The sequence below is a fragment of the Pongo abelii genome, chromosome 21, assembly GCF_028885655.2.
Source record: "Pongo abelii isolate AG06213 chromosome 21, NHGRI_mPonAbe1-v2.0_pri, whole genome shotgun sequence".
Taxonomy (NCBI): domain Eukaryota; kingdom Metazoa; phylum Chordata; class Mammalia; order Primates; family Hominidae; genus Pongo; species Pongo abelii.
This window is the reverse complement of record NC_072006.2, coordinates 30,663,152-30,734,942: the sequence shown is the minus strand read 5'-3', so window position 1 is coordinate 30,734,942 and position 71,791 is coordinate 30,663,152. Positions and strand designations below refer to the sequence as shown.

Here is a 71,791-nt window from a genome sequence, read left to right as displayed (position 1 = left end):
TTGCTTCAAATGGCAGCATTTCCTATCCTGGTTTGTCTCATTTGCTTTATTCAATAAAAGAACAAGAACAGGAAAAAGAGAACACTACTGTGTATGAGCTTTGACATCACCTCTGACCATTTCTACTTTCATGTTGTTAATTTTGCCATTTGATTTTGTTTCCATTACATGCTATTAACTTCTGTTCAGATGTCACTCGTTTAAAAATGTGGGGGTATTTTCCATTGTTGTCCCAGTCAGGCAATTATAACTTAACCTAAAGCCAGCCCTACTCTCAGGTCAGCCTTGCCATAAAGTCCCATTCAAAGAAATAACAGTCCATCAGAAAAATGAAAACCATTAAAATCTTTGTGTGTCTCTCAAGAAAATACCACAGGATGAGTAAACAAAGCTGAAAACAAGATAGAGAATAGAGTCTCTCAAGAAAATACCACAGGATGAGTAAACAAAGCTGAAAACAGGATAGAGGATAGAAGCTGATAGAGAGAATTTTAACATGTGACACGCCAATAGTAAGTGTTTTGAACACCAAGGGTTTGGAGGAAAAGAACGGTGTGGTCAGGACAGCAAGCCTGGAAGCTGACCCTGACTGGCAACACTCAAAGTAACAAGACAAAGATCTAGCTGAGGGAGGAGGCTCAGAGGGCCTCAGGATGCTGCCATGAAGAACAATCACACGGAGGGTGAAGGCAGTGTTCTAAGAGGATGCACCGCTCTCCCCCTAGAACACTGCGTGAGGGATCCCAGCTACCCAAGGTCAGGAGTCACATGAAAGCTGTTTGAAGATGTCCCTTGCAAACCTAGCATCTGAGAATATGGACCCACAAAATACATTCATTAAGGAGAGGCCCATTTTATATAATGTACATTTACAAAGTTAATATACTTTTGACATATTTTCACACTTTTATTTCAAAAACATCTTGAATTACCTGCAAACTTTCAGGAACTCATCACCAACAAGGTCCATTCATGATGTAGTGGGAAATAACCACCGTGTAATGATAGCATAAGCAAGTTGAGTTTTAATGAGAGGAAATAGGGGAAGAAAGTTGAAGATAAAACATGCTTCCTTTATAAATGCTTCTTTATTTTATTGTCCCCACTCCCAACCAACCCCCAAGGCCAAGCAAAGAGCTGGGAGTAAAAAGTTAGAGCACTGAAGATAGATTTGGGAGACATCTGGGTTCCTCACCTGCTAATGCAGGACCCAGTTTCCTACAAAACAGCGTCTGCCTGTCCAAGGATTGTGGAAATACAGGTGTATGTTCCTGCATGTGTATCCATGAAGAACAAGTCCCTTTCTCAGGCTCAAGCCCCTGGAGCCAGGCCCTCTTCATAGGCCACCACAGTCACCACCGTGGAGATTCTGGAAGCCTCAGGATGCCCCAGGGACTTCCCACCCCCAAGCCAGGTAGTACCCCAAGCAGAAGTGAAAACACCCTTTTTTCACTCCTTTGTTTCCCTAGAAATCCAGCAGCTTCTAAGGTTCATGTGCTACAACTCTTTCCATTTTTAATATCCACACATGTGCAGGTGTGGTAATGGATCAACTACTGTGAGCAACTGGGGCTTTACCCCCCACAGAACATTCTACGAGATAGAGGGTGGTAGCACACTTCAGGTCATCAAGCCGCAAGAGTGAGGAGTTGGAGCATTTATCCACAGACTCCCATCTCCCATTGGGGAGAACTGCCCTGGGACCCCTGACACCACACACTTCGGGGGTGCTCCTAGGGGGAGTAGGGAAAGTTCAGACGATGCCAGAAAAAGTCCTCAGGCAGAGAAGAGAGAGGCAGGCATCAGGGTGGGAAGGTGTCAGCGTTCTGGAAGCCTTAGTTACAGGTGAACTCAGATGGGCCAAGGGGACACACAGGACAAGGTATCGACAGCATCTGCCACAACTCTCTTGGGAGGTACACAAAACCACCTGAGTAAACATTTGTATTATTTCCTGGATATAGGAGTAATACATTTTACATAAAGATGATGATTCTTCACAAATTTATTCTTAAGTGCAATGCCATTTCAATAAAAAAAACCCAACCATAGGTATCATGGAATTTGACAAGATTACAAAATTAATCTGGAAAGAGAAATAAGCAAGAATATCGGTCTGGGCACAATGGCTCATGCCTGTAATCCCAGCACTTTGGGAGGCTGAGGCGGGCAGATCACTTGAGGTCAGGAGTTCGAGACCAGCCTGGGCAATATGGTGAAACCCAGTCTCTACTAAAAATACAAAAATTAGCTGGGCATAGTGGTGCATGCCTGTAATCCCAGCTACTTAGGAGGCTGAGGCAGGAGAATCACTTGAACCCAGGAGGTGGAGGTTGCAGTGAGATTGTGCCACTGCACTCCAGCCTGGGTGACAGAGCGAGACTCCATCTAAGAAAAAAAAAATCAGAAAATATTCTGAAACAAAGAGAAAGTAATGGGTGATATGAGACCTACCAGGCATTGAAGTGCATTATAAAGCCTTTACCTACCTCATGGGTCTAATAAAGCATGAAAGGAAAAGCCTCTCCTCATGTGGCATCCCCTCCCTTGGTTGTATCAATTCGAATCACACTGATATGCCTCATGCAGAATCTACATAAAAAAAACCTTTTAGGTGCACACCGAGGAAGGGGCTGAATGAGGGTAGCTGCTGATCATTCACTGGTATCGGGGACAAGAAAATTACCATTGCCTCAGGAACTGCCAGGAAAGACACAGGAAGGTTCTGGTTCCCAGAAATATAAAGTCAGAAGCCAAGCCCAGGGTGGGAACAAAGAAGATCAGAAAAAATCAGACCATTTCATAAAAGCTGTGATACAGAAGAAGTCCAGTGGAGGAGGGCTCAAGTGCAGCACAGGTTCCAGCTGATGCTGAAATTGTCTTGGGTAACTGAGACACCTCAGACCCGCCTAGACAGTTAGACATGGCTAGAAAGAGAAAAGGAAAATTTTTTCTAGACACCAAGGAGAAAATAGGAAGAAAAGTAATATGAATGGATGGGAGAGGTTGCCCCACATTCAGGATACCATTTAACTGATTTTCCTGGGCAAAGCACTAGGAGTCATCTCCCAAGGAATTTATAGTCCAGTTAAAGACCAACAGGGCTTTAAATAATAATTTTTTTTTTTGAGATGGAGTCTTGCTCTGTCGCCCAGGCTGGAGTGCAGTGGCAGAATCTTGGCTCACTGCAACCTCTGCCTCCTGGGTTCAAGAGATTCTCCTGCCTCAGCCTCCCTAGTAGCTGGGACTACAGGCATGCACCACCACACCCAGCTAATTTTTGTATTTTTAGTAGAGACAGGGTTTCACCATGTTGGCCAGGCTGGTCTTGAACGCTTGACCTTAGGTGATCCACCCACCTCGGCCTCCCAAAGTGCTGGGACTGTAGGCGTGAGCCACTTCACCAGGCCAATAATAATTTTTTAAATAATAAAGCAGTTTAAAATGGGACTGGATGATACAAGCCAGTTGCTGCTGGAGCTAGAAGGAAGGAGGCTGACTTCTGATGGGAAGATATAGAAGGATTTCAGAGAAAAGGACGCATCAGAGCCAAAACTCCACAGAAGAGAAGCAGGGTCAAGAAATTCAGGGCTGAGAGAACTACTCAAGTGGACCTTCAGCAAGGCAATTAAAGGAGGACAAGTGGTCCTGCAGGGCTTCGCCCAGGGAAATGCAAAGAGAAATAGAGAGAGAGAGAAAGAGGCATCATTGGAAATGTTTCACAGAGACCTTGACTGTAAACTTTAACTGCACACACTGAAATCTAGCCATTAAGGAAGCATTGAATGCTTTTAACGGGTGGAGAGACAGGAATCATTCTGCAGCAACAGTGCAATAGTTTCTCCTTAAATTCGTGATTCACATCTTTAGAGAAAATGTTCCTCACGCCTAAGAGAAGACCATACAAACAGGTTAGCTGTTTTCTTCCTCTGTCTGAAGTGCTATGCCATGTGATGCCTCAAATTGCTACAGCCGTCAACACCAGCTTGGGTAGGGCAGAGTGGAAACAGGGAAGAAACGAGGTCTGTGACAATATAAATATACCATTGAATGTACCCTGACCCGAAGAGGATCCTCCAGTATTGCAGTTCAAAACACCGTTTCCAGCGCCCACCCTCTCCTCCAGCTCCTGCCCACTCCTCTGCTCCCCGCAGGGTAAAACTCAGAAGTGTTGTCACTACTCCCTCACCTTCCATTCTCTCTTCAATTTGCTTCTGCCCCCACCAATCCATTGAAACTGCTCTCCTCAAGTCCCCAAAAACCTCCATGTCACCAAATCCAGTGAGCACTACCCTGTCTTCACATGACTTGGCCTCTCAGTAGCTGGCTCTGCCTTCTTGAAACACCCTCCTCTCAGCTTCCAGAACCCTCCTACTTCACTGGCTGTCCCTTTTCAGTCTCTTCCTCTGGTTCAAAATGTGGTCTCTGGCCCAGCAGCATCAGCATCACCTAGGCACTTGTTAGAAACGCAGGTTCTTGGACCCCATCCCAGACCTGCTGAATCAAATCTCTGGTCCGGGAGGGGCAAGGCAGCAATCTGTGTTTTAGCCAAGTCTTCCAGGTGATGCACACTAGAGACTGAGAAAGACTAATTCGAAACTGTGGGCATTCCTCATGACGAAGTCCTGATTCCTTTCTCTTCTCTGGCTACATTTTCTCCCATGATGATGTCATCTAAGCCCGTGACTGGAAATCACCTATACGCTGACAACTCCTAAATGTGTATCTTCAGCACCCATCTGGGGATTACACAGCCATCTCAAATTCAACATGTCCAAATGGAAGGAAGGAACTCCAGATGTAACCTCTAAAATCCGGTCGCCATCCATTTTTTTCCATTTAAGAAAATAGCTCCACCATTCTCCCAGCTGTTTATTTAAAAAAACTTAAGTCATCCATGAGTCCTCCTTTTCCCCAACTCCTTACCCTATTAGCAATAGTATATCTAGTGGATCTATCTCTAAATTGTCATGAATCTGTCCTCTATTACCACTATAGGCCAAGCCACAATTTTCTCTCCCCAGCCCACTGCAAAAGCCTCCACCCAAGTACTGCTCATGCCCACAAAACAACCAGAGTGGACTTTTAAGAAGGTAAATCAGGCTAAGCATGGTGCGCCTGTGATCCCAGCAATTTGAGAGGCTGAGATAAGCAGATTGCTTGGGCTCAGGAGTTCAAAACCAACCTGGACAACATAGCGAGACCCCCGTCTCTAAAACAAATACAAAAATTAGCCAGGCATGGTGGCTCACGCCTGTGGTCCCAGCTACTCAGGAGACTGAGGTAAGAGGATAGCTTAAGCCCAGGAGGCAGAGGTTGTAGTGAGCCGAGATCACCCCACGGCACTCCAGCCTGGGCAACAGAGTGAGACCCTGTCTAAAAAAAAAGAAGAAGGTAAATCATGTGGCATCATTCCCCTTCTTAAATCTTCAAGGGCTTCCTATCATATTTAATTATTAAAACCCAAACATCTGACATGGGCTGTCAGGCCCTGTGGTCACTGTCTATATGGCTTCCTGTATCCTCTTTGAGGTCTGAGGTCAGAGACTGTAACTATTTAATTCACACTAAGTGCTCAATAAAGTGGAGGAAATAATTCTCCTTTTGTGAGAAGATGAATTTAGAGTCTAACTTCTTTAGTTTCTCCTTACTTGCTGAGAAGGATCTATATGATGTGGACAAATCACTTTCAGCCAGGACCCAGGAGATGGGAAGGGAGACTTCCAAAGAATGACTTGATGATGCTGTGAACCTCAGCACAATAGGGCTCTGCGGGCAAACACAATAGGGTTTGACCTCCAAGGACAAACCCTACACCCCACCCCCCACCCAGTCCGGAAAATGACTTTCACTGTTTACAGTGAGATATGGGTGGTTGTGTTCATGGGAGAGGCAATGGGAGTGAGTTTGGAATGAGGAATTATGCAGGGCCATTTGAATAGCCACTTCCTGTGGGTTGCCCACCCTTGGAGTGATTCATAAGGTCAATAAAAACTCCTAAGAATCCATAGGCCAGACCATCAACCCCATTGTGGCAGCTTTTAAAAATGGCAACAAGGTCTTTGATACTCTTCCCATTGAGGAGTGGGCTCCATGTCCTCTGTCCTTGAATCTGGGGGCTATATGACTTTTTTTTTTTTTTTTTTTTGAGACAGAGTCTCGCTCTGTCGCCCAGGCTGAAGTACAATGGTGCCATCTTGGCTCCCTGCAACCTCTGCCTTCTGGGTTCAAGCGATTCTCCTGCCTCAGCCTCCTGAATAGCTGAGATTACAGGCGCGCATCACCATGCCAGGCTAATTTTTGTATTTTTAATAGAGACGGGGTTTCACCATGTTGCCCAGGCTGGTCTTGAACTCCTGACCTCAAGTAATCCACGGGCCTCGGCCTCCCAAAGTGCTGGGATTACAGGCATGAGCCACCGTGCCCGGCAATGGGGCTATATAACTATTATGTCAACAGCATACAGTGGAAGTGATGCTACCTGACTTCCGAGCCCAGGTAGAAAGTGGCATTGCAGCTTCTTGTTTGCTGAAACTCTCACACTTGGAGTCCTGAGTCAACATGGAAGAAGTCCATCCAAGCCGAGACCACCAGGCCATGAGGAAACCAGGCCACACAGAGAAGCCACAGCTAGGCACCGCAGTCAGCACATCTGATCTTCAAGTCCTCCCAGCCCAGGTGCCACTCAGGCAAGTGCATAGGCTTCAGATGACTGCAACCCCCGACTATCAAGGTACCCCTAGACTTAGAGTCTTCTCAACTGACACCCCAAACATAATGGGGCAGAATCAAGTCCCTGCTGTGCCTGTCCAGCTCCCTGGCTTAAACAATCCATTGGCATAATCAAATGGTAGTTGTTTTAAACATCTAAGTTGTGGGGTATTTGCAGCACATCAGTAATAACCAGAATAGGTCATAAGTCAATCCCCTTTGGTTCCCTAATTCTTTCCCTCCAAGAAATCCCAGGCCATTTGAGCCCTTTCCTGATGGGAGGAAAGCAGTCGACCAGAACATACGATTCTTTTGAGGAAAAGATGGGTTTTAGCGTCTTGGAACCAAGCTTCACAGAGCGCCTTCTGCCAGTGGGCAGCCAGCCCCTTGCCTAGGCTGATCTGGTCACCCACTTCCAGCCCCACCCCGGCTCTGTCCTCCCACCCAGCTCTGTCCTCCCTGCAGGCCCTGAGCCTCTAGGAGACTCAGACACTCTGCTGCCCGCTGAGTTCATCTCCCAGTGAGCCATCTCTGAGGAAAGGAGGTAAGGCTCTGAACATGATGTCAACCTAAGCATTACATAACACTGATGGGTTGTAAAATGGCCTCGCTGCCTAGTGCTCATTCTAACTGGCCACAATCCAGTCGTCCCTGTTGCACTGAGTCAGCTCCCTCCAAAGGCAGCGCTTTCCAGGCCTCCCATTGCCCTTTCCCAGCAGAACTTTCAAGTGTTCACCCACACTCACATAAACATGGCCCAGGCACTGTTTACAGCAGCTCTCCTCTGTGCATTCTCCTGACTTCTCCTGTCTCTCGCCATTTGTCCCCCTCCCCTGCAACTTGAGTGACAGTGATTGGTCCTGAGATGCAAATATTTAATGCACATATGTTTACAAAGCAGCCTCAGCTTTTTTTTTTTTTTTTTTTTGGGAGAGAGAGAAAGAGTGAGACAGGGTCTTGGTCTATAGCCCTGTGGCCCAGGCTGGAGTGCAGTGGCACGATTACAGCTCACTGCAGCCTCTACCTCCTGGGCTCAAGCAATCCTCCCATCTCAGCCTCCCCAGTAGCTGGGACTACAGGCCTGTGCCACCGTTCCCAGCTAATTTTTTTTATTTTTTGTAGAAATGGGGCCTCACTACGTTGCCCACTCTGGTCTCAAACTCCTGAGATCAAGCAATCTTCCTGCCTTGGCCTCTCAAAGTGCTGGGATTACAGGCCTGAGCCACTGAACCTGGCTGTCAACATTCTTAAATCTCTTTCCTTACATGCTTCCTAAACCTCTCACCCAAAACTAGGAGACTAGATGTCCTATTTTCCCCAGGGCATGCCTGGTTTACGCCCATTTCACTCTTAAAAGTGCCCAATTTGGGTAATAATTCATAAGATCCCCCTCCTTCTAAATCTTGTCCATCACTTCATCCCTCGCTCTCCTTTAAAATGAGACAGTTGTCAGCAAGAATCCTGGGCAAGAACACACCACCCTGTTTCATAGAAGATATCTCAGGTAATGTGCAAAGAGGGGTTTTTAAACGGAGCGTATTTTTCTCATTTGTTAATATCACCACCTAAATCATCTCTTGCCTAAAACAAGGAGTAGAAAGTGAATGAACGAAGGAACAGGTGATGGTCAGTGTCCTTTCTACGCCTCAAAATTTAAGAGTTTATGTGAAAATTCATAAATATTAATCTCAATCCAGGGTAAGCAAAATGTTTTGCTTTCCTCTTTAGAAATTTCTGGTTGCCAAAGTTCCAGAAATTGCCTCCTCATTCCCGAGCCTTTCATTTTCTCGATTTCTCCATTATGTAACGGGGAGCTGGAGCTTTGGGCCGAATTTCCAATTAAAGATGATTTTTACAGTCAATGAGCCACGTCAGGGAGCGATGGCACCCGCAGGCGGTATCAACTGATGCAAGTGTTCAAGCGAATCTCAACTCGTTTTTTCCGGTGACTCATTCTCGGCCCTGCTTGGCAGCGCTGCACCCTTTAACTTAAACCTCGGCCGGCCGCCCGCCCGCCGGGGGCACAGAGCGTGCACCCGGCCGCGCGGCAATTGGTCCCCGCGCCGACCTCCGCCCGCGAGCGCCGCCGCTTCCCTTCCCCGCCCCGCGTCCCTCCCCCTCGGCCCCGCGCGTCGCCTGTCCTCCGAGCCAGTCGCTGACAGCCGCGGCGCCGCGAGCTGCTCCTCTCCTCACGACCGAGGCAGGTAAACACCCGCGGTGGGAGGAACGCGGGCGGGGGCAGGGGAGCCGCGGGGGCCGAGTGAGGACCCCGGGCCTCGGGTCCCAGGCGCAAGGGTGCCCGGCCGGGCAGGGTCGAGACCCCAGTGAGTAGGGGCCGGGGGCTGCCCCGCGGGCGCGTGACGCGTCTCGGGCCTGCCCGGGTGCCCTGGTCTTGGCTCGGGTGAGGCGGCTTGGCTTCGCTTTTCAGGTTAGGAAAGCTCCCTTTACTCCGCGTGGGGGGCTGGAGATACTGGCGGAGCCCCGTTAGGGAGGTCGGTGGGCCGGGGTCTCAGCGCCCCCTGCACCCCGCGCAGGTCTGGCCCAGCAGGCGATCGCCGGCGCCCAGGGAACTCCGGGAGGGCCGCCAGCGGGCTCCGCAGGGCGCGGGGCGAGGAGGGGCGCCTGGGGGCCGCGGGGCTCGCGCTCCTCGCCCGTTGGCCGCCCCTCGGAGGCCGAAATCGGGGCCCAGAACGCCCCTTGGCAAGGCCTGGCGCTTCCGCGATGCCCAGAGGGTGCTTGGGGGGGATGGAGAGAGGGGCGCCCGCCGGGGGAGTTCCGGGCGCCTCGGTGCCCCTCCCGCCGCAGCTGCAGCGTTCCTCCCGGGAGGCGGCCCAGCCCTTCATCCTCGCCGCCGGAGCTTCTCCGAGGGAGGCCGCAGCCTTGCGGCAGTCGCCACAGCCTGGAGAAGCGGCCCACGCGGACGGGCGGCCGGGGCCTCGGGCCTCGACGGGGGCGGGGTCCGGGGAGGCCCCACCCTCTGTTCTCCAGGGGCGGGGAGAGAGGAGCTGCAGGTCTGCGGCCTGGCCCCAGGTGCGACGGCGGACCGCAGCTTGGCCAGTCACATTCCTCCCAGTCCCCCTGGAGGGAGAACACTGGCCATGGGGGGCTCCAAGGAACAACTAGCCTCGGATGACGACCCTTGGGTCACCGGTCTCCCCACCTGTGCGGCAGGCGCCTTCACGTTTCATTATTAAACAATGGGGAGAAATCCATGTTTACTGTCCTTTTTAAGGAATTTTTTGCTCTTCTCTTTGAGATGGCTGTAGGAAATAGATTTTTTTTTTAACCTCGCAATTCCACCACGGTCACATCCATCCTCGCCATCGCAAAGCCACAGCTCTCCGTTTTTGTTTCCTAGCCTCCAGATTCTCACACAACACAGTGCAGTTTCACTTCTATAATGATGAGGATCTTCATGGCCGCGTTATTTTCTTGTTCTGAGAGCATCACGGTTTAATTAGCAGTTCCCCATATGATTTGAGGTGTTTCCCGTTTCCTTAGGGAAAACTCCTGGTAGAATAGGATTAAGGATTTTTACAAATATAATTATCAAACACATAGGAACAGGGAATTGGATAAATATGTTAAACTTCTGGAAGAATCAACAACGCTCTTAGATTTGTAGAAGAAAGGGAAAAATCACCAGTGGAAAGGAGCAATTTTACTTACACAAACACGGAGAAGGTCTTACAGTGAAAAAAAGCTAACCAGTAAGGGGAAAAGCAGGCAGAGGGGTAGGATGTGATTTGTACGTTATTTGTATCTAACACAAGTCTTCCACACTGAAAGGAAAATATTAAGATTATAATAGATAAATGCAAAATGATGAGTCATTTACACAATAAAATGCAAATTAGAGCATGTTTGGGTTATCATTTTACATCTATTAAAATAACCAAAATAATTAATAGTAACAGCAACCCTTGCTGGAAGGTTGCCCAAAACTTGGCATTTTCAAGTGTCTGGGGAGGTGGCAGGGCTTTGGGGTCACAAAGATGGTTCTGCAGTCAATTTTGTGACTTTGGACAGGCTACCTAACTTCCTGATCCTCCTTTTGTCCATTCATAGAATGGAGGAAATGATAGCTACTTTCTGCGTCTGTATGTATGAGTTATCGGGGGCATGTCAAACCAGCACAAACCTTTTGTTAAGCAATCTGGTGATGCATTAAGAAGTTGGAAGCTGTGACCCAGAAACCCCACTCCTGAGAATTTACCTGCAATGGAAGAAACAAACAAAAAAAAACAGGCATGTTTTCCTAGCAGAATGATCTAAAATTAGAATACCTGGAAAAGAGCCTAAATGTATATCACCAGGGCAGTAGTTAAGAAAATTATGACACATTAACTGAAATGAACATTATATAACCATCAAAAATCATGATTTTGGAGCCTGTGATATGTGGGGAAAAACTGATAAGTAAAAAAGTGGGTTATTAACTGCACGTGCTTACTCTAACATGAACGCATATGTGAAAAATCTGAAAGGAAAAGCACAGAAAATGGACGTTTTCATTGAAATTATCGGTGATCTTAATTTTCTTTTGGTGAATATATTGCTCTCACTAAATAAGGACATTTAAAAAATAGTTCACAGTTTTTAATTTTTTAAATGAAATGGACCCACAGTTTTCTGTAAGAGAAAGGAGAGACTGTTATATTTGCTACTTAGAATAAAAGATTTTTAGCCAATCTTGTTTCCTTTTTCAAATATTTTTCCATTTTTTTAGTTGATTAATGATTTAGTAATTTGTACATTGGGTTTTTTTAAGAATCAGTTCTTAGATTCATTTATCAATTCTAGTTTTTTGTTGTTGTTTTTAAGGACTCCTGAATATTTTTCAAAACTGAACAATTTCAGCCATGTCTAAGCTTTCTGTCTTCCTGGAGGCACAAATCTAGTTAAGCTGAACCACAACAGATTGTACATATCCTGCAGAACCTCTGTGGTCTTAGGAAGGTTGAAAGTCACCAACTGTCACAAAAAATGAGGGTCAGGAAAGGCTGTGATCACAAGCTCTTGATCCAGAGGCCACTTGGGTCCATCTGTGTAACTCACACCTTGTTGCATCATCATTTCTTGTAAAATCAGCTTAATTTTGCAGAGAAATGGCCACAGATTTTTAGAATTATGCTGAATTATGTAAGGGAGCAGCCATTTTAAAAATAATGTAATAAAATAACAATAATAACATAACAGAAGTTTCTGCACCACACTGACACTGAACATGGCTCTCAACCAACTAGCCAAACCAAGCTGAAAGATTCTCTAAACTTCCGTTTTAACTTACTTCGTCCATTCTCCCTTTTCAGATCTTATTTCTTCTTCCAAGGCAACTATATCCACTGTGAACTGCTGCATATTAAACATTCAAAACATATCTGTATCTAACCCAGTGATGGCTACAGCATTATAAAATAACTCCTAAGTGAATAGTGTGTGCAGCAATTCTCACAGCTAGGAGAATTTTTTTTTCTCAATGTGTTAACCATTCCTTTTTCTCCAACTGCATTCTACTTAAACTGTTACAGTATTGTGTGATCACTTTAAGGGAGGTAATCCTTCAGTGAAAAGCATTATAAATGTTGAAGATTAGACCCCTGAGGACCTAGCACTGAAGCCTGATCACGGGTGCCAATTCCCTGAGAAGCTTTTACAGATTCCCAAATCCCATCGCTAGGCACTCTCTGACTGGCTTGTGATGGGTTCCAGCAATGTTGTTTTTTGAAAGCTCCTTAGGTAATTTTGATGATGGACCGGTTGGGGACCCTTTGCTCTGTTCAGTTTGTGGTTTCTAGGTGCCAGTGAGAAACCCCTACCCCCAATTTTTGCGCGAAATTTTTTTCAGCTTACATCAAGTTCTTTATGGACCTCAAAAAATTAAAATATAACAAGGGAATTTACTTAGCTCAGAAGAGACAAGGGACACTATGGGGTGAAGGTCGGAGGCTGTTTGACATTTGCCCCTTCCCAATGTAACTAATTAAGCTTCAAGTTGTAATGTGTTTTATGGGCTTTAGTGGCTATATTTGGATCTCAGCTCCAACACCTTGGACTGTTACAAATTTGGGATAAGTTCTTACTAGCTCTGACTCTCACTCCCCATCTATAAATGGGAATAAGATGAACAGGGTAATTTGTAGATTTTTTGGTACCCTCTCTCTAGTTCCACTGTTTTGCCATTCTGCTCATCCACCAATGCCATGTGATCTTATTGTAGCTTTGCACTCTGACACCTGGCAGGTCAAGTGCACCCTGGATTATCTTTTCATTAAAAATTTTCTTCAGTCTTTCAAGTTTTGAGTATAATTTCACAATGTCTTTTAAAATTTCTTTTGAATTCTTTTTCAAATTTATTTATTTTTTTCTTTGACAGATAAGATTATATGTATTGTGTACAAAATTAGAAAGAGAGCTTTTCCTCTAAGATCTGAAACAAGACAAGAATGCTCACACGCACCAGTTCTATTCAACATATGGTACTGCAAGTCCTAGCCAGGACAGTTAGACAAGAGAAAGAAATAAAGAGCATCCAAATTTGAAAGGAAAAAGTTAAATTTTTCCTATTTGGAGACGACATGATTTTACACTTATAAAACCCTAAAGACTCCACCAGAAAACCATTAGAACTAATAAATTCAGTAAAGTTGCAGGATACAAAATTAACATACAACAATCAGTAGTGTTTCTATATGCCAACAGTGAACTATCTGGAAAGAAATAAAAAGAAAGTGCCATTTACAATAGCTACAAAATAAAATATTTCAGAATAAATTTAGCCAAGAAGGTGGAAGATCTCTACACTGAAAACTATAAAACACTGATGAAAGAAATTCAAGGAGACACAAATAGAAAGATAGCCCATGCTCATGGGGGAATAATTAATGTTGTTAAAATGTCCATACTACCCAAAGTGATCTACAGATTCAATAGAATCCCTATCAAAATACCAATGACATTCTTCACAGAAATAGAAAAAACAATCCTAAAATTCGGTGAAGGTGGCATCTTTGTCTCGTTTCAGATCTAAGAGGAAAAGCTCTCAATTTTTCACCATTAAGTATGATGTTAGCTGTGACCTTGTCATATGTGGCCATTATTGTGTTGAGGTACAATCCTTCTATACCTAATTCATTGAGAGTTTTTATCATGAAAGAATGTTGAATTTTGTCAAACGCTTTTTCTGCATCTATTGAAATGATTGTATGGTTATTGTCTCATTCTGTTACTGTGATGTATCACGCTTATTGATTGGTGTATGTTGAACCATGCTTGCATCCCTGGGATGAATCCCACTGTATCATAGTCAATGATCATTTTAATGAGCTGTTGAATTTGCTTTGCTAGAATTTTGTTAAGAATTTTTGCACCTATGTTCATCAGGGATATTGGCCTATACTGCCATTTTCTTGTATTTTTTTGTGGGACTTTGATATCAGGATAATGCTGGTTTCTCCTGTTATTAATTTCTAGTTTTATACCATCATGCTTAGAAAAAAAACTTGATACAATTTCAGTCTAATTAAGTTTGTTAAGACTTGTTTTATGGCCTAACATATGATCTATCCTGGAGAATGCTCCATGTGCTGTTGAGAAGAATGTGTATTCTGCAGCTGTTGGATGGAATGTCCTGTATTTGTCCGTTTGGATCCATTTGGTCTAAGTGAAGTGTAAGTCTGATGCTTCCTTATTTATTTTCTTTCTAAATCATCTGTCCAAAAATCTAAGAGATCCAAAGCAAACAGGGGGTTATAAAATTATCTTTGAATTCTGACTGAAATTGTGTTTACTTTATAGATTATTTGCTGGTGACTTGGTATCTTTCAATATTGGTTTCCTGAACAAAAAACGTTATATGTCTTTCTCTTTTTCCAGTCTTCTTTTATGTCTCAGCAAAATTTTGTAGCTTGCCTACTACTTATTTTCAGATTAAATCCTAGATATTTTCAATTTTTACTGCCATTATGAATGAATGTTTTTCCCCATGAAATGTTTAACTACAGCTGATTTAGGGACTCACTGAGTTTTGATTTGTTGATTTGAAAAACTACCACCCTGTTGAGCTCACATATTTATTCTAAGACATTTTTTGAGATTTTCCTGAATTTTCCAGGTAAAAAAATTATACCTAGATGAATTTATAGAACAACCTAATAGCATAAAAGCAATAGATTATTGTTCACCACATTAATGGGAATGCCTTTTCTCTTAAAATTATGATATCTTGGGCTTTGTGTTTGTGACAGAATTTCTTTATGATGGAAAGAGACTATCCTTCCAGTTCTATAGAAACGTTTTAAAAATAGCTTAAATTTTTAAAAATTTAGGAATGATGTTGATTTTCTTTGAAAACTTTTCAATATCTGAAGAAAATCTTTTTTTCTTCCTAACCTATTAATAGAGCTCCTGATTTTCAACCATTCTTGTATTCCTAAAATAATCCATATTGGTCATAATGTATTCTTCTTTTACTAAACTGTTAAAATAAGTTGGGTGCTGTTTTTTTAGATTTTGGCACCTGTGTGAGAGGAGGGTGCCATGGCAGGGTGGCTAAGTGTGCCCACCTGCGTACTAGCATTTGAATTTTGGCCCTTTATCCCATTGGCTCTAAACACTACATCTCAGGTGAAGACGCCCAAATGTTTATCTCTACTAAGTTACAGATTCCTGTAACAATTGCCTAAATTGATACTCCCACTTGAATGTCTCATAGGTATGGCAAAGTTTACATGTCCATACTGAAACTCTTGGTTTTCTCTCCCAGGCATGACCCTCCACCAGTTTGTCCTATTTCAGTAGATGGCATCACCGCCATCTCCCTGGTTATGGAAGCCCCAGACCCGGGCAACTCTCACTTCTCCATCCACTCAACCAGCAAGTCTTATTGGCTCTTTCTGTAAAATATGTCTCATTTATTCACAGCCTGCTAGCTGCATGGACTCCATCCCAGGCCATGCCACCATCTTCCCGCAGTAGTTTCTTAACTGGCCTCTCCATTCCCTTTCTTGTCCCACTAAATTTTCTTCTATTTAAGAAAAAATGTTTTGTAGACATGGGGTTTCACCATGTTGCCCAGGCTGGTCTCAAACTCCTGGGTTCAAGCAATCCTCCTGCCTGAGCTTCCCAAAGTGCTGGGATTATAGGCTTGAGCTGAGCTTTTTAAAAAACATTCTATGATGTTACTGTCCTACTAAGACCCTTTAATGGCTCCCCACTGCTTTCAGAGGAAAATAGAAATTTCTCTCTGTGGACCATGAGGCCCTCATGATCTGACCCTCACCACCTCCCTAGTCTCAGCAGTCCACCTGCCACTGTCTCATGGGGCTCCACAGATTTGATCTTCTTTTTGGTCCTTAAGCCCACCAAGCTAAGTATCTTATTCAAAACTGTATCCTCAGCCCCTAGCACAATTCTTGACCCTTAGAATTCTGACACTTAAAATGTGTGTTAAGCTAATCAATAAATTATTGTGCCAGGCATGGTGGCACAATAATGTGTTGTGGGTCACCTATATATAGCTGTGGCTCACACCTATAATCCCAGCACTTTGGGAGGCTGAGGCCTGCAGATTGGTTGAGCCCAGGAATTTGAGACCAGCCTGGGCAACATGGCGAGACCCCATCACTACTAAAAATACAAAAAAAAAAAAGGCATGGTGGTGCATACCTGTGGTCCCAGCTACTCAGTAGGATCACTTGAGCCTACTGGGTGGAGGTTGCAGAGAGCTGAGATCATGCCACTACACTTTGGCCTGGGTAAGACCCTGTCTCAAAAAAAAAAAAAAGGTTATGGTACAGTAAATATTATATTACAGTGTATAATTTTTGACAGCTTTTTTTCTCCATTTCTTCTATGGTTATTGGTCAGTTCTAGTCTTCTATTTTTTTTTTAAGCTGACACATACTGGCTGGGCATGGTGACTCACACCTGTAATCTCAGCACTTTGGGAGGCCAAGACAGGAAGATCTCTTGAGCCCAGAAGTTTGAGGCGAGCCTGGGCAACATAGCAAGACCCCATCTCTACCAGAAAAGAAACAACAACAACAATAAAAAGAAACTGGCACATACTAGTTATTCCATAAATATTTGTTAAATGAATTAATTCTAAAGTTGATTTTTATAATTTATATCTTAATAGAAAGACAATCCATCTCAGAGATATTTTTATTCATTAAGGAAAGTTGTATATAGTAATTTATTATCTTTTTAAAGCATTCTCTAAGGCAATTTCCCCTTATAGAGATATGTTTTCTAGTGATGTGTGTGTGTTACATTTTCAAATAACTCTTAATTTTATTTAGAAATTCCACATTTTTGTAAGTTGTATTTATTAAATTCGATTTTCATCTCTATTATTAATTTATTAATTTATTATTAATAATTCAAATTTATTTTGAAGTTTTCTGTTTTCTTCTTTTTGAGTTGAATAATCATTTACTTTATTTCACTTCTTCTATTCAGTTGTATTATCCATGTTCCTCTGATAGCCATGTAGGTTCCAAATCCTCACATTTTTCGAGTTCCTTAAAAAATTTTTTTGTGCTATCCTGATAAGCATTAAGTGTTATATCATTTTTTTCATTTTTATTATATTCTTAATGATTTTGATTATCTTTTTCTATCCTTTTGGGTTTCTCTCTTAGGTAAATGATCAGTTATATCTTTTGGCCATTTTTTTCTGTTGGAATTACTGTCTTTTACTGCTCTTTAAGAATTCCTTGCAAGTTCTAGAAATGAATCCTCTGTTAATTTTAAGTACTAAAGTCCCTTTTACCATTGTATACTCTTTCTATTAACTTTGTCCAGAGTCAGCTTTATCGTGCTGAATAAGAATCTTTAAATTTTAATTTTTTTTTAATTTTTAAGTTCAAGGGTACAAGTGCAGGTTTGTTCCATAGGTAAACTTGTGTCATGGGGGTTTGTCATACAGATTATTTCATCACTCAGGTACTAAACCTAGTACCCATTAGTTATTTTTCCTGATCCTCTCCCTCCCCCAGCCCTCCGATAGGCCCTAGTATGTGTTGTTCCTCTGCATGCATCCATGTGTTCTCATCATTTAGGTCCCACTTATAAATGAGAACATGTAGAATTAGGTTTTCTGTTCCTGTGTCAGTTTGCATATCCCTGCAAAGAACATGATCTCGTTCTTTTCTGGGGCTGCATAGTATTTGATGGCATATATGTACCACATTTTCATTATCCCATCTATCACTGATGGACTTTTAGGTTGATTCCATGTCTTTGCTATTGTGGATACTTTTGCAATGAACATACACGTGCATGTGTCTTTGTATTAGGATGATTTATATTCCTTTGGGTATATACCTAGTAATGGGATTGCTGGGTCGAATGATATTTCCGTCTTTAGGTTTTTGAGGATGTAATCAAATTCATCAATTATTTACCTTATGGTTTGTGCTTTTTGTTTAAAAAGTTCTTCCCCCATTCCTCCTCCAGGTCACAAAGACATTTGCCAATATTTTCCTCTTCTAGCGCCAAACTTGTACCTGTCACATGTAAGTCTTGGATCCGTCTAGAGTTCACTTTTGTATGTAGTTAGGGATCTAGTTTTCTTTTTCTTGTTTCCCAGAAGCATGAAACCTTCCTCCTTTATTGATTTGTGGTGCCCATGTCAGCATACATCAAGTCCCTGTTAAAGTGTATCTATGTGGGTTTCTCTCTCAACTTGCTTTTCTGTTTCCTTTGGTCTCTCCGTCTATTCCTGAGCTTTACCGTCCAGTCTTCGTCACTGTGGTTTTGTAGTGATTTCGTGTCTGCTTTGGCAGATTCCCTCCTCTTTACACTTTTTTTTTAAGGTTGACCTTATTATTCATGGACATTTTCTTCCCCATAGAAGTTTACTGAACTTCTCAAAAAATCCACCTGGAATTTTAACTGGCATTTTATTGAAACTACCAGTTCATTTTAAGATAATGGACATCTTTATAATACTGAGTTATCGCCATCAAGACCATGGAATGCCTCTCCATTTTTTTCAGATCATCTTCTATGTTCTCTGTATTAGAGTTATAATGTGTCACCCATTAGAAGTCTTTTCTTAGTTAAGTCAATTCCTAGACACTTTACAGTTTGGTTGTTACTTTGAATATCTATATTTTCTTCTGGTCAGTTATTGCTAGTGTAGAGGAATGCCGTTGGTTTTTGTAGGCTGACCTTCAGTCCCACAACCTTGCACTCTAGCATTGGTTCTCATGTTACCTCTGTTATTCTGTTGGATTTTCTATGTGCATGATCACACTAATTGCAAATAGTGTCAGCTAGAGCACTTTCCTTGCCATTCTTACACCTGTTACTTCTTTGCATATGGCCTTGGACAGCACCTTGAGTCCCATGACAATGGATGTCCCTGTTGTGTTTCTGAGTGTATTCTTAGCATTCTTCTTAGTAATAAACAGGTATTGACCATTACCATATACTTAATAGGATATCTTGAAATATGCCAGAGGACTAGGCCACTACCTGACTGGTGACAGAGAGTATCTTAGATGTATAGGCCCCCAGACATGCCAGTGTCCTCTGTCACCACCCATCTCCACTCCAAAGTTGTCTGGCCCCACCCACCTTCTGTGCCTGGTTCTTCTCCTCTGTGCTTCTCTCACTATGCCATGTCCTCGCCTGTTCAGGTGTCTCTAAGAGCTCATAGATCCTTAACTCTTACAGCTTTAAATGAGGCACATTCAAAGCCCAACTCAGTGTCATTCCCTGCAGCCTCCTCTTCCTCCCATCTTACCCATTTCAGGTAATATCTCCAGCCAGCCAGAGTCTACTGCAGTAGCTGGCACATGAAATAAATGTTTGTTTAACTGAATTGAAAATGTTAGCTGGCCATTGTCAAAAAATACTATTTTGTAAATTTATAAATACGGTTCTCTTTGTATATCCATTATAAATATTTAATATTTAGTTTGATTATTCCTTATGCTTTATAACATGTGTTTTCCCATTCATTCATTTGTCTAGCATTTATTTTGCATGTCTATGGGTCAAGCGCTCTGTCTAGGAACACTGCTGTGAACAAAACCAAACCCCCACCCTAAAGGAGCCTGCACTCCCGTGGAGAACATGAACAATAAGCGCGGAGGAAATAACATATATCTCAAGTAGCTGTAACTGCTCCAGAGAATAATGAAGCCAGGAAAAGGGGTGGGCTAGGGGGTGCTATTTTAGTAGAGTGATGGGAAGAGCCCCACTGAGCAAACTTTAGCCACATGAGTAGCTGGAAGAAAAGCCTTCTAGGCCCAGGGAACAGCAAGTGCAACAGCCCTGAGACAGGACGGGCTTGTCGGGTTTGAGGAACAGTGGGAGGCCTGAACCAGGTCACATGGGGCCCAGCCAGTATGGCCACGACTTTGTGTTTTATCCAGAGTACAAAGGAGCCTCATTGAGGGACAAGGGAAGTGGTATGATGTGACCCGCATATTAAGAGGAGAGCACTCAATGGCAGCCAGGGGAGGAGCAGGGAGGCTGGTTGGGAGGCTGTTGAAGGAATCAGGTGAGAAGTGATGGAAGCGCCAAATAAGATGGTCATGTTGGAAAATGTGAGAAGCTGAGGTGCTTAGCATTGATTTTCAAGGTAGAGCTACTGAGATTTGCTGATAGATCCAATGCATGCTGTGAGTGAAAATGCAGTCACTCTAGAGCGTTGGCTGGATTTGTCACCCATTGCAGTGAATGGAGAAAGTGCTGACATAAAAGCCCTTTAGACTGAAAGCTACTGACTGAGGGGATGGTGCCCTAGTTTGATTTCCTGGGGTGTATGAGTAGCAGGGAGGCCAAGAGCTGGGCCTCACGGGATCGTGGGGACTACATCAGGGAAGCAGGCCTGCAGAGAACCTGCCCCACAGACCCCCACCTAAAAGAGCCTCCAAAAACCCTAACTGGCATGACCTGAGTACTTTAACTCTGCTTGTAACTTTCAAATATGTTTTTATTTGCTTATGACCACCAAGGCAAAACTTCCCATTTCAATAATGTTAGTAGAAACATAAACAGGATGTTAATTTATTTATTTGATAATTCTTTTATGAATATTATCCAATTTAATCATTAGCTCTGAAGGAGATGAAAACTAATTTTCAAAAAAATTTGCAGCTAATTGGGTGATAAAGGTAAGGGGTTTCTGAGTTCACAAAAATGTTCTAAAATTGACAACAGTTATGGTTGCACGTTTCATTAAATGTACTAAAAACCATTGAACTGTACATGACATATGGTGAATTATATGATATGTGAATTATATCTCAACAAGCTAGGTATTGTTTTTTTAAAAAATAAAAATAAAAAAGGAGAAAGAGAGAGGGAAAAAAAATTACAGATCATCCCAGCACTGAGGACAAGACTAACTTCAGTGTTCCAGTATATGCCATTTTAGGTTTTATGGCACACAGTGATGATTTGGAGCCTATGATTTGACCTAGGGTATAGCAGGTACTGTTTAGCAATCATTTTACTATTGTCATAGGTCTCTGCTTTTGGAGCTAAGTGCCCAGGGTAAATGAGATCTTTAATTTGAAAAGAGATTATTGATTTGATGAATGTACATTCTCCAAAGGGTCATAAATTGTCATTCTGGGTGTTTGATCTGTTTGTTGTTTTGGTACAAAAATTAGAAGAAAATAATTCACTCATAAAATGTTAAATAATGAACTAAAATTCATTCATCAAGTCCATAACTTAGGGTCACATTTGTCCTTGGAGCAGGAGAAAGAGTTGTGTTCACCCTTTTCTTACTTTTGCTTTTGTCCTAAGTGCTTCAGAGAAGTACAGGGTGGGAACAGTGTTTCTACTGAGCAGCTGATACCATTGCTATGCACTCATTCATTATGCAGCAAACATTTCGTAATTTTAACATAAATATGGGACTCTGACGTTCTCCTCTTCATTTTGCAGAGCAGTCATCATGGCGAACCTTGGCTGCTGGATGCTGGTTCTCTTTGTGGCCACATGGAGTAACCTGGGCCTCTGCAAGAAGCGCCCAAAGCCTGGAGGATGGAACACTGGGGGCAGCCGATACCCGGGGCAGGGCAGCCCTGGAGGCAACCGCTACCCACCTCAGGGCGGTGGTGGCTGGGGGCAGCCCCATGGTGGTGGCTGGGGGCAGCCTCATGGTGGTGGCTGGGGGCAGCCCCATGGTGGTGGCTGGGGGCAGCCTCATGGTGGTGGCTGGGGTCAAGGAGGTGGTACCCACAGTCAGTGGAACAAGCCCAGTAAGCCAAAAACCAACATGAAGCACATGGCTGGTGCTGCAGCAGCTGGGGCAGTGGTGGGGGGCCTTGGTGGCTACATGCTGGGAAGTGCCATGAGCAGGCCCATCATACATTTTGGCAATGACTATGAGGACCGTTACTATCGTGAAAACATGTACCGTTACCCCAACCAAGTGTACTACAGGCCCGTGGATCAGTACAGCAACCAGAACAACTTTGTGCACGACTGCGTCAATATCACAATCAAGCAGCACACAGTCACCACAACCACCAAAGGGGAGAACTTCACCGAGACCGACGTTAAGATGATGGAGCGTGTGGTTGAGCAGATGTGTATCACGCAGTACGAGAGGGAATCTCAGGCCTATTACCAGAGAGGATCGAGCATGGTCCTCTTCTCCTCCCCACCTGTGATCCTCCTGATCTCTTTCCTCATCTTCCTAATAGTGGGATGAGGAAGGTCTTCCTGTTTTCACCATCTTTCTAATCTTTTTCCAGCTTGAGGGAGGGGGTAACCACCTGCAGCCCTTTTAGTGGTGGTGTCTCACTCTTTCTTCTCTCTTTGTCCTGGATAGGCTAATCAATACCCTTGGCACTGATGGGCACTGGAAAACATAGAGTAGACCTGAGATGCTAGTCAAGCCCCCTTTGATTGAGTTCATCATGAGCCGTTGCTAATGCCAGGCCAGTAAAAGTATAACAGCAAATAACCATTGGTTAATCTGGACTTATTTTTGGACTTAGAGCAACAGATTGAGGCTAAACAAATCTCAGAACAGTCTGAAATACCTTTGCCTGGATACCTCTGGCTCCTTCAGCAGCTAGAGCTCAGTATACTAATGCCCTATCTTAGCAGAGATTTCATAGCTATTTAGAGATATTTTCCATTTTAAGAAAACCCGACAACATTTCTGCCAAGTTTGTTAGGAGGCCACATGATACTCATTCAAAAAAATCCTAGAAATTCTTAGCTCTTGGGACGCAGGCTCAGCCCGCTGGAGCATGAGCTCTGTGTCTATGGAGAACTGGGGTGATGTTTTACTTTTCACAGTATGGGCTACACAGCAGCTGTTCATTAAGAGTAAATATTGGCACAACACTAAACCTCTGGCTAAAGGACATATTCACAGTGAACATAACTGTAACATATATGAAAGGCTTCTGGGACTTAAAATCTAATGTTTGGGAATGGTGCCCTTGGAGGCAACCTCCCATTTTAGATGTTTAAAGGACCTATATGTGGCATTCCTTTCTTTAAACTATAGGTAATTAAGGCAGCCAAAAAGTAAATTGCCTTCTAGACACTGAAGGCAAATCTTTGTCCATTTACCTGGAAACCAGAATGATTTTGACATACAGGAGAGCTGCAGTTGTGAAAGCACCATCATCATAGAGGATGATGTAATTAAAAAATGGTCAGTGTGCAAAGAAAAGAACTGCTTGCATTTCTTTATTTCTGTCTCATAATTGTCAAAAACCAGAATTAGGTCAAGTTCATAGTTTCTGTAATTGGCTTTTGAATCAAAGAATAGGGAGACAATCTAAAAAATATCTTAGGTTGGAGATGACAGAAATATGATTGAGTTGAAGTGGAAAAAGAAATTCTGTTAACGTTCATTAAAGTAAAATTATTCCCTGAATTGTTTGATATTGTCACCTAGCAGATATGTATTACTTTTCTGCAATGTTATTATTGGCTTGCACTTTGTGAGTATTCTATGTAAAAATATATATGTATATAAAATATATATTGCATAGGACAGACTTAGGAGTTTTGTTTAGCACAGTTAACATCTGAAGTGTCTAATGCATTAACTTTTCTAAGGTACTGAATACTTAATATGTGGGAAACCCTTTTGTGTGGTCCTTAGGCTTACGATGTGCACTGAATCGTTTCATATAAGAATCCAAAGTGGACACCATTAACAGGTCTTTGAAATATGCATGTACTTTATATTTTCTATATTTGTAACTTTGCATGTTCTTGTTTTGTTATATAAAAAAATTATAAATGTTCAATATCTGACAAATTAAACGAGCGAAGATGAGCACCACCTCCCGTGTCTGCAGTTGTATTTCCTGGTGCTCGCCCTGTATTGGGGACCGTTTTGGGGGTTAATCTGAGCCAAGTGGCACTTTCAGTCCTCCCTTCTCAAGTGATGGCCTATGGTTCACACACTTCTCCCTGTTCCTGCCCTCGTCCTCACTTCCCAGTCACCCACTAGTTCATCTCTGCGGCTTTTGCATTTTCTCCACAAGTATCTAAGTGGGCTTAGCACTGGTAAACAGCAAAGGCACTATTGCAGCAGGAGGAACAGTCTGGGAGCTTTTTATCAGTCCTGGATTTAGAAATAGATTTTCTTGATTAAAATGAAAATTAACAAGCTCTAAAGAACTGTTGACCCTTGAACAACACAGGGATTAGAGGCACTGACCTGCTGCACAGTGAAAAATCTGCAGAGAAGTTTTTTTGTTTTTGTTTTTGTTTTTGAGAGGAGTCTTGCTCTGTCATCCAGGCTGGAGTACAGTGGCGTGATCTCAGCTCAGTGCAACCTCCATCTCCCGGGTTCAGGCGATTCTCCTGCCTCAGCCTCCTGAGTAGCTGGGAGTACAGGCGCCAGCCACCTCGCCCGGCTAATTTTTGTATTTTTAGTAGAGACGGAGTTTCACCATACTGGCCAGGCTGTTCTCAAACTCGGCCTCAAGTGATCTGCTCGCCTCAGCCACCCAAAGTGCTAGGATTACAAGCGTGAGCCACCGCGCCCGGCCTGCATAGAACTTTTAACTCCCCCAAAACTTAATTGCTAATAGACTAATTGCCTGCTGTTGGCCGGAAGCCTTACCAATAACGTAAACAGTCAGTTAACACGTATTTCGCATGTCATATATACTATATACTGTATTCTTACCATAAAGTAAGTTAGAGAAAATGTTATTAAAACACTGAGGAAGGAAAAGTATATTTACTATTCACTGACTGGAAGTGGATCATCATAAAGATCTTCATCCTCATCATCCTCACATTGAGGAAGGCTGAGGAGGAAGGGGAGGGGTTGGTCTTGCTGTCTCCTGGGTGGCAGAGGCAGAAGAAAATCTGTGTCTCGTGGACTCAGTTCCAACCTGTGGTGTTCAAGTGTCACCTGTACCTGCTTTATACACCCCAAATCAGGCTCTAAAATAGTCTCAGGTCTTGTAAGCCTTAGTGACACACTCTTCTCAGATTCAATACCTTTGATCTGAAAGGTGACTTTGATTTGTCATAATCTTCCAACTCATTCTCTACATGTTTCGACGCACCAGCACTGTGATGCTCTTGGTTATCCTTGGCAGAAGTTTTCTCCTGCAACTAATTTGCTAAAGGCAGGGGGTAATCAGAAGTGACAGTGGTTGAAATCACAGGCCAATATCTTAGCAAACGTCTGTGTTGTAAATGGGGGAGTGCCTCTGGTGGGGTCTTCAAGGATCGCTCCAGCCTGGCTAGGGAAACTCTAGGGGAGAGGCACTTGAAATTATTGTACTCACAGGTCCTAGAGAGGGAGGCATGCCACGCCAAGCAGGGGGCTGGATTGGAGGTGTGCCCAGGGATTGGGTGCAACTCAGCATGTATGAGAGAGAAAGAGAGAGAACCCCTGGGCAAGTGCCTTTACTGGGAGCCAGGGTGGAGGACACAAGCACAAGGTGTAAGGGGATCTCACTGGTGTGTTTGAATGTCACTAAGTCACAGTCAGGGGAAGACAAAAAGTGGAACTTGTGGCAGGGACCAGCCTTATTACACTGGCACCTGGTTACCTGGACAGGGTGCCCACTGCCTATTTGTAGGATGTCAAGGCATCAGGAAAATATGAAGTTTTTAAAAATTTACAATATAATGCCACCCTCCTACAGTGATCAGAGGATCAGCTCTGTATTAAAGATGGAAAGATTCCAATCAACTCCTTGAAACCTCATCACCCACAAAACTACTAAAATAGAATGACAAATACAATTCTCGGCCAGGCACAGTTGCTCATGCCTGTAATCCCTGCACTTTGGGAGGCCGAGGCAGGCAGATCACTTGAGGTCAGGAGTTCAAGACCAGCCTGGCCAACATGGTGAAGCCCCCATCCCTGCTAAAAATACAAAAAATTAGCTGGGTATGGTGGCACACGCCTGTGATCCCAGCTACTCAGGAAGCTGAGGCAGGAGAATTGCTTGAAACCGGGAGGCAGAGGCTGCAGTGAGCCGAGATCGCGCCATTGCACTCCAGCCTGGCAATAAGAGCGAAACTCCGTCTCAAAAAAATAAAATAAAATAAACTTTTCATTACCTGCCTATAATAATTTCTCAAAAAGAGTCAACTGAAGAGACTTAAAGTGTTCGAAGCATAGCTACTTGTAGGACCAGAGTGAATAATACCCACCTGTATCTTTCCCAGGCCTCATGTTTCCTTTGTTATTTCAAACTTGTGTGAGTTATGCAAAAGGAATTTTTACTAAAAAGGAAAACAAAAAAATTTTTAAATGACCAGCATAAACATAATTGAGTTCAATCCCCCAGAAAGGGTTCTTCGGAGAACAGCCAGGTGCTGCCCTTGAAAACAAGGGCAAATCTCCCAATCTGGGGCTCAGACCAAAAGGGGTCTGTCTTTGGAGGGAAATCTGGGTCTGTACAGCTTCCCACTCTAAAGGGAGCCTTAATCCCAGCCAGAACTTGAGCTTCTCCAGGCAAGGCCTGACCTTGCCGACTGATCTAAGCATTCTGCGCTTCATTTTCACCCAAGAAAAGTGACTTCCTCCTGGCTGGGGAGCTCCTTCCCTAGGACTCAGCTCATCCTGAACTAATAACCACATATGTCCATCCTTTGTTCCATTCTTTGAGTCCCACCCATGTTCTTCAGGAAAGCTGCAGCTGGTCCACGTGCCTCGCCTGTGCTTCTGTAGAACCTCTCCCTTCTCTGCCTGCAGCAGGGCTCCTGGAACTTGAATGTGCACTTGAATCTGCAGGTGCTGACTGTAGGTCTGTGTTTCTAACATGCTGCTGGGTGATGCTGTGCCTGTCCTGTGGTCTGCATTGTAACAAGCCTCCGGGGGTTCCCACGCTGGAGTCTGCATCAGAAACCTCTGGAGGGCTTGTTAAACACAGATGGCTGAACCCTATCCCCAGAGTTTCTGATTCCCTAGTACCAGGGTTGGGCCTGAGAATTTGCATTTCTAACAAATTGCCAGGTGATACTGATGCTGCTGGTGCGGAGAGGACACATGGAAACCACTGCTCGGCAGATGCAAAAGAAGCAGAAGCCGCCCCAACCCTGAAATACTCACAAAGCTGCTGTGGAGAACAGACACCTGCCGGGGGGATAAGAGCCTGGGGATCCTGCCTGGGAGGAGGAGAGAGCTGGGAGCTCTAGGGGTGAATGCCAATGGAGGTGCAAGGAGGTGACTAACTCCTGCTGTCTGAAAATAGTGAAGAAGAGCCGAGGCCTGAAGCCCACCCTTAGTGAGAGATTTAGTTAAACTTGGAAATGGTGCCCAGTCACTTGAGAACAGCACTTCTCAGATTCAGATGTACACATGAACCACCTGAGGATCTTATTAAAATGTGGGTTCTGAGGCTGTAGCTCTGAGGTGAGCTCGGAGATTCTGCAATTCTAGAAGCTTCCAGGTGATGCAATGCTGTTGGTGCAAGGATCGCTCTCTGAGAAACAAGGACCTAGAGGTCCAGGTCGTCTTGGAGAGCTCCTCTAACCCTGGCCAAGAGCTTCGGGAGGCACTGGGGCTCAGGCACCCAGCAGGGGAGTCTTCACTTTCCTTGTTTGAACTCTAAGTGCTGCCTTTCACACACAATTCCCTTGTCTGGGCCCAGACAACACAATCAGTGCAGCGCCTTATCTCAGAACTAAAGACAGTTGAATGCCCCTGGGGAAGGGAGGGCTCTCTCTGAGGAAGTCTCAAACACCCTGCTGCAAAATTTTCACCCTCAGGATCCCCAATTTCCCTGAACCTTAACAGACTTGCTTGTTCTGTAGAAATTGCCTGTAATTTCCAAGATAAAAGGACTAGAAAGGTGGCCTTTTCACCTATGAGATAGGATCTCGCTATATTGCCCAGGCTGGTCTCAAATTCCTGGGCTCAAGCGATCCTCCCATCTCAGCCTCCCAAGTGGCTGAGATGACAGGCACGTGCCACTGTGTCTGGCCCTGTGTGGCTTCTCCAAGGTGAATATGGGCCTTGGGGGCTCCAGGTGGCACATGTAAGGTGTGTATAATAGTTTTGTGTTCAGACTTAAATGAGACTCAAAATTATGCTGGGGAATTCTCAGGGGCAGCCCCCTCCAAAATCAAAGACCTGTGGCACGAAGCCCCAGCATCCTGCCCCAGTGAGCTGGGGCTGACTCCGACAGCAGCTGCTCCTGGGTCTATCATCTCCTGTTGCTTTGACAGGCCAACTGGGATAGGGGGTTAACCTCTGAGGCCTGTCCTGTCCTATACAGTCCCAGGCAGCGCTGCTCCCTGTGCCTGAGACACTGGCTTCTCCACATAGACCTCAGACACAGGACTGGGGCCACTGCCCTCACTGTGCGCTTTAAAGGGTCCTCCTCCGGGCCTCCACTCAGAGCCTACCATCCCGCTCTTCCTAAACCACATTCCAGGTGCCCAGGGTGTTGGAGTTATCTGCCTCAGGGCCCCTGTTGTCCTCCTATCTGTCCTCCTACAAATGGACCACACCACCAGTATACACAGCTCAATGTCCAAGAGGCAGCCACGACATCACTGTTTGGGTCTGGTGGCTCAGAAGAAACTTGGACATGTAGGCTGGGAGTCCACATCCATGAACTCGAGGCCCCCAGGAGGCACACGATGAATTCGAGTGGGAAGAGAAGGGGGTGGGCCACGGGACAGAGGCCTCCCTCTGGAGTCTTCCTCTAAGCCCTGCAAATGTTAGAGGCAGTTCTGCCCCCAAAGCTTCTAGGGGAAAGGAGTGAAGGATTTGGCAATAAAGTCCTTAGTTTTCGCAAATGTCTGCAAGTCATAAAAGTGCTTTTAAGTTCTCCACGGGTCAGGACTGGTCATGTTAGTTTCTTACACCTCTCCCTTGGTCCCTCCACCCCTAGACATTGGGAGACTCCCAGTCAATTCACCACCCAGGATGGCTGCCCCTTACCTTCCCCACAACCAATTAGTCCAAATACACCCATGTTTTCAAGCACCTTTCTGATGAACCTCTAGAAAGTAGCCAGTGCTGCAGAAATTTCTTGTACCATGTGCTCAAATTTCTAGGATCCTACCAGTCAAAGAACAACAGTTTCCTTGCTTCCACCAGGGAATTTGCTAACACTTGCTTCTAAGATCTGACCCCTCAGAGCCACTGTGGTCCATCAATCAATTCAAAAATTATAGTGGCCTGGGGCTGCGTGGGTGAGGTGGCTGCTTGGGAGGCTGAGGTGGGAGGATGGCTTAAGCCCAGGAGTTCAAGTCTGTCGCAAGCTGTGACTGCACCACTGCACTCCCGCCTGTGCAACAGAGCAAGACACCATCTTTATAAAAACAAACCAGCGGCCAGACGCAGTGGCTCACGCCTGTAATCCCAACACTTTGGGAGGCCGAGGCAGGCGGATCACGAGGTGAGGAGTTTGAGACCAGGCTGGCCAATATGGTGAAACCCTGTCTCTACTAAAAACACAAAAATTAGCTGGGCGTGGTGGCGCGTTCTTGTAGTCCCAGCCACTCGGAAGGCTGAGGCAGAAGAATCGCTTGAACCCACGAGGTGAAGGCTGCAGTGAGCCGAGATGGCGCCACTGCACTCCAGCCTGGGTGACAGAGTAAGACTCTGTCTCAAAACAAAACAAAACAAAACAAAACAAAACAAAACACCAGCAAACAAACATAGTGAACTACAATTAAATTTATTTAATCACAGTACTAAATGCTACACAGCAACTGTGTAGAATACTGCACAGCAACAAAAAGCCATGCTTTAAAAGAGTTGTGCCTTACATGGGGAAGTGTGCATAATATAATTTTAGTTGAAAATCAGATTGGCAGGATAATCATTTTTTATAAAACAAAAAAAAAAAATGGCTGGGCATGGTGACTCACACCTGTAATCCCAGCACTTTGGGAGGCTGAGGCGGGCAGATCACAAGGTCAGGAGATCGAGACCATCCTGGCTAACATGGTGAAACCCCATCTCTACTAAAAATACAAAAAACTAGCCGGGCGTGGTGGCGGGCGCCTGTAGTCCCAGCTACTCGGAAGGCTGAGGCAGGAGAATGGCGTGAACCCGGGAGGCGGAGCTTGCAGTGAGCTGAGATCATGCCACTGCACTCCAACCTGGGCAACAGAGCGAGACTCCGTCTCAAAAATAAAGCATATATATATATATATATATATATATATATATATTACAAATACACAGGAGAAAAATACCAGAAATCTGCAGGCCTTACTGTTAACAGTGGTTATTGCTGGGTGGCAGATAACAGGTGATTTTTTTATTTCCTTCTGTGTTGTTTTTATATTTTCCAAAAAATTTACAGTGTATTTCCAAAAAATTGACTTGATCAAGGGGTGTGTGTCTGAGTATGAGTGTGTCTATTCTGAGTGTGTCTATGAGGATGTTTCTGGATAAGGTTAGCATTTGAATCAGTAACCTGAGTGATGAAAATTGTTCTCACCCATGTGGGTGGGCACCACCCGATCTCCTGAGGGCCTGAATAGAACAAAAAGGCAGAGGAAGGAGGAGTTCACCCCTTTTTGCCTCCTGCCTGCCTGCTTCAGCTGATGCATCCGTCTCCTCCTGCCCTTGAACTGGGATTTACACTACGACTCCCCTGGTTCTCAGGCCTTTGGACTTAGGCTGGAAACACAACCCCAGCTTTCCTGAGTCTCCAGCTTGAAGACACCAGCAGGTCATGGTACTTCACAGCCTCCATAATTGCATGAGTGAGTTCTTCCTGTATACATGTGCTTCTGGTTCTGTTTCTCTGAGAGGTCTGGCTGATACATACATGACCAAATATTGCTTTTACAATGAGAAAAAGATTGATAACTATTATTTTTAATCAGTAAATGGTATGCACCAAACCTGGCCCGTCTGCCTTCAGGGGGGCCTCTCTGTAGCATTTTCTCAGACATAAGTACAACTTTTGAGAGTGTAACATGCCAGGCTCTGTGCCCAATATTTGGCACATATAGCCTTATCTGATCTTCACAACGCTGTCCATTTTAGGAAGTTCACATTCAGAAACGTTCATTCTGTCACTTACCCAGGGTACACAGTATGCTCCCCAAAACTATGTTATGGAAACACATGACCATTGATTTGTGATGATATTTAAGAGTTTGGTATAGAGGTCCTGAGCCTGGAGTGCTATGGGCACAACTCATGACCTACATGAATGGTGCCTCCTGGACTTGTGCAGGGCGCTAGCTTCAAGGGACTCTGCTGATTCCAAATAGTACCTGGGGGAATTGTCAGTAATCCTAAAAGCAAGCTCAGCCTGCAAGGCTGCCTATCCCGGACAGATGATGCCCCCTCCAATTGAGCCGTGATCCCACAGAGCCGTAGAAAATGGGTCACCTCCTTCAGGAAGCCACCAGGGTGCTTGCATGGCTGGGAACTCTTTTTTCTCTAACTGTCCCAGACAATCTGCTGCTTTCCTCCCTGCTTCTAAAAAAAAAAAAAAAAAAAAAAGTCATTATCTAAATTTTTATGGTGGGCAAAGTTATCAGTTTTCAGTAAGCCCATCCCTTAGCTCCCTTACTTGATCCATCCCCTTCAGGAAACCTTCCAGGACCCCATCTTCATTGCCTTCCTTGCTGGTTACACGATCTGGATCAGTTTTCTAGGGCTGCCATAACCAAGTACCACAGATTGGGTGGTACAACAGAATTCTATTTCTTCACAGTTCTGGAGGCTGGAAGTCCAACATCAAAGTGTCAGCAGGTGTACTTTCTTCTGAGGCCTCTCTCCTGAGCATGTAGATGGCTCTCGCCTCTTTATATCTTCTCATGGTCTTCCCTCTCAGTGTGTCTGTGCCCTAAGCCCCTCTTCTTACAAGGACACCAGTCATATTGGATTAGGGCCCACCCCAATAACTTCACTTAGTGTAACTACCTTTTTAAAAACCCTGTCTCCAAATACAGTCATAAGGAATTAGGGCTTCAATATACACATTGCGGGGGGTGGGAAGACACGATGCAGCCTATGACATCATCTTTCTAGAAGTGTCATAAGAGTATGTCTGTCACTCTCAACACAGTTCAAAGGCACTCTCAGGACTGTGAGGGCCTTGTGGGGACCCCACATTCACACACTCCCCATGCTTCTCACAATGAAGATGCCACCGTCTGAGTCACTGTGTTCCTCTGCACAGACTGGGTCAGGGCCCACCACTCACCTTAGGATCGCCAAGGGTGCCTACCTCATAGTGTCCATGGCAGAGCAAATTGCGATGTTTCCATTCTGGATATAGCTCCTAAAATCCAGCCACCACACCCCCAAGTCTGGCACAAAGTGAAGAGTTTCATGATCAACCAACTTGGTTTGGTTTGGCTCAGACCTAGGAAGATCTAAAACTTTACACCGGATCATGTTCCTACCACACACAAATATACTGCAAACACACCTGGCTTGGAGTTATGCTGATTAGAAGTTAATTAACATAAAGCAGGGAGTGTTGGCTGTAATTCAGCGGGTGCTACAGAAAGGCTGGCAAGGTCCCCTTCCTGCATGTTGCCCAATTCCAAATGTTGGGCGCACCCACCACCCTGCGTATGGCGGCTACCCACACATGGAATGTGTCCACTCAGGTCTCTTCATCGCCAGGGCTCACCTTCCTGAGGCCCCAAGTCTAAGTTCAGGGGAAGCACTACAGAGAGGATCAGAGGATCTCAAAGGCCCAGGTCGTTCCAGCTGGGTGACCGCTGGCCCCGCCCACTGTCCAGACTCACAGACTGGAGAATCCAATGAGAAGCCTGTAATTTTGATTTTCTTCTTTTCCCTGAATGATTCTGAATCTCCTTTTACCCCAGCCCCTGGAGGAGGCCTTTTCTCATCAGCCAATCTGAAGACCCCTTTCTCCACACCGCCTTTCAGTGGAGGAATGACAGGTGCTGGGGTTGCTATTTCTGTCACACAGATAGTAGGGCATTTATTGTGGACCAGACTTGTCCTAAAGGAGGGTTTCCAGTCTCCAACTGGGGTCATCCAGCATGGCTGTTTCCTGAAGAAACAGCTCTGGACCTTTGATGAACAGAAAAAAGAATGAAGGAATGATTCCACGTGCGATCAAGCCCAGATTCCCCACATAAAGTCTGTCAAAGGCCATTCTTAGCTTGAGAATTTTAAGAGTAAGATTTTTGTCTGCCCCCCTCCCCCCCAAGGAAAAGGTCTGTTGTGGTTCTGCTACACATTTGATTTCTTTTTTTTTTTTCTTTTTTTTTTGAGACAGGGTCTCACTCTGTCACTCCAGCCGGAGTGCAGTGGCACAATCATAGCTCACTGCGGCCTTGACCTCCCTGGCTCAAGCGATCCTACCACCTCAGCCTTCCTAGTAGCTGGGACCACAAGCACGTGTCACCACGCCAGGCTATTTTTTAAAAAATTTTTGTAGAGATGGGGTCTCACCATGTTTCCCAGGTCTCGAACTCCTGAGCTCAAGTAGTTCTCCCACCTTGGCCTCCCAAATTGCTGGGATTACAGGCATAAGCCACCACACCTGGCCCACATTTGATTTTGGCCAGCCACATTCAAGCTGCCACATTCCCCCAGGCTGCCGGGAGGTGGAGATGAACCCAACAAATAAACCAGGATGGGCTGTTTGGCTCTGTCCTGCCAAGTTATGGAAAATGCGAGCAAAAAAACCACCATCTTGCTCCTGACATAATCACCCTGAAGAGTAAGTAATTGGACAAAAAAAAAATTGTTTAATTAGGCTTCTCCTGGTTCCCAAAAGTAAAACCACAATATAAAATGGCAGAGAATTTGCGTCCTCCAAGGTGAGGGACAACCTTCATTATAAAACCACACAGACCAGATAATATTATTCAGTAATAAAAAGGTATAAAGGACCGTTACATGCTACAACATGGATGAACACTGAAAACATTATGCTGAGTGAAAGAAACCAGTCACAAAAGACCACATAGGATGTGGTTTCATTTATGTAAAATGTCCAGAAAGGGCAAATCTGTAGAAGCAAACTGCGGATTAGTGGTTGCCGGGGGTTGGAGGGAGGTGGAGGATGGGAACTGCCTACTAATGGGTACAGGGTTTCTGTCTGGTGTGATAAAATGTGCTGGAATTAAATAGTAGCAAATCAATGAATAACTTTCTGACTATTCCAAATATCCCTGAGTGTACACCTTGAAATGGCGAATCTCATGTTACGGGAATTACCCCAATGGTGCTATTTTTTCAGTTTTTATTTTTGTTTTTATTTGTTTATTTATTTATTTTGAGACAGTCTCGCTCTGTTGCCCAGGCTGGAGTGCAGTGGCACGATCTCGGCTCACTGCAACCTCTGCCTCCCGGGTTCAAGCGATTCTCCTGTCTAAGCCTCCTGAGTAGTTGGGAGCACAGGCTTGTGCCACCACGCCCAGCTAATTTTTGTATTTTAGTAGAGACAGGGTTTCACCATGTTGGTCAGGCTGGTCTCAAACTCCTGACCTCTGGTGATCCACCCGCCTCAGCCTCCCAAAGTGTTGGGATTACAGGCGTAAGCCTCTGCACCTGGCCGATGATGCTTTTTTTTTTTTTTTTTTTTTTTTTAAAGCACAGAATTGCCTACCTAAGCACAGAGGTGATGAGAGGGTAGGAGGAGGTTTAGGCAGTTGATTGAGGTTTAATCTGTTGTAAGAACATTTCTGCCCACTTGTTTTTCTCACGAGTGTTCCAGAAAACAGTCATAGAGAAGCACTAATAGCTTTAGGTCTAGCACATTTCTAGACACTTGGTCCTAAGCCTTTTCTGGTTACAAAATCGAAGGCTAAATCAATGAAAGCTGAAAAATGAAATACGACATTCTCGACCTTTAAGAAGGTAAGAAAAGTGAAAAGGAACACAGTAATGTTTAATTATGGAGCAGCTGAGTTTAAAACCTGCTTGCCCCTGCTGTGATATGTAATTTACAAGGCCTGCTGGTATCAAGAGCTGATGGGATTGTTACCAGGCGAATAGGCCCTTTGCCCATACGTGGCAGAAATGTGGTCCCCTTTATTCTACCTAAAGTACTAAAGTTTCCTTACGAAAAACCTCTGGACCTTTGGTGAACTAATAAATGCTCAGGGGTCTGGGAAGTGGCTTCATGCACCCGTTTTTGCGACAAGTTTAGTGACTGCCTTTTCTACTAGGTTATAAATTACTTCTCATATAGACTATTTCTTTTTTTTATTTTTTGTTATTTGACTTTAAGTTCTGGGATACATGTGCAGAATGTGCAGGTTTGTTACATAGGTATACATGTCCCATGGTGGTTTGCTGCACCTATCAACCCGTCATCTAGGTTTTAAGCCCCACATGCATTATGTATTTGTCCTAATGCTCTCCCTCCCCTTGCCTCCCACCCCCAAACAGGCCCCTGTGTGTGATGTTCACCTCCCTGTGTCCGTGGGTTCTCATTGTTCAACTCGCACTTATGAGTGAGAACATGCAGTGTTTGGTTTTCTGTTCCTGTGTTAGTTTGGTGAGGATGATGGCTTCCAGCTTCATTCATGTCCCTGCAAAGGACATGATCTCATTCTTCTTTATGGCTGCATAGTATTCCATGATGTATATGTGCCACATTTTCTTTGTCCAGTCTACTTCTCATACAGACTATTTCTACGCCTTTCATTCACCTGGTGGAAACTCTATCCTTTTTCCTGAAGATGGCATTTCCCTTGACATCTCAATCTGCCCAGTTGCTCCTTCTCTACCTCACAGGAAAGTTATGCTGATGAGTAAGGACACACCCTTGTTACACACTGAGCTGTTTTGGCAAGACTAGGTGGTGTGAATACCAGGCCTTGTGACGGGGCGGGGGACCTTGCTGTAGCCTCAGCTTCTTCACTGCCCACGTTGCCTCTCTGTCTTACTCACTTGACCTATTTGCTCTGTTCAGAGGTCTTGCTTGATCCTTTAAGACCCAGATGTCCCTTCTGAGTCATCGTGTGGCATTTGGCCTTGTCTTCCCCGGCCTGCATTTACATCCAGTCCTCCTTCCCTGTGTGTCATCACACACCTGCATAGCACTTGCAGTTGGAGTCGGGAGAGCAGAGAAGATGGAAGAGAGGCATTGGTTCATGTCCAGTTGGAAAATCAGTAATGTTTCCATGTGGCAGCTAAAGTGGAGGGGAGAGAACACTCAGTCAACCCTTCAAATCAAGGACCTCCATGGTGGAGGTGGGTGTGGTCTACGAAGATGCATGCCCCTGTGCTGAAGGGATCACTCCCCTCCTGCCCCGCAGTAATTACCATTATCCAGGGATGGAAAGGAGAACGTGTGGTTGAGCAAATGTTAGCTCTTTTCCTCCTTTTCCTGGACCACAAAGCTAAGCTGGGTAGAAAAGCTTGCAGGGCAGAAACAGTTGTAAAAGACATCCATGGGGATACCCTAGATGTCAGCTGTTCCCATTCTGTTCCTTCCTCCACCCCACTCTCTTTGGCAAGCCAGTCTTCCACTGGGGCACCTGTAATGAGTTACTCCCTGCTGCACAACCTCACTTCTCTCCAAGAACTATCCTCATCATTCAGACTCATCATGAATCCATACCTTAGAGTCTCTTGAGCCACCTCTAGGGTGCTTAACAATCCTCTGCTTATGTTGTTCCCTCCACCTAGAATGTCTTTCCTGCTCCCTATCTCCAAGTGGCAAACTCTCAATGTATACATCAAGACCCAGCTGGGGCCAGGCATGGTAGCTCATGTCTGTAATCCCAGCACTTTGGGAGGTTGAGGCTGGTGGATCACCTGAGGTCGGGAGTTCGAGACCAGCCTGGCCAACATGGTAAAACCCTGTCTCTACTAAAAATAGAAAAATTAGCCAGGTGTGGTGGCACATGCCTGTAATCCCAGCTATTTGGGAGGTTGAGACAGGAGAATCACTTGAACCAGGGAGACGGAGGTAGCAGTGAGCCAAGATCGTGCCACTGCACTCCAGCCTAGGTGACAGAGAGAGATTCCATCTCAAAAAAAAAAAAAAAAAAAAAGACCCAACTGAAATCTGAAATGTCAGTCTGATGAAGCCTATGACTCCTGCTCAGTATAATGTTTTAAATGCATAAAATAAGATACATGGGTTATAAAATAAACTGATTAAACTAAAATATAGTTATCAAAATATGTTAATACTCATTAAACTTAAATATCTAAAAACTCACTGAATAAGATCTACTGGTAAGCCTAATAACAAACATAATTTAACAGTGATATGTGTAAAGGATATTTTGAGATTTGTTACACCTGGAATTAGGTTGACCAACTTGTCCTGGCTTGTACCACACTTTCCCAGTTTAGCACTGAAAATCCTGTGTCCTGGAAACTCCCTCCGTCCCTGGCAAACTGGCACTTGAGAACCCTGTGTCCTGGAGAACCCCTTAGTCCCTGGCGAACTGGGACAGTTGGTCACCCTACCTGTAACGTGACATGAAGGCATCTGTGATTGTTAGTGGTGTTATAATCACAGGTACGGCTAATGATACTGCGAGTTGCTACCTGCATTCTTCATGGAGGAAAAGCTCTATTTCAGGTAGAGGCGAGTGAAAATAAAGATGTGATTGGTTTTTCCCATCCAAGTTCATGTATTTTCCAATTTCTATCCATGGACAGCCCCCTTCCAGTTAAGAACCCCTGCAATTGGTAGGACAGAGTTAGGTCTACTCTCCTCTAATATTCATACTTTGTTCTTAGCTCTACAATAATTTACCAAACTGTTGTAATTGTTTGTTTAAACAACACAACAACAATTCTCCATTAAGCACCTTTCTTACAGGGTTGTGGGAGAATTAAAAGAAATGTATACAGGAGAGCTGGCATGAAGCAGGTCATTGTGATACAACCAGAGCCCTCTTGCATGGTTGAATCTAAATTGGTTGAAAAATTTTGGAAAACTGGCAGGTTCTACTAAAGCTGAACACACCCCTATCCTATGACCCAGCATTTTGACTCCTGAGTATTTCCCCAACAAAAATGAGAGCTTATAGTCATCAAGAGACAGGCCTAAGAATTTTCCTAGCAACTGTATTCACAATAGCCCCAAACAAAGGATAACCCCAGTGTCCATGAAGAGAAGAACAGATCAAGAAGTTGTGTTCTATTTAAACAACCATGTACCATACAAGAATGAGAATTCACAAATAATATCTCAGCCAGGTTTGGTGGCACACACTTGTAATCTAGCACCTTGGGAAGCTAAGGCTAGAGGATCCCTTGAGGCTAGAAGTTCAAGACTAGCCTAGGCAGCATGACAAGACCTCGCTTCTACCAAATGGAAAAAAAAATTAGCCACCATGGTGGTGTGTTCCTGTAGTCATAGCTACTTGGGAGGCTGAGGCAGGAGGATCACTTGAGCCCAGGAATTTGAGGCTGCAGTGAGCCATGATGGCACCACTGCACTCCAGTCTGGGTAAGAGAGCGAGACCCTGCCTTTAAAAAGTAAAAAGCAATTTAAAAAACAATAGTAACATCTCTAAGGAACAATATTAATAAATCTCACAAGCATAATTTTGAACAAAAGAAACCAGCTACAAAACAATGCATATTGCATGATTCCATTTGTATAAAAGAAGGGTGAAACACCAGCCTGGAAGCTAGAAGTCAAGGCAGTGGTTACCGTTGAGGTGGGTGGGAATATTCTGCTGGTTACCTAAGGGTATTGAGTTTGTGAAATCTACTGAATGTTGTACTTATGGCACGTGCATTTTTCTATATTATGTTATGCTTCAACAAAAGCATTCAATATGTTGGGTCCTCATTCCCACCTCTTGCCAGATCCCACCTGCAGCCACCACCACCAAGAAGTGACCTCTCCCTGCATTTTCCACTTGGGTTGGCTCTGCGACTTGGCAAAGACTTTTCCCTGCTGAATCCATCCCTCTCTCCACAGTGCTTTGAACTTCCTCCTGGACAAGGGCAACAACAGCCTCTGGCACGAACCTCTTAAGTTGCCTTCACAACAATCAGTGCCTCATTAGTATTTCTGGCAGGCTGGTAATTAACATGTTAGCACATACCTGTGTATTCAAAGCAGTTTTGGGCCTGAGCTGACTATCCTTTACACTATTTCAGGGAAGGATTTGTATTGAATTCTGTGGCTTCGACTGTGCCAAGCAGCAACTGATAATCTTCCATCTGCCGCAGCTGTAACAATGATGGGAGCAGCGGGCATGATACCCCTGCACAGATGGGAAAACTGATCCTCAGTGTGAACTGATGTCACCCCAAAGATGCCCAGCAAATATACCATTTATTGTCTGAAGTGGAAATCACCTTCCATGAGAGAGGAGGCCAAAGCTCCCCTGTAACCGATGATGACTAAGCCCTGCAAAGCTGAGAATGGCAGGCCAGGGATTAGAACTCATGTCTTTGGCTCATGTCCACTCTCTGTGCAGCGCCCTGCCCTCACCCGCCTCCCCTGAGAATGAACACCTCCCTGGGAAACCCAGGTGTCCCCACTCTGACACAGTAAAAGCTGGACCCTCATCTGGTCCAGGTAGCCTCATCCTGGGGGAGGCCTTTCTCCATTTGGACATTTTCCTGTGTATTTAGGGAGAGTGACAAACTGCAGACCAACTTATCAGGTTAATTATGCTTTTAAAAACATCACAGACAAGGAGCAAAGTGATGTGGAGGCTAAATGAGGAACTCAGTGGTGGCTGAGTCTGGCAGTCTTTGCCCTTCTTCGGGTCTGCAGGTGGGAGTTTCTGCCCTTTCCTGGGCCTCTCCTTTCTGGACAACCCGAGAGACAGATCACCTTAAAACACAGCCTTCATCCTGTACCTGCCCTAAGCCTTCAGTGGTTCCCCATCTTCTACCTTCTCACCTACAAACATCCTGTCCCACATACACTGGTTGATCCCCGCATGAGAAGAAGAACTGCTTCAGTGGTCCCAGCTGAGCCAGAAGGACCACTGCTCTTCCTCATCTCCCACCCTTCCTCACCTCCCTCCCATCCTCCCCATACTCCACCCCACTCCTGCCCTGAGTCAATTGCTCACAGCCAAGTTCCAAACACTAACTGCACTCTGACCAGGAAGGGCAGAGAACTGCAGGGAAAATGATCCATGGATTAGCATGGCATTTGCTTCTCCAAGCTGTAGCCACCCCCTGGGCTCATGTTCTGCTTCTCAACAACTCTATACCACAGAATGTCAACTACCACCATGACGGGTTTTCAACATGCTGCCCTTGATTAAAAAAACAACAGCAACAACTGTAAAACTGTCTCCCTTATCCCTGTAAAATTTTCTCTTGCTGCTTTTGTGTATTCCAACCAACTGCAATTTGGACCGTCGCTGATCAACAAGGGATAAAAGAAATCTAGATGCATCTAGATTCCAGGCACTGCGCTAGGTGCCAGGCAAACACATGTGAATGAAACACAGTCCTTCAACTTCTATGAGCTCAGCATAATGTGTGAATGGGAGGCTCCGGTGACTACAGTAACAGGCTCTGTGCCAAATGGCAAGGGAACCACATGGAGACTCCTGGCTGGGTTTGGGAGCAGAAGAGTGGGCAAACCATAAAGGAGGGTGAATTTAAGATTTTCAAAAAGCCATAGTCCAAATTCTGACAGTAAAAGCTGAAAAATAGGCATATTCTATGACCCAGCAAATCTACTCCTGAGTATATATTCAACAGAAATATGGGCACCAAGAAGAACATGCAGGAATATTCATGACAACGCTATTCATAAGACCCCAAATGAGAAACCGGCCAAATGTCCATCAACAGGGAAATGGATAAGTAGGTTGTGGAATATTCTTACGATGGAATGAATGATCTATAACTACACACAATGTGGGTGAACCTCAAATACGTAATTCGAGCAAAAGACAGACACAGAAGATTATATTCTATATAATTCTATGTATATGAAATACAAAACCAGGCAAAACTAATCTATGGCATGGGACTCAGAAAAGTGGTCATATAGGGGAGGGAACTGTGGTGTGAAGAGGCCATGAGGAGCTTGGAGGGTGCTGTCATGCTCAGTTTCCTAATCTAGGTGCAGGTTACAATGGTGTATTTGGTTTGTAAAAATACACAATGCTGGGCCGGGCGTGGTGGCTCACGCCTGTAATCCCAGCACTTTGGGAGGCCGAGGCAGGTGGATCATGAGATCAGGAGATCCAGACCATCCTGGCTAACACGGTGAAACCCCATCTCTACTAAAAATACAAAAAATTGGCCGAGTGTGGTAGCCCACGCCTGTGGTCTCAGCTACTCGAGAGGCTGAGGCAGGAGAATTGCTTGAACCTGGAAGGCGGGAGTTGCGGTGAGCCGAGATGGCGCCACCGCACTCCAGCCTGGGTGACAGAGTGAGACTCCCTCTAAAAAAAAAAACCATAATGCTGGACATTGCAAATATGTGCACCTTCTGTGTGGATCTCAGACTTGAATAAAAGGAAAAAATTAAGTATGTCTATTGTCTTAGTCCATTTAGGTTGCTATAATAAAATATCATGAACTGGGTGGCTTATAAACACCACACATTTATTTCTCACTGTTCTGGAGGCTGGCAAGTCCAAGATCAAGGTGCCAGCAGATTGGGTGTCTGGTGAGAACCCACTTTGTGGTTCATAGATGGCCATCTTTCACTGTGTGCCCACATGGCAGAAGGGACAAGGGAGTACTCTCAGGCCTCTATTATAAGGGCACTAATCCCAATCATAAGGGCTTCACCCATATGACCTAATCACCTCCCAAAGATCCACCTCCGTTACCATTACCTCGGGGGTGAGAATTTCAACATATGAGTTGTTGAGGGACACAAGCATTCAGACTATAACAGCTGTTTAGGTAGCTACACAGCTAAATAAGTATTATTTTCCAAATCACATTTCAATGATTTCTCTACCATTAGGCCATGGGCCAGCAATGGAACCTGGCTTATCCTTCTTGTGTTCTTCCTTTCCTGGCACAAATATGGTCAGTAATCTTGCCAAACAGTAACCTCCCTGGTATAGTTAATTTGGCCTGCTAGGTTATATCCAAACGATCACTGCATTAACCTATAAATGCTCTCAAACTGGTCCAGGGTCTAATCAAAGCTGGAAATTGATCAAATAATGACCCATTCATGCATTCCAGAATTCAGCCATTCCCTGTTGCTTTTTTAGAAAATGGCATAATTTTCTATTATTACACAATCTAGAGAACTATGTCATAGACCCCTGCATCATAGAACACCCAGATCTGTGGTCTCCATCTCATTCTTCCTGCTTTCTCAAAGATGATCTACACACAATTCTATTTCCCAGGCTATATAATATAATCCACTTTATGTAACATAGTATAATTCACTTGGCCCTGGTCTCTCAGTTCTTTTGAAGAAATGAATGTTCTCGTACTAATTCCTTGGTCTGTTTGTTGATCTTTACAGGCAGGGAGGGAGGATGCGAGGCAGGATTGGGTCGGCTCCACATTCTCCACATCTGCTTATTGTTTTCTTGCCTTGTTTGCAGCTTCCAGAACTCCTCCCTGCTTCTGTAGCAATTTCAGTCTTCCCCATTCCTCTGTGCCTTTGTAAACAGCCTTTTGTTCACTGACAAGAGAAATCTGCAGCCACGTCAGCTCTAAACCAACCTCCCACCATTCTCTGGGTAAAGTCCTGCTTAGAAAGGGAATAGGAGGAAGAGGGGTGGAGGGGGCTGGAGATGATTGTGTCTAGTGGCAACAGGCAGGGGAACAGTACACAGAGTTCAGAATGGGACAACGAGCCCGCCAAGGATGCAGTGCCGGCCTGGCTGAGTGACCTTGAGCCTATCTGGGCCTGTGAGCTCACCATGCAAAGGAGCCGGACCAGAGAATTCTGAGTCCTTTCTAGCTCTAAACACTCTGGCCCTAAGCATCTATATGTTAAACAAAATTGTCCTGACATTTGTCTCTGGGTACTGAACTATTAGGAGATTTTTATTTTTTCATCTCCATTTTGCAAACAGTCTGTACTAAGATTACACTACTGTGTTTCTGTTTTGTGTGTATTCAGAAGCACAAAAAGTCTGTGGTTCTAGAAAGGAAATAGAAAAGTTTTTTTTTAAAAAAAAGTGGGAAAGTGAAACAAATGTTAAAGTCAGAGGAGAAAGAAAGGCCCAACCGGAGGCCCCAAATCCACCCAGAGCCCAGAAGCCCGGGTTTCCCACGACCGGCTGCAGTCTTTGTCAGCTCTCTGGCGCCATCTGCTGTCCTTCTCGATAACAACCGTTTAATTTGGTTTGCAAAATTGTTCTGACGCAAATCCACCGTGAACACTGACGGGGTCACATTCAGCATAAAAATCGCATTCTGTTTACAGGAAAATCTGGCCCCATACTTGCTCCCATATTCACTTTTGACTTTGCCTTGCAGTACTAATTGTAACAGGGACACCTGAGCAAGTCCTTTCTGTATAAGGCCCAAAATGGTCACCCAATACCGATGAGTCTCTTGCTATGGAAAGCCCAGGAATGCACCTCCAGCCCCTTCTGCGCTTCGCTCGGACACCATGTAGAGGAGAAGGCACTCTGCAGAACCCGCCCTCAGCCCGCACCACCTGTCCAGGGGAGTGGTTGCGTGTCAATGTGTCTCTGCTCCCGGGGTTCCCACAGATCTTTAACTTATTGGCCTTTGGGCTAATTCAGTCCTTCAAGCATTCCCCGCCCAACATGCCAGGAAATCTTCTCACGTGTCTTCCACCCCATACCTACCAGTCCTGTTTTCCCACTACCCGATGAAAGTGTGACCGCCCCTGGCCCTCCCCCCCCCACACACAACACCCTGTTGGTCCCACCCTCAGGGCATGGTGGTCCAGGTGAACGCTTGCCCTCTTTTTGAGCTGAACCTCCTTACAGAGGCTGTCAGCAAAGACTGCTTTGCTGTCCAAGGCTGGCCTTTAGGTGCAGGACACTATGCATGCCCAGCGAGGCTTGTTGAAGCCACATCTGTCATAGATATTTATGGGAAAAGCATTTTCCTTCTAACACATCTAATTCCAATTCTAAAAGGCACCTCTCAAGTCTTGCTGAACTTCATCAAGGTTTTCACGTGGTTTCCTTAGTAAAGTGTGATGAGAAGGTCCATCCTTCTCAGGATGAAGGAGTGGTCCAGGAAGCCCTGATTGGTCTGCTGGGGAGGGAAGGGCTGCCTTATTTGGAGACCTGCAGGAATGCCACCTCCCCCGGCAGCTCCTATATAGCTGGACGGACCTGGCTGCCAAGAGGGTGTGCTGGGGGACTGTGCAGCTCAAGGCTCCAGAGGCACACTCCAGAGACAGCCAAGGTACGTGGGGGGCCACTTCTGTGGTCAGGACTGCTGGTTTCTTATCAAGGCTCTATCCCAGATTGAAAATCATGCAATTATTTCTTTACTCCCACATCTGGGGATGGGTCCCAAGTTCAGGGGAGACTTGCAAGGATACTCAGTGATCACTGGGCTTGCCTTTCTATAAGTTGGTGCTATAATAAAATGCTACTTTAGGGTTTGTGGGTTGGGATTTTGTTTTGCCTTTAAGCCTCTACGTATGAAAACTAATCTCTTTCTCAAGAATGCTGTGCTTTTATTTTTTTATTTGACTCACCTGAAATGATCTATTATGCCATTATTCTTATTTAAGATTTCTCCTTAAAAAAGGAATGATGTGGAGCATGGCCTGCTATTTAGGAGACTAATGAATGTTTGCTTCATGCTTGGATCTCTTTGGAGAAAGCCAGTCTGAGTTCACTGTGCTCAGGGGGTAGAGAGAGTGGGGTGAGGGGGTCCAGATGCTCATAGCCACCCTGGGACAGAGACGAGGCGATGTCTACAGCAAGGAAAGGTCAGCGAGGCCTCTTTGCAGGCTTCTAGAGATGACTGGATGTACTTCTAGAGATAACTTCAGCTGTGTTTTGCCTTTTTTTTTTTTTTTTTTTAAATATAAGGAGCAATGTGGCATCAGAGTTGAACATTTTAACAGAGGAACATTAGCCACTTTTAGGGATGCTGCAGTGGGGTGGTGGAGGGTGTATGAAGGGCAAAACAAGCTCCCTGTCAGCCTCCTCCAGCTCTGGGGCCCCACAGCCTCACAGTAAATCTTTGCCTAGGAGACAGCTTAGGCAAGCTCCGCTATGGGAACTCTTTCCATTTCCCTGATCCACACAGACAAAGACCCAGGTGCTAGAATGCCCTGACAGTTGGCCTTGGGAAGTGGATTTCACCGATGGCTATTGTAGTTTCAGGAGCTGAATGTGACAGGCAACCTTAAGGGGTGGGGTGAGGGGCTTTTCTATGACATCGGTGGCAGTCCTTTGGATATCCCAGGGCCACCTTGACCCGGGACCCTCCTGGTGTTCCCCCAGGCCCTCTTGTCTTCCCTTTCATCTCGTTTTCTCCGAAATTCCTCAAGGGCCCTGCCCTTTGCCCTTTGCCCAGCTCAGGGGGCATCATACCCAGAGAGTGAAAAGCACAGTGTGTGAGCACTGTCTTCTCCCGGAACCCAGATGGGCAGCGGAGCATGGCTAGTGGACACATGCAGTGCAGCATTAGACAGAGCCCAGTGCAGGTCTGCCACCTCCCCGCTGTGCAGCCTTGGGCAAATTACTTAACTTCTCTGAATCCCAGGACAACATTTATAACATGGGGATAATAATGTACCTACCCTATGTGAGAATTCAGTTAGGCAATGTCAGAGAAGAGCTTAACACAGTGGCAGGCATGAAGAAAGTATGCAATAAAAAGCCAGTAGGATAAGCAGACGGTCACACTGTCCCCCAGGGGTGAGATTGGAAAGGATGCCTGGAGCACACTTGACCCCTGGACATAGAGGAGGCAGGGGTCCCTTCACTACGTTTCCATCTTTCCCTCTCCCCCACCTTCCTCCTCCTCTCTCTTTCAATACTGCAAAGCCCTTTAGGATCAGCAGCCAGTGAATTCCTCAGAATGGATGGCAGAATGCACCCAAGACAGTGCCAGCTCAGAGCAATAAAGAACAAAGAGGGGAGATTAAAAGTACAATCTAAAGTCAGGTACAGTGGCTCATGCCTGTAATCTCAGCACTTTGGGAGGCTGAGGTGGGAGGATCACTTGAGCCTGGGCAACATAGTGAGACCCCGTTTCTATAAAATATATTTAAAAATTAGCTGGGTGTGGTAGTGTGCGCCTGTAGTCACAGATACTCTGGAGGCTGAGGCAAGAGGATTGCTTGAGCCCAGGAGTTCAGGGCTGCAATGAGCTATGATCATGCCACTGCACTCCAGCCTGAGCAACAGAGTGAGATCCTGTCCCTAACATATGTGTGTGTGTGTGTATGTGTGTGTGTATATATATATACGTGTGTGTGTACATATACATATATATGTGTGTATATATACATATACATATGTGTGTGTATATATACATATATGTATGTGTGTGTGTATGTATACGTATACGTATGTGTGTGTGTATATATACGTATACGTATGTGTGTGTATATATACATATACACACACACACACATATATAGTCCATGCCCACCAGCATTTGATTCCAACTCTTCTATTGTATTTTCCTCCCAGGGATTTCTTGATTTGAAAGACTTGGGAGTATCAAAGAAAACATACATGTGTTAAGTCACCACTCCTTTATTTTCCCATGCATATTCAAAGCCACTATAATTGCCCTTTGCCATTCTTACCTGTCTAGGAAACCGGGACCACAGCCCTGAGTGAATGTAATCCCAGCAATAGCAAAGGAACTCAGTGTTTGAGTTAACCCTGCACAACCCAAACATGGAGAAACAAGTATGCTTTTGAGACCACATAAATAGCACAAGGATGCGATTCCTTCCTTAAAATCTCCTGCACTTGGGAGGGGGCAGGGGAGCCCGGGCAGGCCCGGTGGGGAGCTGACCACCGCTGTTTCTCTGGCAGGTTCTGACGCAATGAAGAATCACCTGAGCTGGTGGCTGGCCACTGTCTGCATGCTGCTCTTCAGCCACCTCTCTGCAGTCCAGGCGAGGGGCATCAAGCACAGAATCAAGTGGAACCGGAAGGCCCTGCCCAGCACTGCCCAGATCACTGAGGCCCAGGTGGCTGAGAACCGCCCAGGAGCCTTCATCAAGCAAGGCCGCAAGCTCGACATTGACTTCGGAACCGAGGGCAACAGGTACTACGAGGCCAACTACTGGCAGTTCCCCGATGGCATCCACTACGACGGCTGCTCTGAGGCTAATGTGACCAAGGAGGTATTTGTCACCGGCTGTATCAATGCCACCCAGGCGGCGAACCAGGGAGAGTTCCAGAAGCCAGACAACAAGCTCCACCAGCAGGTGCTCTGGCGGCTGGTCCAGGAGCTCTGCTCCCTCAAGCATTGCGAGTTTTGGTTGGAGAGGGGCGCAGGACTTCGGGTCACCATGCACCAGCCAGTGCTCCTCTGCCTTCTGGCTTTCATCTGGCTCATGGTGAAATAAGCTTGCCAGAGGGCTGGCAGTACAGAGCGCAGCAGCAAGCAAATCCTGGCAAGTGACCCAGCTCTTCTCCCCCAAACCCAAGTGTGTTCTGAAGGTGCCCAGGAGCAGCGATGCACTCGCACTGCAAATGCCACTCCCACGTATGCGCCCTGGTATGTGCCTGTGTTCTGATAGACGGGGGACTGTGGCTTCTCCATCACTCCATTCTCAGCCCCTAGCAGAGCGTCTGGCACACTAGATTAGTAGTAAATGCTTGATGAGAAGAACACATCAGGCAGTGCGCCACCTGCTTCACAGTACTTCCCAACAACTCTTAGAGGTAGGTGCATTCCCGTTTTACAGATAAGGAAACTGAGGCTCAGAGAGCTGAAGTACTGCACCCAGCATCACCAGCTAGAAAGTGGCAGAGCCAGGATTCAACCCTGGCTTGTCTAACCCCAGGTTTTCTGCTCTGTCCAATTCCAGAGCTGTCTGATGATCACTTTACGGCTCACAGGGACCCACATCCGAACATGTATCTCTAATGAAATTGTGGAAGCTCCATGTTTAGAAATAAATGAAAACACCTGAGCTGGTGGCTGTGTACTTTGACTGGTACATGGAGGCTATTTTAATCCTTCTAACTAAACTAAAATAGAATAAAGGAATTAAACTAAAATAGAAGTAAAGCTAGACAAAGGCCCAGAAATCATATTGTAAGGAAATATTATTGGAAGCTGATTCCCAGAGCAGACCACATATACAGCAGGATGTGCCTGTGGCATGAAGATTTTCTTTCTCTTTTTTTTTTTTTTTAGGTGGAGTTTTACTCTTGTTGCCCAGGCTGGAGTGCAACGGCGTGATTTTGGCTCACTGCAACCTCTGCCTCCCAGGCTCAAGCACTTTTCCTGCCTCAGCCTCCCGAGTAGCTGGGATTACAGGTGTGTGCCATCATGCCTGGCTAATTTTGCATTTTTAGTAGAGACAGGGTTTCACCATGTTGGCCAGGCTGGTCTTGAACTCCTGACCTCAGGTGATCCACCCACCTGGGCCTCCCATAGTGCTGGGATTAGATTTTTTTTTTATTTTTTTTCAAAAGAAGGGTAAGTGCTTGCTGTTCCCATCCCTGAAACATTGCATGTATTTAAGAAAAACAAAATGTTAATGGCATATTTGCTTCTAATGTTCCCCTAACCCTACATGCATGTTTTATGTGCACCCATATGAGTATCTTTAAATATAATCCCTTTATATCTGTGTTCTATGCAAAATTTCTCAGTTCTTTCAAGACAGCCTGGTGAAGGCCATCATCTCTGTAAACCATTTATCACTATAAAAATACAATTACTCACCAAAAAGCTTTAAAAAATAAAACTGTGTCTTTAGGGAGACCCAATAAAGAATTCAATCCATACCATAAGCAGGAGTTGATACACCTCCTTATTAGCTAAAAATATATATAACACAATATGAATAATGTTTAAAATCTGTTTTAAATTTAAAACAATGAATTGAATGCTCTAAGAGGCTCCTACAGGTGCTCCAGGCCACTCTCAGAGACTCCCAGGAGTTGTTGAACTATATTTGGAGAAAACAGCCACTGAATATTATCATTTCTCCTTTAAAGAGAGTTTGTAAGGGGGGAACATGCATTTTATCAGACAATTTATCCAAAGCATTTCAGAACATGAGTGCTGATGAGGGCACCTCTTGTGCTGAGTCCCCTCAGCTATCAGTGTTCTTCTCAAGGACACATTTGGAAGGTTTTAACATTGAAAGTGAGCGGAGAACTTCCGGGCAGAGCAGCACAAAGAAACAGCCTTACACTGGGCACATGGAGGAGACGTCCACCCTGCAGCCAGGACTGGGGTTCATGTTGCTGCCAGAGCTACACTCGCCTTCTGCTTCCACAGTCCTGTTAATTCTAGATCAGAGAGCAAGAAAAAAGTACAGAACATATCCTCCACGGTTATTTCCTGCTTTCTAATTAAAAAAATAATAACCATGGCAAGAGAGAAAGAAAGAGAAAGTACTCAGAGGCTGACACTGACATTTCACTTCCTCACTCTCCTAAGTTTAATTACAACAGCACGTGCAGCCATGTCAGCCAAATGACTTCATTTCTGATGTGAAAATGCTTAGGCCATGCTGTCGTTCATTTTCTGTAATTGCTGCCTTTTCTCATTCTGTTAATAGTCCTGGCAACCAGATTTCAGTGGGGCATGACGTGAATGTGTACATGGTGATTCAAATGCAAAATTTGTTTATGGGGCTTTTAATCGAAAGCGTGTGTGCCTGAACATTCCTGCTCAAGTTGATGAATCATGGGGTGGAATAAAGGCTTTGTGAGTCTAGTTTTTCACTTTAGCAAAGGGGCATGGGGTGCCTACTATGTGCGAGACATTGGGAGGGGCTTCTGAATTATTCTGGATATCGTCATTTTGCAGTGTGCGTAATTTCGCCAACCATTGCTTTCGTAGCCCCTGCTAAGTGTTCACTTTTTAAAATATAAGTTTATTGTAAAAGTGACATGAAAATTACAACAGATATTCCAGACCAAAATAATACAACAATCCCAGCATCTGACTGAGTCAGTGTTTGCTGTTTCCCCGTACTTTCCTAGTTCTTAAGCATTTGCATATATAAACGTTCATATTTGCAATAAAAAAGTGAGCTTTTATATTCTGAATTTTTACTTAACTTAATTCAATGCTTTTTACTCATTTTTCTATACTTTTTTTTTTTTTTTTTTTTTTTTTTGTTGAGGCAGAGTCTCATTCTGTTGCCCAGGCTGGAGTGCAGTGGCATGATCTTGGCTCACTGCAACCTCCACCTCCCAGGCTTAAGCTATTCTCATGCCTCATCCTCCCAAGTAGGTGGGATTACAGGTGCCCACCGCCAAGCCCTGCAAATTTTTTTGTATTTTTAGTAGAGACAGTGTTTTTCCATGTTGGCCAGGCTGGTCTCGAACTCCTGACATCAGGTGATCCACCTGCCTCGGCCTCCCAAAGTGCTGGGATTACAGGCGTGAGCCACCACGCCCTGCCTACTCTTTGTTTTCTTTCCTCCCCACCCATTTTCCCCAGTCCTGCCCCCTCCCTCCAGCCTGAGATGTAGGCTCCATCTTAACTGTGCTCAGATACATAAGTGAGGGCTTTTTAACTTGATTATGCCTTTTAAAAATACTATGTATGTAAAATATTTGTTCATCTGCAATTTGGCTTCCCTAACTTAACATTGCATCATGAAACTCTTTGGAACAACAGCTATCTAGATAGCTGACTCATTGTTTTGGATTGCCACATAATCTCACTTAATACAGATGTATCATGATTGATTGAATCATTGCCTTGTTAATGGGCCTTCAGATTATTTCCAGTTTTTTGCCACTGCAAACAATAAACATCCTTGTACATACTACATGGCAGTCTGGTACTTTTGTTTCTATGGAATAGATTCACACGTGCAAAATTTCTGGAACAAAGCCTGTGTGTAATTTAAATTTTACCAGCCATGACCGGGTTATGCTTGCATATAGCTGGAGCAAATCCTATTCTCACCAGCTGTTTATGGCATTAATTTGGAAGAATTTCTGTCATTTAACTATGAGGAGCCACCTTTTCTACAAATGTTGCCTAAGCATCTTCTCTCTTTTGGAAATGGCACACCTAAAGCTTTCTAAATCTTATGGCCATGAGGACCATTTGAAAATCCTTCTAAAACTGTTGCAATTCTCATTCTAAACCTGGTCCTTGGCCCAAAACTTCTGTATGAGAAGCCTGGAAAACAGGCAGTGAGTGTGCGGGCTTCCAACTCAGAGGGTGGTGTGTCTGCACAGCTCCACACACCCCAGCAACTGGGAAGGCTTGAGGTGAGGTTATGCCCTGGCCCTTCTACTGACTTTTACTAAAATTATACATGCAAGTATTTGCATTCCAGCCAGAATACCCTCTAGATCCAAAAGCTCAAAAGGAGCAGAGAATTGAGAACACTATTAAAGTAGCCCATGCTGTTCCTCCCCTCCAGGCTCTGGCAGACAATCAGCATTTCCCTGGAGCCCCTCACACGCCACCTTGCTTAGGATATGCCTGACAACATCTAGAAACTTCACCCTCTGGTCCTAATAGGGTGTCCCAGACATTGGCCTTAAGTTTGTCTTGAGCCACCCACACTCTCTACCTCAAGCTTTCTGACAAGTGACTGGATTGGGGTGGTGGCTGATTGGGTCAAGGACTCCAGGCCCTACATCATACTTATGGTGTGGTCACATCTTGTTTCTGCACCCAAGACTTTTTCGTCATGGCTGTAGATGGATGCACACATGTACTCTAAGCTGTCTCTGTGTTGCTGCATGGCACATCTTGAGTCTACCAGAGTCTCTACTGAAATGTGACAGCAGGGCCCATGTGCCTTCATGTAACCAGCACTGTCACAGACCACACCTGCCAGGCGAGTGATCAAGACTTACACAGACATGGCATCATGACCAGTTTCAGTTTTTCTGGCTCAGATACCACTCTGTTGAGGAACAGACCTCTCGGTGAGCCTGGCTCAGGCCAGAGGCTAAGAGTTTACTGTCTCCCCAGAGGACACGAGTCAGAGATGAGCGAGGGCCTCCTCTTCCCTTATCCTCAGTGCTGGCAGAAGACCCCATTTCAGTGGGCACCCAGCTTCCCCAGTGGAAGAAAAAGGAGCCCAACCCTCATGCCTCTGGGAATGCATCCCTACAAAATGGGAATAACTCAGATATTCCCTGCAAAATGAGACTAAAATACTATGCCTTTGGGAAATCTCAAAGCACATTCCAGATCATCCAAAGACTGCCCCAGAAAAGCAGACTCAGCTTTGGCAAATGGGAGACTTCCCCTGGGCCTGTGGCTTTAGGGAGCCTCACTTTGGAGCAGGAGCATGTACGGGGAAGCGACCGAGATTCCACCCCCAGAGAACTAAAGCCCTGAGAGCTCCCTCCCACAGTGAGCCCCAGACCCCAGATAGAGGGTGGGAGAATCTGCTCCTTTGGCATTGGATGAGAGGCCTCAGACTGAAATGAGCCCCATGCACTGACCATGCCCCATCTAAAGGGACCTTCCTGGTCAGCACAAAGCTGACCCCCAGAAAGAGCTCATCCTCCAATACTCAAGTGTCATCCCTGTACCCTGGACTGAACTGTAATGGGCACACAAATTCCCTGGAATCTTGGTGAAAAGCACCTTCTGCTTCAGCAGGTTTGGGGTGGACCAGATTCTACATTCCTTTTCTTTTCTTTTTTCTTTCTTTCTTTCTTTTTTTTTTTTTTTTTTTTGAGACGGAGTTTCACTCTTGTTGCCCAGGCTGGAGTGCAATGGCGTGATCTTGGCTCACCACAACCTCTGCCTCCCAGGTTCAAGCGATTCTACTGCCCCAGCCTCCCGAGTAGCTGGGATTATAGGCATGCACCACCACACCAGGCTAATTTTGTATTTTTAGTATAGACGGGGGTCTCTCCATGTTGGTCAGCCTAGTCTCGAACTCCAGACCTCAGGTGACCCGCCTGCCTCGGCCTCCCAAAGGCTGGGATTACGGGCATGAGTCACTGCGCTGAGTCCCAGATTCTACATTTCTAACAAGTGTCACTGCCTCCTCCAAGATGCCCTGTACCCTAAACTGAACTTCATCCCTCCATCCGCCCCTCCCACCCTCCCATCCGTCCTGGGGATTCCCAGATCTTATTTTAACGCAAACCCTTTTGTGAGAAAGCACTGCTTTCTTAAACAATGCAAATTGTTTTGACTCCAACAGGTTTGGCTATAATCTGTGGAAGGAAATTGGCAGAAGGCCAGAGAGGAACTAGAGGAAGCTGGAAGCAGGCAGGTCAAGGCCAGAGGAACTCACACAGCTGGCCTCCCTGGATGGTGGGAGGTGGGTGGTGGGGAGGGAGAGGGGAGGTACTGGTTGGGGGGAGGAGACCTTCCATACACCCCGTGTCCAAGGGAGAATTACATGCAAAGGCTTATCGGAGGTGAAACCAGCATCCAGCAGGGAAAGGTGTTTTGCAACCAGGGGCTCCATGCTCAAAAAAATAACATTCAGCACCAAGGAGAGGGATTTTCAAGAATGAAGCAGAGGGTAAGGTGCAGGCAGGGTCCTGGCTAGGTGCAAGCCATGTCGGTTGTGGTGTGCTGGAATTTCAAAATCTGTAATTAAGATTCTAATTTTTTTAATTGGTTGTTTTGGTTCAGGGCTACTTAGCAATCAAGAACAAAATGGAGGCGTTTATGACATCTCTTAAATATCGTTTATTCCTGTCGTGCCCAAGCCAAATCATGTCATCACCTCTGATTTCCTGGGGCAAACAAATAGAGGAAGCAGGAAGCAAAGGGCTGGTGGGTTTTCCTCAGCTTTGGGCCCACTTGGAATAGCCAAATTGTGGAAGCCTCCATCCAAAGTTAACGGGCTTTCTAGGCTCATTTGCACAAGAGCAGACTCCAAGAAGTTTCTTCTGGAATTTCAAATGTGATGTGGTCTGCAGATCTGCTCCCTGTCAGCTAAGAGATGCTGACCTGTGCAGATGGCTGTTTCCAGAAGTCGAGCTGTCAGACTCTTTCCAAGGGCAGGACCCAGGCCTCCCTCATGTGTCTGTGGAGCCCTCATAAGCAGCACCCTGCCTTAGAGATGGTTTTACTTAGAATTACAGTACATTTTTCCTCTTGGCATTATCTCAACTCCTAACTTATGTTTAACATTTGAGCTAATGTCCTTCTTTGCGTCATCTTGGGCATTTTGTGGATTTGTTCATGCTTCCACTCAACAAACATGCATTCAGTTCCTGCCATGAGTCTGTCTGCTCCGTGCGGGAGCTATAATGGTGGGCAACAGAGGCAACGTGCCTGCTGTTACGTGTTTTGTTCTGGTGGCACACGCATGCATGTATAACCAGAGGTGTGCTAGTGTACCAGCTCTATGCCCAAGTAGGGGTGAGGGAGCCCTAATTTGTACTATTTGCCAATTTCTATGATGTAAATTGTGACCCAGCCAATTTCAAGTTACCCACACTCACTGAATGTGGAGTTAATAGAGACGTGTATGTTCATCTCTCAGGAGCCTGTTTGACCTGCTCCAGCACAATTAATTTAATTTAACTGTTTACTTTGTAACCTTTACACATATTAATTCACTACTATAAACAATATCATAGCTCTCCCAAATCAGAGCTGAAGTCATCTCAACTGGGAGGCTATTGATGGATTGGCGATGGTCCTCCAGGTCCCTCTCCCTTCCATGCAGACACCTAGATGAAGGCCCAGCCCCAGGTAGGCACAGGAAGAGCCGAGGCCAGAGCAGAAGAGAAACGGCACATGGAGCTGCCACTGGAGTTGAGGATTATTTAGCAGTAAATCTTTTTTGATTTTCTATTGCATGCCTGGCAGTCCACTGGAATCTGCAGATGCCACAATGAATGAGTCACTGCCACTGCCTTCAAGGTGCTCACAGTCTGATGCAGAAAGGATAATGGCCATGCAGTGTGGAGAAGTGTTGTGTTAGACATGGGAATTAGCAAGAAAGGTTTGCTAGAGAAGGCAAGTCTGAAAGGATGGATGGAGGCATCCAGGTGGAGAAGATGGGAAAGATGTAGAATCACTGCAAAAAAGAAAACAAGACTATGGTGCATTCAAGGAGCTGCAAGCAGTCCAGTACAGTGGGGATGTGGGCACGGATGGAGGAGAGTGACAAGATGAGGCTGGAGAATGAAAGGAGCATGATCTGCAAAGATCCCTCCAGCTTGCCGTGTGTCTTCTTGGGAAGCACTTCTCAAACCATAATGGGCACACAAATTCCCTGGGATCTTGGCAAAATGCAGCTTCTGCTTCAGCAGGTTTGGGATGGACCAGATTCTACATTTCTAACAAGCTCCCTGGTTATGTTGACGCTGAAGGTCCATGGACTATCCTTTGTATAGCAAAGGTGTAACGAAGAGGAGAGCACTGAAGGGTGTCAGGAAGGTGGATTCCACAATCAGGCTTGCATTTCTAAAGATGACTCTAGGTGCTGGGAGCAGGATGGGCTGCAGGCAGCCACAGCTGCAGGAGCAATGGAGGAGAAAAAGAAGGTTAAGAGTTAAGCCTAGGTTAGGTGCGGTGGCTTGTGCCTCTTATCCAAACACTTTGGGAGGCTAAGACAGAAGGACCACTTGACCCAGGAGTTCGAGACCAGCCTGGGCAACATGGCGAGACCCTGTCTCTGCAAGAAATAAAAACTCAGCCAGGCGTGGTGATATGCACCTGTAGTCCCAGCTACTTGGGAAGCTGAAATGGGAGGATCGCTTGAGCCCAGGAGGTCAAGGCTGCAGTGAGCCATGATCCTGCTGTTGCACTCCAGCCTGGGCAACAGAGCAAGACCCTGTCTCAAAAAAAAAGAATGAATTAAATCTGGCACGATGATGAGCTTGAGGGATCCCATTTGGATTCTGCTTTTTGTCAGGCTTCTTGTCCTCATCACCTGTCTCACTTGTTTCTCCTCCCAAGGTGGATGTGGAGCCCCCAGGATTCCTCCTGCTCCAGGACATCTTCTCAGGCCTCTGTGTGCCAGCTTGTGCAGCATGACTTGGCTTTACAGAATTGGGCAAAGTCATGCTTAATGTCATTCAGTCCTGTTTCAGAGTGAAGTCATTTATTTTAGGGACAGATCTATTTCAGTAGCTTTATTTTTTTATGTAGTAATTTTTATTGTTTTTCCTTTTCAATAAAATAAATACTTGCTACGTAGTTTCTCCTGAAATTATAAATTAACTATTCAGGGTTAGCAAAGCATGAATTATTCCATTGAATCTATAAAACATTCAGCTTTATAAGAAACAGATTTTTATTTTTTTCTCATTATACATTATTATATAACCTTTAAGGATAATAAAGCTGTATTAAGATTTAAAATTTGAGAAATCTATCTATACCAAGTTTTTAAAAGTGCATTAATCAAGGCTAAAATTTTAAATATTGATATATACATATTTCATAATCTGAATCTGTTTAACATGAACACTAGCCTTTCTTTCTGTTATTTTTTTCCCCCTACAGGATGGCTTGACTTTGCAGAACAGTGGTTCTCAACTAGTGGCGACTTTGCCTCCCTGGGAACATTTGGAAATATCTGATGTAATTTTTGTTGTCATCAGGGCGGAGGAGATAATGGCATTCAGTGAGTAGAACCCAAGGATGCTGCTAAACACCCTACAATGCATAAGATGGAACCGCATAACAAAGAAATATGCAGCCCAAATGTCAATCATGCCAAGGTTAAGAAACCCTGTTGTAAAGTGCAACTCAATTCCCATTTTATGAATAGCCTCTCTGTTCAATGTAATTCTGAAAACACAGACTTGACTAATTTGCATATACTACTTAAAATAATACTTAACCTAACCAATGTCATTACCAAAAGCAATGGTTGACTTTAAGTATCAAGTGATACTTCCAGAATGATTAAACCACAAAGTCAGCTTAGAAAGATAGAAATTGGGACATGTTATTTATACACCATTTAATTGTTCTTGAATCTGCTCTACCAATCTAATCTACTAATACGGAAAGTTAATTAGAACTGTTTTGAGTTAGCTAAGCACATAGTTTCCTTTGAACACTTTTCTGAACTATGACAAAAATTAAATTATATATAAAGCGCCTGGGAAATAGAAAAGCACTCCACAAATGTTCTCAAAATGTTTGTTGCAACATGTAAAAAGTGAAGAGCTTTACCTACTTGTCCAAACTTGTCATGAACATGTGTTTGGACAGTTAAATTAATTTTTATTTGTTCTCTCTTTTTTACAATGATCTCTTATACATGACTTTTACAAAGATCAGTGCATATATATATAGTATGTGTGATACAAGAGAAAGCAAATGTGTTTTTCACACATGTAAAGTATCAAGGTGGCATATGAGTATTCTAATTGGGAGCCAATTTTTTTTTCAAACTATTCTTAAGTTTTGGGGGGTTTTATGGTTTTTTGTTTTTGTTTTTTGTTTTTTGTTTTTTGAGACGGAGTCTCACTCTGTTGCCCAGGCTGGAGTTGCAGTGGCACGACCTTGGCTCACAGCAACCTCCGTCTCTCGGGTTCAAGCAATTCTCCTGCCTCAGCCTCCCAAGTAGCTGGGATTACAGGCACCCGCCACCATGCCTGGCTAATTTTTTGTATTTTTAGAGAGATGGGGTTTCATCATGTTGGCCAGGCTGGTCTCGAACTCCTGACCTCAGGTGATCCACCCACCTTGGCCTCCCAAAGTGCTAGGATTATAGTCATGAGCCGCCATGCCCAGTCTTTTTTTTTTTTTTTTTTTGACAGGATCTCATTCTATCATCCAGGCCGGAGTGCAGTGGCATGATCATGGTTCACTGTAGCCTCGACCTCCCAGGATCAAGCGATCTTCCTGCATCAGCCTCCTGACTAACTGGGACCACAGACATGCACCACCATGCCCAGCTAATTTTTTGTATTTTTAGTAAAGACAGGGTTTCACCATGTTGCCCAGGTTGGTCTCGACCTCCTGGGCTCAAGCGATCCACCTGCCCCAGCCTTCCAAATTACTGGGATTACAAGGCGTGAGCCACTGTGCCCAGCCTATTCTAAGTTTAAGTAGAGAAAGTTTTCAGTACTCTATTAATCATTTATCTCCACATCCACATCCTATATATTTTTTCATGGTCAATAAACTGATTCAAATGATTTAAGTTATCCCACCATTTAAAGAGAAAAGTCTCTATAATAACTTGAAACCATGGAGTTATTTTAATTTCACCAACGACTACTTTATTCAGAAGTTCTAGCTCTTCCTTTGACACACAGAAAATAGCTTTTTATCTCACTGGGATCTGAATTCAAAGTTATGTTCTTCCTCACAAACAAAATATAATCAGTTTTATGTTCTCCAGAGATGCCATCAGATTGAACTTTGTTGCGAGTTGATGTTAGATAATAGGTTTCTTCTGGAGGAGCCTCTTCCATGGGAATTCCTAATTCAGCTTTTAGATGCCTCTGTGCTACTCAACTTATGCCAATGACATCATTTCTCTCAAGCTTGTCTGGATTACCTAATGGATGACTACAAACAAGTATTGGTGAAACTGGCTCGAAAGGTAATTTCAGCATCTGATCTCTGCTGACACAGTAGCTCATTTTGGTGTTGAGTAAGAAGACACTAAGAGCTTGCTGCAATAATCCATTCCCAATGTTTTCATTCATGTGACAATTCTTCTTGGTCTCAGTTCCAATATTACTGTCATTTTCATCAATAAGAATATACTGCTCTGTGGTGCACAATGGTTCACACCTGTCATCCCAACATTTTGAGAGGCCAAAGTGGGAGGATCGTTTGAGGCCAGGAGTTCATGACCAGCCTGGGCAACATAGCGAGATCCTGTCTCTGCAAAAATTTTAAAAATTCATTGAGTGTGGTGGTGCATGCCTGTAATCTCAGCTAATCAGGAAGCTGAGGCAGAAGGATCACTTGAGCCCAGGAGGTCAAGGCTGCAGTGAACCATGATCACACCACTGCACTCTAGCCTGGGTCACAGGGCAAGACCCTGACTCTAAAAAATAAATAAATAACGAATTTTTAAAAAGAATACACATGTCTATGAGGAGTTGAACTTGTTGCTCTTGGAGACGTCCAATGCCTGTCTGAGGCATGGTCACAGGATGTCTGATCTGCCCTAAAAGACAGGCCTAGCACAAGGGTGGCATCAGTGCTGGGCTCAGGTGTGCCTTGGGAGCTTTATAAATGGCTGTCCCTGGAGTATATGGTCAAGACCTAAAGAGTGGCCATTTGTGTTTTCTAATCAATCTTTACTGAATTTTAGAGGGGAATCATGTATAATGAGATTGGCAAGGGGAATTATGTATAATGAGATCTGCAAAAATCCTAGGATGTCCTGCTCTGGAAAGTCCACAGTCTACTGTGATAGGGAAACATCACAGGCTCAAAGGGAACTTGGGGATTTGCTATGGGAGCTCAAAGGCAGACATGTAGCTGGTCCTAGGACATTAGAAATGAGACTTGGGCAGAATCCAGGAAAAAGTGAGAGAATGGAGCAGAAAAAGGTGCCCTGATAAACCTGTACTGGGCTGTGTGGCATGGGCAGAACTTGTTATCTCTTTCTAGCTCTGTAAGCCCAAGGCTTTCTATTAGCTTTTAGGGCTTGATATTTGTATCATTTTATGAGTCTATTAGGCTCAAAAACGTCTTTGTTAAGCATTTACAAAACATTTGTTTGAAAGCTATTCTGCGTGAAAACATGTTGAATTCAGCGAAAGAAAACAGTACCTCATCAAGTTTTTTGGCACAAACCTTACTTTTAGCTTTTAGGGCTGGATATTTGTATCTTTCTGTGAGTGCCCACTGGGCCCGAAAATGTCTTTTCTGAGCTTCTATGAAACGTGTGTTTGAAACTGTTCTACGTGAAAACATGTTGAATTCGGTGAAAGAAAACAGAACCTCATCAAGGTTTTTGGCAGAAACCAGGATTTTATCTTTTAGGGCTGGATATTTGAGCAACACAGTGAGACCTCATCTCTACAAAAAATAAAAATACATTAGCTGGGTGTGTTGGCATACGCCTGTAGTCCCAGCTAATCAGAAGGCTGAGGCAGGAGGATTGCTTGAGCCCAGGAATTTGAGGCTGCAGTGAGCTATGATTGCACCACTGCAGTCCACACTGGGTTACAGAGCAGAAGAAAATAAGTGAAGTCTAAAATCGAGATTGTAGGCCGGGCGTGGTGGCTCACATCTGTAATCCCAGCACTTTGGGAGGCCAAGGCGGGTGGATCACTTGAGGGCAAGAGTTCGAGACAAGCCTGTCCAACATGGTGAAGCCCCATAAAAATACAAAAATACAAAAAATTAGCCAGATGTAGTGGCACACATCTGTAATTTCAGCTACTCTGGAGGCTGAGGCAGGAGAATCTCTTGAATATGGTGGGTGGAGGTTGCAGTGAGCCAAGATCACACCACTGCACTCCAGCCTGGGCAACAGAGCAAGACTCAGTCTCAATTAAATAAATAAATAAATAAATAAATAAATAATAAATAATAAAAATAAAATCAAGATTGTAAATAAACTTGATCAGGTCCAAAGAAAATAGAGTCTTCCTTCATCTTCGCTTATACTTAAATAGCAGGCCATCTCTATGTGAGTTACTCATTGCCTGAGGCTGGGTTCCCCAAGAAGTAGATGCCAAGTCAAGGATTCATGTACAAGTGGTTTATTCGGGAGGTGATCCCTGGAAATGCTGCAAGTGGGGAATGGAAAAGGGAAGGGAAGGTAGCCCAAAAAAGCTGTGTTAGCATGTTTATTGCGTGGGCAACTGGCGTTTCACTCTGCTTGGGGGGCCCCTGGATGCCAGAGTAGAACATATTCTTCAGGGTTATGCTGCCTGCAGGGCGAGGGAGCTGGGGAATTTATACACCAAGATCTGTCCATCATTGGTTAAGGACAGCTCCCAAAGGCTGTACTTCCCTAATAGTTCCAACCTGCTGAGTGCATAGGCTGAGTGGGCTTCCGAACATGCTGGTCCCATCTCCTAATGATGAGAGGTGGAAGCACAGGAGAAGGTAAACAAATGGCAAAGACACTTAAATACATGAGAAAATGAGTCCAACCTGAACTTTGACTTTTCTAGGTGGCCCAATCATCCCACTAACTACCATATCTTCATTTCATCTGCTTTTGCAAAGAATAGACAATTCCAAACAGCCAAGCCTAACAAGTAGCTCATCTTAGCCTGTGGATTCAGAGCACTGGTGGCCCCTCCACCTCCAATTGACACCAGAAAACATATAAATACCTCTAAACATGCTTTGGGTATTTGTTTTTCTAATTGTAAATATTATACCATAACTTAGTTTGAAGGCTTTGTAAAGAATATGCCAGAAACATCTAATATTAGCCCTAAAAACTAGGGCAATCTTTTTTTTAACAGAAGAGTGTTCATATAAACATCAAAAGATGTGATGAGAGTAGTTTCAATTTCTAATTATAGAAATTATAGAGATATTTCATGAAAGAGGTGCTTTATCAGCTCATCTTGAGTGAATGTTAAAGATGAAGATATGGCTATTATCTCCAGAGTCTACGGTCTCAGAGATGTAGCCCAAAGTTGTAAGACTGAGTGCCTTGACGTAGGGAATAGGAAGCAACAGGGTCTCCAGGTTCACTGAGGAGTACTGACCTGCAATGCGATTCCTACATCAGCAAACGTCTCCTGTCCATGGTTAGAGGACTCCTGGATTTGCTATGCCCATCCTGGTGGCTTCCTACATGAGACCATCCATTCACACTTGGCCCTTACCCAGGCCTGAAATTCTCCCCAGTTGCACTCCACCCTCTTATATCTATCACCTAGCTCAAAGCCAGTAAAGCTCATCTCTGAATCAACAAAGATTCACTGTATCCCATCAAAATGTCCTTAACATCTATCTTGAGGTCATGCAGCATGATCTTACTTTGCTGACATTCTTTCCTTCTTCTATGGATTCCCAAGCAGAGTACAGAGTCCTTGGGGGATAAGAGCTGGAATTTCAGCTTCTTTTTTTTTTGAGACGGAGTCTCGCTCTGTCACCAGGCTGGAGCGCAGTGGCGCGATCTCGGCTCACTGCAAGCTCCGACTCCCTGGTTCAAGCCAGTCTCCTGCCTCAGCCTCCCAAGTAGCTGGGACTACAGGCACACGCCACCACACCCAGCTAATTTTTGTATTTTTAATAGAGACAGGGTTTCACCATGTTGGCCAGGATGGTCTCGAACTCCTGATATCATGATTTAACTGCCTTGGCCTCCCAAAGTGCTGGGATTACAGGCGTGAGCCACCGCACCCGGCCTCAGCTTCTTTTATATCCCACACAGCACCCAGCACAGAGCACAAAGCTAAGCGCATGGATCCAGCGACTGACTGACTGAATCAATGAATACATGCTATCTTGCTTGTAGAAGCCCAGATTCCTCCTTCTTACGACTCCCACACCCACTTAGGAGATTCTATTATGTCTTAAAAGAAGTTACATCTCCATTAGTATCAAAGCAACATTGTATAAGTGGCTCAACGTGATCAGGCATGAATTTCTTTGTTTTCCCACTCACCTGAAAGCCCAAAAACAATCCAGGTGGTGGTAAACGCTTTGATTCTTCAAAGAAAATGGAAGAAAGTGATCCCTACCGTCTATTTTGAGTCTACCATTTTTTGTTTCTGAGCGTCTTTTAAATCTATTCAAAATCCTTTAAGGGCATTTCACCATGCATGGGAGAAGGTCATGGCTCCTCAACAAATTGCAAGAGGCCTTTTACAGGCTAGACTCTGCCTTGTTCTCCAAGCTCACCTTCCATAATCCTTATGTGCTCCATATTGCCAGACTCTTTCAAGTCCTTCCCTGCCCTGCGGAGAATCCCTACTCACACCTCAGACATGGTCTCCAGGAGACCTTTTCTAAGATCCTATGTGAGGTAACTAGCCCCCTTGGCACCTTGTGACATAATTATTCACTTTCATGTACATGTCCTGTAGTGAACTATGAGCACCTCTAGACCTTACCCTGTGTTTGGTCGCCTTGCTCTCCTTTCCGCAGCTGGCACCCAATCGTTCCAGGCTGTCTCTAGGGACTCGAGCCCTTGGGATGGGGTCCTCAATGCTTTTCCACCTGCCTGACTTCTAAATTCCACTAAGATCCTGTCCCATTCTCTTGGAAACACCAGAACTTACTCTGACATGCCCTGTGGAAGTTATTTCTCCACTGCTGTTCAGACCCACTCCCAGACCTGGCCTTCCCTGAGGAGAGCGTCTCAGCCAAATCCAACTGCCTCTAGCTCAAGTTTCCTTGCGGGGGGCCGCTGGCCTCATCCTGTTAGGTTGTCCTAGAGCCACAGGAAGAATCGATGTTCCAGTGTCAGCCAGCAGGGGGCAGTGTGGAAATACACACACTCGGCCCTTTTTTCAAAGGGTTGGCTTCCCTGAGGGTGTCTATCTGTGCCTCTATGAAGCATGGCTTGGGTCATTCCTCCAGTCCCATGGCCAAGTGGATCCTTCGTTTACCTTTCATTTCTGTTAAATGAGAACATTCTCAATTCACTAACTGGATTGTTGGAAAGGCAGCAAGCTCTGCTAGATAGTTCTAAATATTTGCATCAAATGTGGACCAGAAATTGTGAATCTGTCTTTCAATGCCCTCAGATCTGAGTCAGCAAGCCTGCCACATGCAAAAGTAGGAAAGTTAAATACTTGAAGCTGGGAGAGAATAAGTGGGTTTCTAATCCTCTCTGGTGCATTCAGTTCTAGAAAGTGGTTCTTTGTATTCTACTGGAACATTTCTATGTATGGTTTTTTTGTTGTTTGTTTGTTTGTTTTTTGAGACAGAGTCTCCCTCTGTTGCTCAGGCTGGAGCGCAGTGGCACAATTTCAGCTCACCACAACCTCTGTCTCCCGGGTTCAAGGAACTCTCCTGCCTCAGCCTCCCGAGTAGCTGAGATTACAGGCACGTGCCACCATGCCCAGCTAATTTTTGTATTTTTGGTAGAGGCAGGGTTTCACTATGTTGGCCAGGCTGATGTATGTATGTTTTAAACATGCTTTAAAACAAAATTTCTTTTTAGAGATGGGATCTCGCTATGTTGCCCAGGCTGGCGTGCAGGGGCTATTCACAGGTGTGATCATGGCACACTGCAGCCTAGAACTACTAGGCTCAAGCAATCCTCCCACCCCAGCCCGCCACATAATTGAGACTACAGGTATACACCACCATGCCCGGCCTTAAACATGCTTTTAAATGTGCCATAAATCACATTTCTCTGATGAATAAAAAGAATTATCCAATGTTGAAAAAGTGTCAGTGTTTAATCATTTACCTCACAGTGCAGATTTTTTAATGAATTCTGTTATTGAATCCACAGAATTTAACATTATCTTATTTTGGCCCTGAAGGCATAATTTCAAGCCATTCTGGATACTGAATGTGTTGCTGACATACACATTAGCAAATCACTCAGAAGCATATACACTTTATTGCATTATCAGTAACATGAAGAAATATTTCTATATCATGAGAAAGAGCACTTTCTTCTTGATATGTGTGTAATCCCTTGGTCTTGGGAAGCTAAGGCACAGCTTACAAAGGGGTTTTGTATACCCCACTAATTACGTAGCTTAAATCAGGCTGGGTAAACATGTAAACCAAATGCAAATCATCAATCTACATATGTTTAAGAAATAATATAGACATACTGCTGCAGCATGCCTCCCAGGGAGTTCTGGACTTTAAACAGCATCTTATAAATCACCAGCAAGAACAATCAATTAATATTTTGGCTGAGGGTCTTTACCGGACTCCCAAATACCACTAGAGTTAAGCACTGAACCAACACAGGCCAGCTGCAAATAAGATTCATTGCTATGGTCTGGATATTTGGCCTCCCCTCCAAAAACAATATCATGTTGAAATTTCATCCCCAGTGTCAGAGGTGGGGCCCAGTGGGAAGTTTGGCTCATGGGAGTATATCTCTCATGAATGGCTTGCTGCCATCCCCACGGGAGTGAGTTCTTACTCTTAGTTCCCTCAAGAGCTAGTTGTTGAAGAGTATAGAACCTCCTCCTCCCTCCTCTTGCCTCCTCTCTCCCCATGTGATCTGCCCACAGTGGCTCACCTTTCCCTTCCGCCATGAGTAGAAGTAGCCGGAGGCCCTCATCAGAAGCAGGTATTGGTGCTATGCTTTTTGTACAGTCTGCAGAACGATGAACCAAGTAAACCTATTTTCTTTATACATTACCAAGCCTTAAGTATTCTTTTATAACAACACAAGTGGGCTAAGATAACCCCATCTATGGTCAGTCAACAAGGCCTCTTCTCTCATATGAGTTTTGTACCTTACTCTATTTAATAAAGTTTGTTCTCATGGGGATATGCATTAACAATTCTGATACGTGCATACTGAAATTGAAAATTAATTAAACAAATGGTGGATGGTAGGAGCCAGGTTGCTCACTGCTGGAATGCAAATTTACAGATAAGCCAGGGGAGGAGGCTAGAATGATCCACTTGGTAACGGAGCGGAGTTGGAGGCATCAGTATGAACTCATGTCTAGCTTAATACAGGGGCAGAAGATTCCATATAGAAACATACATACATATGTGATATTCACAGGTTAGCATACACACGAATATTTCCTTGCTCTGTCATCTGAGAAGGACTAAAATAAACAGCACACCAGTAGCAAAAAGCATACCTAGCACCCAGACCTTGGTTTCTAACAACACTCTCCAATGAAAGGCACCAGGGCTCCTTGGAGAAATGGCCAATTCTATGCCTCTGACAGAAATATGCAAGAGGAGCCTGCAGTATTTTGTAGTGCCAGAAAATAAGGAGGCACTCAAAACAATCAAAAAACAAATGCATATTAATGGAGCTACATCAAAGAAACACAGGAGCCAACTGAGAGTGCTCCCAATGGCCAAAGCTGGAACAATTTGAGCAACAAAATAAAGCAGTGCTGGATTATCATTCACAGTATAAAATAAATACCCCTGAGTCCTCACTATTGCAAATAAATGATTCAATAAATTAATAAATGGGGGAGGAAGGACAAGTCCCTTGGACAGATAAATTTCAAATAATTTAGGCAGATACTCTGTCTCAAGGGGGTGAGGCATAACTTCTGACTCATTAAATGTGGAGTAAGCATAGTGACTTCCTTCCTAAGAGGACAGTATGGAATGGGGAAGAAGAGTGACCTTAGAGGACAACACTGACACATACGACCTCAGCCAGGTGATGAAGGTCAACATCAGTGGTGATCAATCATGTTGATCATATGTACTTCTGATGTGATGTGAGGAAAGCAGCACTTTACTTCTGTGGACTTCCTCTCAAAAACTCACAACCCCAGTCAAGTCAAGAGAAAAACATCAGACAAATTTAATAAATAGGCATTTGGGAAAATATCTGAGCAGTACTTCTCAAAACTATCAAGGTCACCAAAAACAAGGAAAGTCTAAGAAACTGTCACAGCTAGAGGATCCCAAGGAGACACGATGACTGGATCATGTATCAGTGCTGGTTCATTCCTTCTAACAAATGTGCCCTACTCATGCAAGATGTTAACAAACGGAACATTGGCCATGGGTATATGGGAACACTCTGTACTATCTTCTCAATTTTTCTGTAAGTTTGAAACAGTTCTAAACAAAAAAATTCTTTTAAAAATACAATCAAGGCCGAGTGCAGTGACTCAGGCCTGTAATCCCAATACTGTGGGAGAACCCCTTGAGCCCAAGGAGTTCGAGGCCAGCCTGGGCAATGTGGGGAGACCCTGTCTCTACAAAAAAATTTAAAAATTAACCAGGTATTGTGGTGCACATCTGTGGTCCCAACTACTCAGGAGGCTGAGGTGGGAGGATTGCTGGGGTCCAGGAGGCCAAGGCTGCAGTGAGCCATGATCGTACCACTGCACTCCAGCCTGGGTAACAGAGCAAGACCCTGTCTCAAAAACAAAAACAAAGAATATATAAATAAATGAAAAGATTAATATCCACAAAAGGACAAATATTGTATGATTCCATTTATATGAGGTAGCTGGAATAGGCAAATTCTTAAAGACAGTAAATAGAATAGAAGCTACAAGGGGCTGGGAGGGGGAAGAATTAGAGGTTATTGTTTAATGCACTGCACTCCAGCCTGGGCCAAAAAGAGAGACCCTATCTGAAAAAAATAAATAAATACATAAAAATACAATCAACAGAAGAAAAGAAAGTATTTGCAATATATAACAGATAACAGATTCCTATACAGACTGTATAAAAAACTTCCAGAATCAATGAGGAAGAGAAATAACCTGATTTAAAAAATTGGCAAAGGATGTGAAAAAGCAATACATGAAAGAAATACAAGTGTCCAAAAAACATAAGAAAAAATGTTTAATCTCACTAATAATTAGAGAAATGCACATTCCATTAAAATACCGGTAAGACTGATTTCTCTTCTCACTTTAAAGGTCTGGTGATATCCAGTGTTAGCAAGGGTGTGAAGAAACAATGAAAATGTATCCATACAATACTTGTGTAATTAAGTATAAATTGACAAGGGTGAATTTTTAAGGAAACTAAGAGAAAAAGAAAGGCATGATCCCTTTGCCCCATTGTAAAGGAAACTATGACTCGAAAGTAACGGGTGGCTATCTAAATGCCAATAAGCACATAAGAAGGTGCCTAATCTCACTCATCATCAGTTAAATGCAAATTAAAACTATACCCAGATGCTACTATGTACCAGGATGACTGACACCAACATTGATGAGGATGTAGCACAACTAGAGCTCCCATGCACTATTGGTGGGATTGGCACAGCTCACTTTGGAAAACAACTGGGCAGTATCTATTCAAACTAAATGTGCTCATTTTACGGCCCACCAATTCTACTTCTCAGCAAATACTCAACAGCAGTGAGAGTTTATGGCTCCCAAATAATACATGCAAAAATGTTCATATCCACCTTATTCAAAATAGCTACAAGTAACTCAAATGTCCATGGATAGAAGAGTAGCTAAACTGTGGCATAGCCATACAATGGAATACTACACAGCAACTAAAAAGAAGAGACTATTACCACACACAGCATGAGTGAATCTCATGGGTGGATTGCTAAGCAAAAATATCATGCAAAAAATGATATATTGTACAGCTCCGTGTCTATGAGGTTTAAGGGTAGGCAGAGCTAATTTAAGGTAATAGAAACTAGAATAGTGGTTTCTTTGGGAAGGAGCTACAGGCACATGATATGGCCTGGGAGGAGGCTTGAGAGCCCAGTGTCAGGATGAAATATTCTATGTCTGCATCTGGCTGGTGGTCATTCAGGTATAGATGTGTGTCAAAACTTAGCAACCTTCTCACTTGAGATGTGTGCACTTTATATCTGCTCTATATCAGTTAACACATAAGTTAAAAAGAGGAAATAGGTGAGTCTTTGAAGATGGAATAATTACTATAAAATGAGAGTCATTGATTGTACCTGCTGCACATGTGGAGATCAGATTTCAAAGGGGAACATTAAAACAGGAGGATGATAAACAAAATGTGGTCTATCTGTACAATGGAATGTTATTCAGGCATAAAGGGAAATGAAAAATGGGTAAATCTTGAAAGCATTAAGATAAGTGAAAAAAAACAGACACAAAGAACCATATACTGGATGATTCCATTTATATAAAATGTCCAGAATAAGCAAATCCATAGAGACAGAAAGTAGCTTAGTGGTTTCCAATCTACTTCCCAGGGGGAAGAGAGGAATTAGAGAGGGACTGTTAACAGATATGGGATTTATTTCCAGGGTGATGAAAAAGGTCTGGAATCAGAGAGTGATGATTGTACAACTCTGTGAATATACCAAAACCCACTGAATTGCACACTTTAAAAGGGTGAATTTTATAGCATGTGCATTTTATTTTATTTTATTTTATTTTATTTTTTTGAGACAGGGCCCCACTCTGTCACCCAGACTGGAGTCTGCAATCATGTTTTCTACTTATTGGTCAAGACGCCAGTCCCGCTGCCTGCTCAGTCCCCAAGTTGTTCTATTTACCACATCCTTTTAGGAAGAGAATATCTAGGGCAACTTCTCCTCTCAATGAGGCACTGCAAGTTCCCATGAGACCTCAGCCACGTCTGGCTAAGGAGAGGACCCAGTTGCCCCTGCTGAAAAGGGCTCACTGCAGCTCTGGGGGAGGCTCCTTCTCTAGGCATCTTCCTCAGACGCTGAACGATCAAGTGGGATCTGGAGCTGCCCGGAGTCCTCTCCCCTGACCTTCACCAGTCAGGAGTCTGGGAGGAACAGCTCATTCAGATATGCACCCAACATGGATTCTCCCTCCACCCACTGACAGAAATGGCTAATGGAGCCCAAAAATCCCGCAGAGTTTAATTACCAGCCTTCAAAGACAGGCTGTCAGCTCCAGTCCTAGGCAGAGACCGATGGGAAAGGGTGTTAGGTCAACCCAAAGACAGACAACAATGTCCACAGCAGTTCTGTCATCATAGCTGCGTATTGGAAACAAGGTGAAGTCCATCAACAGCAGACTAAATGCATAATTTGTGGCATAGACACTCAATGGAACACTCCACAGGAAGAAAAAGGAGTGAATGGCTGCCCCGTGCAATAGCATGGATGAGCCCATACACGATGCCAAAGAAGCCAGACACAAGGGCATGCGCTGTATGATTTCCATAGGGTGTTGAATAGCGTCTCCCCAAAACTCACATCCACCTAGGATCTCAGAATGGGACTGTACTTGGAAGTGGGGTCTTTGCAGGTGTAACTACATTAAGATGAGGTCACCCTGGATTAGGATGTGTCCTGAATCTAATGAATGGGGTTCTTATAACAAGAGGAGAGGACACAGAGAATAAGGCCATGTGATAATGGAGACAGACATTTGAGAATGATTTCACTATAAGTCAAGGTACACCCAGGACTGCCAGGAGCCACCAGCAGCTAGGAAGAGGCAGGAAAGGATCCTCCCCTAGACCCTTCAGAGGGAGCACAGCCCTGCTGACCCCTTGATTTCAGACTTCCAAACTCCAGAATTCTGAGAGCATGAGTTTCTGTTGTTTTAAGCCACATGCTTTGTGGTCATGTATTACAGCAGCCCCAGAAAACCAAAATTTCATTGAATGAAATTCAAGAGAAGGCAAAGCTAATCCACAGAAATGGAAGCTCAAATACTGGTAGAGGATGGTCCTCATCTGGGAAGAGAAAAAAGGAAGACTTCAAGGGTGTCCAAAATGCATCCTGTTCCAGGTGGTACCTACCTAGTCATAGACACATGGAAAATTTCACTGAATTATACATTTAAAATGTGTGCACTTCCTTGCATGGAAGTGATACTTCAATAAAAATTTAAAAAGCAAAAAGCAGGCTGTTCTGTTGGAGCTACAAACTACTTTGCTCTTTTTTCTTTCTTTCCTTGTCTTTTGTAGAAATGGGGTCTCACTGTGTTGCCCAGGGTGGTCTCAAACTCCTGGGTTCAAGAGACTCGCCCACCTCAGCCTCCCAGCCAGTGCTGGGATTATAGGTGTGAGCCACTGTCCCCAGCCACTCTTTTTTCATTCTTGAAGGAAATCTCTATGATGTTCAATTTGTTCTTGTCACTCAAAATGACCATCCCCTGCCCTCTATAACTACCAGTAGAAACAAGATCTCTAGCAGCACTTTTCCAAGATTGGGTTTTCCCCAGAAGCACAGCCTGAGACAAGGATTTGAATGCAAGTGCTTTGCATGGGAGCACATGGGGAGGGGAGAAGGGAGATGGGAAGTGTGGGGAGGAGCACTGTGCCGCCCACCCTGGGGACCCACTGAGACACCATAGGACACATCTCAGAATCTGCCCACCAAGTAGCAAGGGAGCTGGAGCCTTTATTGACCAACAGCCCTGCCTCACAGGGTAAGGGTGGCTCCAAGCACACCAGAGAAAGAACTCAGGCAGAGAGAGAGTCAGGAGCCTCTGCAGTGGCCTCCAGCCTGGGCTGAGGCCATATGGGCCGGGACCTTCATCTCTAGGTGCAGGCCAGGGAAAGGCAAGACCTGGCTGGCCTTGAGCTCTGCCCTCTTGTTTGGGGGATCAAAGAACCAGGGATGCAGTACACTGAGAAATTCAAGTCCACGGACTTTCCTCCCTTTTCTTAGCACACAGGGTCCCTCTCCATATGGACACAGGGAAACCTCACCCCCCAAGGCACAACTGCCAACACCTTTCCATGAGAGCAAACTGACTTCAGCAGAAACATCAGGTGAGGATGAAGATTGTCCAGAGGAAGCCGGCCCCAGGCTCTCCAGGGCTCCATTGTTCTCTGCATGTCTCAGAGCTGTCCAGGGTATGGTGTGGGCCAGCTGAAGGAAGCTTTGGCTCCGGGTTTTGTCCTCTCTTCCTGCTGGTGGGAAGAATGGGAACTGGCAGGAAAGGAAACTGACTGAACAAAGAGAAGGAGGAAAATCAGAGGACCCCTGGAGAGATGTTACAGCTGGCCTGAGAGCTCATTGTGTTGGAGTGGGGGAAGAAAGCCATTCCCGGGAATATGCCTAAAAAATGCAAGAGACTCCCATGCCCATCACCATCAAACCAGGCACTAGCCTGAGAATTTGACTTCCCAGATCTCAAAGGGGACTTAAAACTTTGAGTCCAAAAGACAAGATTTTTTTTCCATTTGCTTTAAAACTCTTGTTGAAAAGCAGATGTTAAGTCTGGGGAATCATGTGTTAACCAAGAAAGAGGTTTCTTAAGTGCATCAGCCACCATC

At 44.6% G+C, this 71,791-nt stretch overlaps 2 protein-coding genes, 1 long non-coding RNA gene and 1 pseudogene across 9 annotated transcripts; 2 read left to right on the top strand and 2 right to left on the bottom strand.

The window, feature by feature from the left end:
• Positions 1–8,618: 8,618 nt before the first annotated feature.
• On the top strand, positions 8,619–23,995 carry PRNP (prion protein (Kanno blood group)). 7 transcript variants are annotated; one of them, XM_063720445.1, is made up of 3 exons: positions 14,290–14,381; positions 18,172–18,230; positions 21,625–23,995. In XM_063720445.1, the coding sequence occupies exon 3, from the start codon at positions 21,635–21,637 to the stop codon at positions 22,394–22,396; it is 762 nt and encodes a 253-aa protein (XP_063576515.1). In that variant the 5' UTR covers positions 14,290–14,381; positions 18,172–18,230; positions 21,625–21,634; the 3' UTR covers positions 22,397–23,995.
• A 20,318-nt stretch (positions 23,996–44,313) lies between these two features.
• On the top strand, positions 44,314–50,918 carry PRND (prion like protein doppel). Its single transcript, XM_003779301.3, has 2 exons — positions 44,314–44,374; positions 46,981–50,918. The coding sequence occupies exon 2, from the start codon at positions 46,992–46,994 to the stop codon at positions 47,517–47,519; it is 528 nt and encodes a 175-aa protein (XP_003779349.2). The 5' UTR covers positions 44,314–44,374; positions 46,981–46,991; the 3' UTR covers positions 47,520–50,918.
• Positions 50,919–53,753: 2,835 nt separating this feature from the next.
• On the bottom strand, positions 53,754–63,120 carry PRNT (prion protein, testis-specific). Its single transcript, NR_038114.1, is given in 2 exon segments — positions 53,754–55,555; positions 62,604–63,120. It is a non-coding gene; the product is annotated as a prion protein, testis-specific (long non-coding RNA).
• On the bottom strand, positions 58,140–59,938 carry LOC134760801 (isopentenyl-diphosphate Delta-isomerase 1-like; annotated as a pseudogene).
• Positions 63,121–71,791: the final 8,671 nt, after the last annotated feature.

Coding starts and splice junctions, on each gene's coding strand:
- PRNP (XM_063720444.1), top strand. CDS start 14,332: ATGGAATGTCCTGTATTTGTCCGTTTGGATCCATTTGGTCTAAGTGAA. Junction 14,382..21,624: donor CCATTTGGTCTAAGTGAAGT/GTAAGTCTGATG, acceptor TTCATTTTGCAG/AGCAGTCATCATGGCGAACC.
- PRND (XM_003779301.3), top strand. CDS start 46,992: ATGAAGAATCACCTGAGCTGGTGGCTGGCCACTGTCTGCATGCTGCTC.